Source organism: Carettochelys insculpta, chromosome 2 (assembly GCF_033958435.1).
Source record: "Carettochelys insculpta isolate YL-2023 chromosome 2, ASM3395843v1, whole genome shotgun sequence".
Taxonomy (NCBI): Eukaryota; Metazoa; Chordata; order Testudines; family Carettochelyidae; genus Carettochelys; species Carettochelys insculpta.
The window spans coordinates 30,193,615-30,265,703 of record NC_134138.1 but is presented as its reverse complement, the minus strand read 5'-3'; the positions used below and the strand labels follow the sequence as shown (position 1 = coordinate 30,265,703).

General features: G+C 45.0%; 1 protein-coding gene across 1 annotated transcript; it reads left to right on the top strand.

Moving 5' to 3' along the window:
• The first annotated feature begins 21,102 nt into the window (after window positions 1–21,102).
• SLC30A8 (solute carrier family 30 member 8) lies at window positions 21,103–61,315 on the top strand. The gene is made up of 8 exons (XM_074985639.1): window positions 21,103–21,182; window positions 38,763–38,959; window positions 53,811–53,957; window positions 55,608–55,761; window positions 55,943–56,132; window positions 56,557–56,662; window positions 60,646–60,780; window positions 61,170–61,315. Exons 1-8 carry the CDS (start codon window positions 21,103–21,105, stop codon window positions 61,313–61,315), a joined length of 1,155 nt encoding a protein of 384 aa, XP_074841740.1.
• Window positions 61,316–72,089: the final 10,774 nt, after the last annotated feature.

Genomic DNA, 72,089 nt, shown 5'->3' with positions numbered 1-72,089 from the left:
ATTACAATTAGATTCTGAGTTTTTCAGAGTCTTTTCTATTGTATATCTGTGTTAGGAACAGTACAATGGGGTCCTATCCTAGCAGGCATCTCTAAGTCCTCCTGTAGTATAAATAGTAAATAAAAATAATTGTTAAATATTTACCTGAATTATTCGTGAAGGCCTGGCTCAGCAACTGTACAGAACTTTGGTTATTGCTACACTTAGTTATTGCTGGCAAGGGTGACTTTTTAAAAAAAAAAGCTCCCTGATAAGTCATTCAAAATATAAGTTCTGTAGAGTGTTTTAGTTCATTACACTTTTAGGTGAGTTAACCTAAATAAGAATCTCCTGAGCTCAATAGCTCATTTTTAATCTCTGAATGTTCTAACTATATCATATAGATCATGTAAATTCTCTCTCGCTACGCTTGCAAGTTTATAACAAAGTAAACTACTGGAAATTTGGTGTTAGGAAGATTGATATTTTATGGCTGTTCCTTATATAATGGCCATTTTAAGGGACAACAGTTATTCTAATTGCAGATTTATCCCTTAAAAGCACTACATGCTGCCCCTTAAAATAACTGGCTTGTTAATTCTACATCTAAACCACTATTCTTTGCAAAGTTACAGCATGACATAGTGCACTGCTTCGCTATATTGACATTATTACAACAGAAAAAAAAATTGTCACTCAGAGTAAGACAGACTAGGTAAATCAAAGCGGAAGTTAAAAGCAATGTCATGGTCTACCGTATTTCAAAGGGAGCACGTAAACAAGCCAGGTTGGTGAATAGCAATGAGATGCTACACTGCATATACAGAACCTCATTAGCATAATTCTCGCTGTGCAAACTTCAAAGTTGCTAACTTGGAAGCGCTGGCAAGCTGTGTAGCCACAGGCACTTTGAAGTACCTGCACAACTTTGAAGTTCCCTTACTCCCACAATGGTTTGGGAGTAAGAGAACTTTAAAATAGTACAGGTACTCCAAAGTGCCTGTGGCTACACAGCTTGGGGCTTAAGACTTATAATAGGGCAACCCACCACGCTGGGCAGGTTCAGCTTGTTTATTGTTAGTTTGTGATTGTTAGTTCTTAATGGCTAGTTTTAAGCAACCTCTGTGTTAGCTTTTATGGTCTTTCTATAAGCTTTAAGTGCTAGTTTCTTCTACATTCTTCATCTCTCATTCAAGACTCCATAGGGGAGGAACAGCTCAGTTGTTTGCATACTGGCTTGCTAAATACTGGGTTGTGAGCTTGATTCTTGATGGGGCTATTTAACAATCTGAAGCAAACAGATTTACAACAATCTATTAGGTCATGCTGTGAGTGCAGCAGACTGATTCTGATAACTCCTCAAGGTCCCTTCTAGCTCTAGGAGATAGGTATACCTTCATATTTTTATATATATATAAAGACTCAAGGAACCGTCCAACTCACTTAGCATGACAGAGGCAAGGCTAATATTTTGTCTGTTTTCACTTGGTGATCAGAGTAATGTCAACTGAACAGGGAAATCCTTAGTCAGCTTAAATTCAAAAAGGATACATACAAGAAATGGAAAAGTGGACAGTTAACTAAGGAGGAGTATAAACATATGGCTGGAGAATGCCAGGAAGTAATCAGGAAAGCGAAAGCACAATTGGAACTGCAGCTGGCAAGGGATGTGAAGAGTAACCAGAAGGGTTTCTACAGGCATGTTAACAATAAACGGGTTATCAGAGAAAGTATGGGGCCGTTACTGGATGAGGGAGGTAACCTAGTGACAGATGATGCAGGAAAAGCTGAAGTACTCAATGCTTTTTTGCCTCAGTCTTCAAGGACAAAGTCGACTTCCACATGACGGTCCTAGATAATGAACTATGGGAAGGTGGAGGGCAGCCATCTGTAGGGAAGGAACAAGTTCTGAGCTATCTAGAAAAACTAGATGTTCACAAGTCCATGGCTCTGGATTTAATGGACCCAAAGATACTAAGGGAATTGGCAGAGGTCATTGCTGAACCTTTGGCCATTATCCTTGAAGACTCGCGGAGATCAGGAGAGATCCCGGATGACTGGCAAAAGGCAAATGTAGTGCCCATCTTTAAAAAAGGAAAGAAGGACAATCCAGGGAACTATAGACTGGACAGCCTTACCTCAATCCCTGGGAAAATAATGAAGGGGATCCTCAAGGAATCCCATTTTGGAGCACTTGGAAGAGGGGAAAGTGATCAGAAGTAGCCAACATGGATTCACCAAGGGCAAGTCTTGCCTGACCAATCTAATTAGCTTCTATGATGAGGTAACAAGCTCTGTGGACATGGGGAAGTCAGTGGATGTAATATACCTTGATTTCAGCAAGGCTTTTGATATGGTCTCCCACAACAGTCTTATCCACAAGTTAAGAAAATATGGATTGGATCTTTGGACTATAAAATGGATAGAAAGCTGGCTTGTGGGTTGAGCCCAATGGGTAGTGATCAATGGTTCAATATCTGGATGGCAGTTGGTTTCAAGTGGAGTGCTGCAAGGCTCGGTTCTGGGGCCAGTGTTGTTCAACATCTTTATTAATGACCTAGATGAGGGACTGGATTGCACCCTCAGCAAGTTTGCAGATGACACAAAACTAGGAGGAGAGGTAGATATGTTGGAGGGTAGTGAAAGAATCCAGAGTGACCTGGATAAATTGGAGGACTGGGCCAAAAGAAATCTGATGCAGTTGAACAAGGAGAAGTGTAGAGTCCTGCACCTGGGACGGAAGAATCCCAAACATTGTTACAGGCTAAGGACCAACTGGCTCAGCAGCAGTATGATGGAAAGGGACCTAGGAGTTATGGTGGATGAAAGTCTGGATATGAGTAAACAGTGTGCCCTTGTAGCCAAGAAGGCTAATGGCATACTATGGTGCATTAGAAGGAGCATTTCGAGCAGATCTAGAGAAGTAGTTATTCCCCTCTATTCGGCACTGCTGAGGCCACATCTTGAATATTGTGTCCAGTTTTGCGCCCCCCCAGTATAAAAAGGAAGTGGATTTGCTGGAGCAGGTTCAGCAGAGGGCAACAAAAATGTTTAAGGGGCTGGAGCACAAGACCTATGAGGATAGGCTGAGGGATTTGAGCTTGTTTAGTTTACAGAAGAGAAGACTTAGGGGTGATTTAATAACAGCCTTCAGCTTTCTGAAGGGGAGCTCTAAAGAGGAGGGTCAGAAACTGTTCTCAGTGGTGTCAGATGGCAGAGCAAGGAGGAATAGTCTGAAGTTGAAGAAGGTGAGGTGTAGGTTAGATATTAGGAAAAACTACTTCACCAGGAGGGTGGTGAAGCATTGGAATTCATTGCCTAGAGAGGTGTTGGATTCTCCATCCCTTGAGATTTTTAAGTCCCAGCTGGACAAGGTCCTGGCGGGGATGACTTAGAGGGGGTTGATCCTGCTTCAAGCAGGGGGCTGAACTAGACGACCTCCTGAGGTCCCTTCCAGCCCTGTGATTCTGTAATTCTGTGAATATATTAATTGATCATTTTTATAATATGTAATAGCACATCATTGCTTTTGTAATTGATTATTTGATTACTACTCCATAACTATTCCATTTATCTCAAAAAAAGGCTTAAAGCTGCCTTTTCTTCGCAGGAAGTTTCCTTGTCGTACACCCTAAGGGTCCCTGCAAATTCTATGTAGCCTGATTCTGGGACAAGATTAATTGGCAAGTCCATAAGCCCTATTATCTAAACAGTATTGTTATTCTCCCATGAAATCGGGCAACAATTGTGAGACTGTAACCCCCCAGAGAGTCATTGGCAGCAAGGGGAAAGAGAACCCAGGCCTACCTCGCCCTATGGGGTCCCAGCCCAGGGCCCTGACAGGGCAGATGGTACCCCCACTGGGTCATTGGGGAATACAACTGCAACCCACTGATCTGGATTCAGGCAGCTATGCATCTAAATAAGAGTCAGCTGTTCCTGAGCTACTTCCTCCCCTCCCCTCAGTGTGTATCTGGATTCTGGGGACATCCTCTGTGTCTCTGGGGTACACCTTCCATGGCAGTCCCCACAATTCCCCAGTGTCTGGAGTGACGGGCAGCACTGGTAGGTTTGGTGAGTGTTTGGTACAGTAGAGGTCCTCTTCATGTTCCCACTGCAGTGGTTGGGAACACCTATATACCTCAGCAGCTGCAGGCCGACTGTGTGGCAAGGCCTGCGTTGTTTTACAGCCCCCGTCCCACCTCTCTACTTCTGGTGTAGGAGGCATGGCCTTCCTGGCTCTGTCCATTCAAATCCTTCCTGTCAGTCTCAAACCTAGAACACACCCCCTTGCCACAGAGATGCTAACTCTTATTTTACTATAACGATAAATGCAAAATCTCAGCACATCGAAAACATGGACCTGCTGCCAAATTCATTAACAGGTTTTAGAAAGATTTTTCAAATGACATATTGAATAGAAACACACTGGTTTTTGCCAGTTTTATGCTATCCACAGTAGCATCAGGATTGTAAATCATTGCAAATCTTTTGTTGCTGACTTGGGAACAATCTGAAAAGCTCATAATGTAAGACCAGCATTCAGCCTCCTTTAACTTTCTTTTATTAAAAACTTATAAAACCTCACTGTATAATTTTTACCATGCCCCAGCCATGATAGACCCCTTGTTTAACTCTGCATTTAATTTCCACATGCTGTATATGTGCAATGTAATAGGAGCCCAGAGACTGCAGGAAGGAAACAGGCATGTGGTAGGCAGTGCAGACTTTTATGGATGTGGAAAACACCACTGAAATTAGAAGCTGTTCTCTGTTCATGTAGTGACTTCTCCAAACCAGAATTCCTTAACTATTGTCACAACCTGATTGCTCCAGTGAACCACTTCTTTCATGCTAGCAAGCTAGTGAGCAATCTCATTATCGAGCAGGGATCTCCAGAGCCATGCCAGCAGGAAATGCAGGGTGATCCAAGTCTATCACTCGTAAGCTGTGTCTACACGTGCACGCTACTTCGAAGTAGCGGCACTAACTTCGAAATAGCGCCCGTCGCGGCTACACGCGTCGGGCGCTATTTCGAAGTTAACTTCAACGTTAGGCGGCGAGACGTCGAAGTCGCTAACCTCATAAGGGGATCGGAATAGCGCCCTACTTCGAAGTTCAACGTCGAAGTAGGGACCGTGTAGACGATCCGCGTCCCGCAATGTCGAAATTGCCGGGTCCTCCATGGCGGCCATCAGCTGGGGGGTTGAGAGATGCTCTCTCTCCAGCCCCTGCGGGGCTCTGTGGTCACCGTGGGCAGCAGCCCTTAGCCCAGGGCTTCTGGCTGCTGCTGCGGCAGCTGGGGATCCATGCTGCAGGCACAGGGTCTGCAACCAGTTGTCGGCTCTGTGTATCTTGTGTTGTATAGTGCAACTGTGTCTGGGAGGGGCCCTTTAAGGGAGTGGCTTGCTGTTGAGTCCGCCCTGTGACCCTGTCTGCAGCTGTGCCTGGCACCCTTATTTCGATGTGTGCTACTTTGGCGTGTAGACGTACCCTCGCAGCGCCTATTTCGATGTGGTGCCGCGCAACATCAAAGTTGAACATCGACATTGCCAGCCCTGGAGGACGTGTAGACGTATTTCGATGTAGGTTTCACGTGTAGACGTAGCCTATAGGGTAGGTCTACACAGCAAAACTATTTTGAAATAACAACTGTTATTATTGTCCGCATCTGCACTAGTAAGTACCTTTGAAAACTATTTTGACAGAAGGGGACCTTTCGAAACAGACTGGGGGGTGGCCACACACAAACTGCGCTCTTTCAAAAGTACTTTTGAAAGCACACGGCCTGAATTTTGAAAGCGCTCTTCCGTCGCTCTGTCAGGAAGAGTGCCTTTTTCTGAGGGACCCTTTCGAAAGAAAACATGTGGATGGTCCACAGGCTGCTCTTTCAGAAGAGCAGTCCTCCATGGCACTGGACAGCTGGAGTGCGGAAACGCCCATGCCAGCACCAGTGGGGCTTTTTGGTCTCTGCATCTGGCTGCATTTAAAGTTGCAGGGACCCAGAAACCCCGTGGCAGGGAGCTGAGGGTATGCTAGCAGCAGGGAGGACATGAGCCTCTTGCTCCAGTTCCACAAGGCACCCCACCACACCCATGACCAGCGCCCAGGAGCCCCGTGCCTTCCAAAAGCCTCTCTCTGAGCCATTCCAAGGCTCCCAGGAGCCCAGCCAGGGCCCAAAAAAGAGGGCCTCCTCATGGAATGAGGCAGAAATGAAGGACCTCCTTGGACAGTGGGGGGATGAGGAGGTCCTCCTCCAGACAGGCAGCTGGTGCAGGAATGCCATGGCATTCAGCCACCTCTCCACCAGCCTGAGCACCTGGGGGCACCCCACCTGCACGCTGGACCAAGTCTGCTCCAAAGTTAAGGAGCTGAGGCAGGCCTACTGCCGGGCTCAAGATGCAGTCTGCCGATTGGGGGCAGCACCCACCAGCTGCTCTCAGTACAAGGAGCTGGACAGCCTCCTCGGGGCAAGGGAGGCAGCCCCCTGAGTAGTGCTGCTTGACACCATGGAGCCGGAGCCTGAGACCAAGGTGGGGCCTGGGTGGCAATGTGGGTCCTATCCAGCATGCCAAAGCAGTTGGGGAATACCATCTTGGAGAATCCTGTGATGGCAATGTCATGGTCCCTGACACAGATGACCCACCGCAGAAGGTTGGTATTTATCACCCAGACATCCTGCATGGGATGGAGGGCAAACACACCTGTGAGTGCATGGTAGGGTGCTCCAGGACCCTGGTCCCCAGACCTACCCTGCCTTCCCTATCCCTGATCCCCTGCATGGCCCCTTGTCCTCTCCTGGCCCCCTCCCCAGTCCCTTCTGACCCCTTTCCTGGTCCCCATGAGTCCCCCTTGCCCAGGAGCCCCTCCTGCCTCCATGTGGTGGGTGTGTGACCCAAGCATGGCTTACCTCCATGAGGACAGCCCCGATGGTCACCTTGCCCACCCCAAACTGGTGCCTGACGAACCAGTGGCTGTCTGGGGTGGTCAGCTTCCAAATCGTGATGGCGACCTTTTTCTTCAGGGGCAGAGCAGGCAGCATGCAGCTGTCCTGGTGCTGGAGGGTGGGGGTAAGCCAGTGACATAGCTCTGGAAATATCCATTTCATCATGAAGAAGTTCTGGAGCCAGCGGTTGTTGTTCCACTCCCCCATAACGAGCTGATCCCACAACTCGGTACTTGTGGGGTACCTCCACAGGTGCCGTATGAGCCGGGGGGCTGGGGTATGGATGTTGCCCCATGGATGTGACCTGCAGGAAGGCGGCTATGTGGCTGGCCCCCCAGAGCCACTGGAGGATGGCAATGAGCACCGTGGTGAGCAGGCTGACCACAGCCTTGAGGTGTTTCCCATCAGGGAGCTGCTGGGGATCCATGTGGGTCTCTGCAATGGCTCCACTCTATGCTCAGGGTCTGTTGGGCTGCAGATACCCTGGCAAGGCAAGGTGTGTTGGGGAGGGTCCTTTAAGGGAGTGACTGGCTGAGGCCCCCAGAAGGCCTTGGCAGCCATGCAACCCCGTTCATGGCATTTCCTGGCCGGCTCTTTCGAAAGAGTGCCCAAAGCTGCATGGACACTCTCTTTCAAAATAGCAGATCAAAAGGTCAATCCCTTTTTTGTGTACAGACACACGCTTTCAAAAGGCAATCTTCTAGAAGATACCTTCCAAAAGATCACCTTTTGAAAGAACGCTGTAGTGTAAACTTATTCGCACAGGTAGAATTACTTGTTTCTAATATGTAAGCCAAAGTATATCCTGTTGGTTTTTCATGACTACAGTCAGATGGACAGATGCCTCTCCTCTTAGTATAGGTTATGACGAAGAATGAAATTACTTCAAAATAACGGTTGGCTTATTATGAGATTGGTAAACCTCATTCTACAAGGACCAGCACCCATTTAAAAAGGCATTTTGTGTGCAGAAGTGTAATTTTGAAAGAACCTATCCTAGAATAGCTATTTTGGAAAGTTTATTTCCAAATAAGGCTGCTGTGTAGATGATACCCATAAAGCCCTACCTCCTGAAGTCATCTGAATATGTGAGACCCTCAGCTTTCATTTAAAGGTCCCTTCTGTACATTTCTAGCCTACATGGATGCAGAGAAAAGCTTATGAATGTGACCTGAGTGCCCTGTGAAAGGTTGAGAAACTGGAAACCAAAAAAAGACCAAAGGTGTATTTCATAAAGCTTCCTGGTTTAAAACAAATCTTATGATTAATCCATGTAAGGGTCTGGCAGTGCTGTATACAGGACTTCCAAGCTTTGATGGTTAAAACACATGGCTGGAAATGAATTCAGAGTAATCAAAATTCCATCTGGTATGGAACAAGCAAGTTATTTTGGTTCTGCCATCATTGCATTGATTACCTATTAAATCTTGGAATACGTTTAAATGTCAGTTCTTGCTTTTCAGTGCTCTTCACCCTGCCTGACACCTCTCTCCCATTGTGAACAAGACTGCCCTATAAGGCAATGATCTTTCAGGGGTAATCATGTTCTGTGATGACAGGTTATAATAGTAAGCAGAAACCCAACCTGTTTGGCTGCTTACTTACGGCTAAGGATCCCTTCAAAATCAAGAGGATCATCAGAAAACCTGGCTGTATTGTGTGCATAATCCTAGACCCATCACTGTTGCAACTTGCCTTCCCCATAACTCTGATGAGAATGCTATCGTTGTCTGACTTTTGCCAGGATAGGGCCAGAACATAAGTAGGAAAATCCAGTCAGTGGGGTGTATATGTGAAGATGTATACAGGCACTCTTTAAGGGAATGTATTTAGATGGTACCTTTCTTATGCATTCAGTAAAGCAAGTCACTACCTCTATGACAGGCAATTCCAAATCTCACTGGGGTCAATATGGAATACACTGAGGTCAGTGACCTTTGGACTGGGGTCAGTGTGTGCATTTTATGAAATAGTCCCACATTATATAGTAAATAATTCCGCAGAATGAAATTTATTTTGTCTATGAGAGTTCCTTTATGAAAAACCTAAAAATATGCATTTCAAACACCTGTAGTAAATGAATGTTAATATTGGTAAGGGAAGTGCTCAAAAATCAGGAAAGGCATGGTTTAAAGTTGCCTCTTGTACATATACAATGCACTATTGTGTTTCATTGTTTGCACCTAAGCTATTATGTTATGGGACCAGTACTTCATTCACTTTATACTGTAGGTATTTTGTTGGAATTTTAGAGCATTTGTTGGTAAAATCATGGGAGGAAGAGGCAAGGGAAGGTAAACACCCTGAGATGCGGTGAACCAGTGTCTCATGCTAGCTTGGAGTAGTGTCTCTGGGTATATCTACACAGCAAAGTTATTCTGGAATAGCTTATTCTGGAGTTATTATTCCAAAATAAGCTATTCCAGAATAATGCATCTATACTACAGGGAAACCCCATAATAAGCAAACCTTATTCTGAAATAGTGTGTCTACACTACACACCACAGAGCCTATTTTGAAATAGAACTGTTGGACACACTAGCTGTGTCTACACGTGCACGCTACTTCGAAGTAGCGGCACTAACTTCGAAATAGCGCCCGTCGCGGCTACACGTGTTGGGCGCTATTTCGAAGTTAACTTCGACGTTAGGCGGCGAGACGTCGAAGTTGCTAACCTCATGAGGGGATCGGAATAGCGCCCTACTTCGACGTTCAACGTCGAAGTAGGGACCATGTAGACGATCCGCGTCCCGCAACGTCGAAATTGCCGGGTCCTCCATGGCGGCCATCAGCTGAGGGGTTGAGAGACGCTCTCTCTCCAGCCCCTCCGGGGCTCTATGGTCACCGTGGGCAGCAGCCCTTAGCCCAGGGCTTCTGGCTGCTGCTGCGGCAGCTGGGGATCCATGCTGCAGGCACAGGGTCTGCAACCAGTTGTCGGCTCTGTGTATCTTGTGTTGTTTAGTGCAACTGTGTCTGGGAGGGGCCCTTTAAGGGAGTGGCTTGCTGTTGAGTCCGCCCTGTGACCCTGTCTGCAGCTGTGCCTGGCACCCTTATTTCGATGTGTGCTACTTTGGCGTGTAGACGTTCCCTCGCAGCGCCTATTTCGATGTGGTGCTGTGCAACGTCGAAGTTGAACATCGACGTTGCCAGCCCTGGAGGACGTGTAGACGTTATTCATCGAAATAGCCTATTTCGATGTTGCTACATCGAAATAAGCTATTTTGATGTTGGCTTCACGTGTAGACGTAGCCACTATGACTTAGCTCAAAATAGGCTCCATTCCCCGTGTACACAGCCATTACACCTACCTAGCTATTTTGAAATAGGTGCTAGTCCTCGAGGAATGAGGTTTACCTATTTAGAAATAAGCTAGATGCTATTTCAATAGTATTTCAGAATAGTGGTTGCATTGTATAGACACTAGCAAAGTTATTTTGAAATAATAGCTCTTACTTCAGAATAACTGCTGTGTAGACATTTCATCTGGCTATGGCTACAAGAGTGGGTTTTGCCAGTAAAACCCTGGTTTTGTTGACCAAACTGGTGGAACATCCACACGCAAAATGTGGTTTCTCAACAGTATGTCAACAAAAGTTGGCACTTCCATAGACAACCTTCTGCCTCTCCCAGATGAGGAAAAGCGCCTTTTGTCAACAAGTTCTGTCAACAAAAACGCTGCGTGGACACTCTGCAGGGGCCTTTTCTGAACAGACGGGGCATCCAGGACAATAAGCAGCCCTGTCTGCTGTGCTTCCAGGTGCCTGTTTTGTCGAGAGTGCGGCTGGGCAGTCCGGCTGCTCTGTTGACAGAGCAGAGTGCTCTTCTGATTGCCTTTTGTGTGTAGTCACACTCTGTTGACAGAAGCTTTGTCAGGAAATCTCTTCCCATAGTGACTTCTGTTGACAGATCGTTGTAGTGTAACTAGCCTGTGAGTCCCATGACAATTCAGAAGGGCTTCTTTATGTACTTGGCTCATGACCAGTCATAATACCTAGGTTTACACTAGAGAGTTTTGTTGACAGAGCACTGGCTTTGTTGACAAAACTGGCAGAACGTCCACACAAAAAATGCATTCTGTAAACAGTAAATTGACAGAACATGGCACTTTTTTTGACAGCCTTCTGCCTCTCCCCCATGAGGCAGGACACTTTCTCAACAGAATCTGTTGACAAAAAAGCCATGTGGATGCTCCATGGGGCCGTCTGTCAACAGACAGCGTTTTCAGGTCACTGGGCAGCCCTGTCTGCTGTACTGCTGGCTAGTTGTTCTGTCGAGAAAGTGCCCAGGCCATCTGGCAGCTCTTTGTCAACAGCATGGATTGCTTTTTTGATCTGCTTGCAGTCTGGCTGCAATCTGTTGGTAGAAGTTTTGTCGGAATATATCTTCCAACAGTAATTTAGAATCACAGAACACTAGAACTGGACGGGACCTCAAAAGGTCATTGAGTCCAGTTCCCTGCCCTCGTAGCAGGACTAAACACCATGTAGACCATCCCCCTGATAGCTGTCTATCTAACATGCTCTTAAATATCTCCAGTGATGGAGATTCCACAACCTTGTTAGGTAACTTATTCCAGTGGTATTCTGTTGACAGAAAGCTCTAGTGTAGACATAGCCAATCTTCTCCAGTGTCTCTTAGTCTTGTGGTTTAGGAGCCAAATTCTGCTCTGTTACGCTATTGTAAATGTCATTGATGTCAGTGAAGATACGCTTCGGTATGCACCAAAGCAATCTTGGCCCCATGTGTTAGGTGTTACTGAAAAGGAAAGTTAACAAAAAGTTTAATGTGAAAGAAGTTATACTCTGGAAAATGGACAGTGAGAGGCTGCATCTATGCTACCAGATAATTTCTAATTTCAAGGCTTTAGCTCAATATTAAAAAGTGACTGTCTTCACACGTAATACTGTTAACTCAATCTATTGAGCCACAATGAGATTACAGAATATCAATATTATGGGATGGATATAGCGTCTATCTCGAATTTAAAATCTCAAATCAAGGCTAGTATGGAAGCACCGTGTCTGTAATTCAAATATCTTAGCCTTCAGAAGTGTCCTGTATGTATCCCACAAAGCTACGCGGTGACACTCCAAGTATGGCTGCTTCATAGTGCACTGCTGTCAGGTGTGCAGAAAGAAGGTCAAAGTAAACCAGTGAAGTCTGGATTAAATGTGAATTTGAATTAAAATTTGAATTGGAATTTAGTGGCCCAGCTCTGCAAATAAAAAGGGTGTCCATTATGAAAACAAACCCTTTGCCCGTCATGTCGCACCACATTAGTAGCCATCACACTGCATTAGTAGCAATTATTGGTAGCCCTGTACTGCAGTCATGAGCACTCAGGGTACTGATCTGACTAGCACTTCTCAGGCTCACAAAATGTCCCCAGCTTAGACCCACCAGAAGATTCTGGATCTCATTGCCATTGAGGGAGACCAATCGGTGACGAAAAGACTTCTGGTGGCCAAGAGAAACGTGGCCATCTATGATCAGATGACGCGTGAGAAGGCCACCTGACATTACTTCCTAGACTGTGTGCAGTGCCAGGTGAAGGTTAAAGAACTCTGTCAGGCCTATCAAAAAGTCTGGGAAGCCAACCAAGCTCCACAGACCTGCCGCTATTGTCAACAGCTCTGCATGCTTATGGGGAGCAACCCCACCACAGAGCTCTGACTGAATTATGATACTTGTGGAGGCTCTGGTATAGATTCTGGGGTGAGCATGGAGGAACAGCATGGCCTGGAGGAAGAAGGCAATGGAGAGGAGGTAAGGAGCAATAGGCAGGGGTCAGAGAAAGTTGTTCCAGACAGCCTGTAGGATAGACAAGCATAACAGAGCTTTGGAATTGAAGGACAAATTTTGTGATAGACTCTGTGGTTGCCATAATGAACTATGCTATGAGTTGGAGTGTTTGTGGATCCATGCTTGCACTGTAATAGTGCAGCAGGAAATGGTATGATCTCCAGTCTTTTTTCATGCAGTTAGCGATGCAGTGAATTCTGGGATAGTGCTTGGAATTCTGGGATTCCAACATGAAACCCCCACAGGGCAATGGGAATGCAGCGATTCAACATGGAGAAAAGGTGGGTCAAATTTAAAGAAACTTTTTGGACACTTTTTTTGAATTCATAATGTCGAGATTAAGTATTCGAATTTATTATATATCAATTTTATCTCCTGGTGTAGATGCATCCTGAATGGTATGGGATGAAAGGGACGCTATTTAAACATTAACAGCAGCTTCACTGGCTTGAGGCACCCTGGTTGCTGGGAAGCCTTCAAGTACAAGGCCACCTGTGTTGTCTTTTGACAGGTTGCTGCATCCTTTCCTAATTCAAATGGCAACTATATGGTTGATAAAATGGAAAATAAATATTTGTGCAATGGCTGGGAATAGCCAATTAGATTTGCACCAGTGAGAAATAATGCACAGCTCCCTGTGTCTTAACAAGCTGACACTCCCCAGCTAGTGTAAAATATATCTTCACTACCCAAATGTACTTACAAATTAAAGCAGCATCAGAAGAAATTATATTCTGCAAGTGATTAAAAAAATGCAATAAACTTTCTGTAGTTTATTAGAATAAGAAAACGATTAAAATAAGATCCAGGTAATTACTTACCAACCAAATGTCATAATTATCTCTTTTGCTGCCAAAACTTGTGTATTCTTTTCTTAAAACTCCCCTTCCCCAAGGAAAAATATACGTATCTAAGAAATACTTGCTAGCAATGCAATTACAGGCTCAATTCCCCAACTAAATCCAAACCCAATAAAAACAAAAACAAGAAAAAAAAACTATGGCCATAACAATGCAAAATGAAATGGAGGGGAGGGAGAAAGAGTGACACAGAGAGAAAGACAAACTGTTTAAGACTTTACAAAAATGTGTATATTTTTAATACAAATGCTGACACACATTCTGGCTATAGCATGTGTCAAAAAGATTTCTCATTTACTTCTTAACATACCTCTTTCTCTTTCTCTTACCCAACAGCCTGAAAGGTAAAAGAATTTTCCTTTTTATAACTAATCTGCATAACCTGAAATCCATCTGTGGCTTTGGCGAAGTTCTGATATGTGTCCCTACTTTGTGATGCCAGTTGATCTCTAGTTTTACTTAAAATAGGTATTGTGTAACTTGCTGCTGATGGCTGTCAACTTTGTGGTAGCAAGGCATCATTGGGAATTATGGGAGCTCAGTGGAAGAGTCTCTCAAAAATTACTGTCCTCTGAACACTGACAAAAAAATCAGATGAAAAATGTTAGGCTACGGTTACACTGCAGCGATCTGTTGACAGAAGTCACTGTGGGAAGAGATTTCCCGAGAAAACTTCTGTTGACAGAGTGTGGCCACAAACAAAAGCCAATCGGATGAGTGCTCTGATCTGTCTGTCGACAGAGCAGCCGGACAGCCTGGCCACTCTCTCGATAAAGCAGACAATCGGAAGCACAGCAGACAGGGCTGCCCATTGTTCTGGATGCCCTGTCTGTTGAGAGAAGGCCCCCCAGAGAGTCCACACAGCTTTATTTTGCCAGAACCTGTTGACAAAAGGCGCTCTTCCTCATCTGGGAGAGACAGAAGGTTGTCAGCAGAAGTGCCGACTTTGGCAACATACTGTTGAGAAAACTCATTTTGTGTTTCGACATTCCACCAGTTTTGTCGACAAAACCAGGGTTTTGTTGGCAAAACTCACTAGTGTAACCATAGCCCTAATGTTTAAAAATTCAGTACTTTCAAATATTAAACATAGCTTTCTGTTAACAATTTTTAAATCAGGATGGAGACCTTCTCTGATGGTCTCATACTTTGGACCTATATGTTGCCAATGCCACACAAAAATGCCATCCCTATTTTTCTTGATTTCTCCTGTCTAGGACCCCAGTCCTATAGGGTGTGTCTGCATAGCAAAGTGATTTAGGAATAATGGATGATATTCTGAAATAACTTTGCGAGTGTCTACACAATGCAACTGCTATTGCAAAATAATTTCAAAATAGCAGAAGGCTTATTTTAAATTTGGTAAACTTCATTCTGTGAGGAATAGCACCTATTCTGAAATATCTATATTGGAACAGGGGCTGTGTAGATAGGAAATAAGTGCTATTTAGAAATAAAATATTCCGGAATAGTTTATTCCAAAATAATGCTGCTGTGTACACTTCATATTTCTAATTAGAGCTGTGCTTCCAGGGGGTCTCATCCAAAATAGGCTCTACTGTGTGTGGACACACTATTTCAGAATAAAAAAACAAAAAGCAGTCAAGTAGCACTTTAAAGACTAGCAAAATAGTTTATTTGGTGAGCTTTTGTGGGACAGACCCACTTCTTCAGACCACAGCCAGACCAGAACAGACTCAATATTTAAGACACAGAGAACCAAAAACAGTAAGCAAGGAGGACAAATCAGAAAAAGATAATCAAGGTGAGCAAATCAGGGAGTGGAGGGGTAGGGGGGCAGGTCAAGAATTAGACTGAGCCAAGTACACAGACGAGCTCCCATAGCCCCTGATTTGTCCTCCTTGCTTACTGTTTTTGGTTCTCTGTGCCTTAAATATTGAGTCTGTTCTGGTCTGGCTATGGTCTGAAGAAGTGGGTCTGTCCCACGAAAGCTCAGCTAATAAACTATTTTGCTAGTCTTTAAAGTGCTACTTGACTGCTTTTTGTTTTGATAGTTTATAGACTAGCACGGCTTCCTCTCTGTTACTATTTCAGAATAAGTTTTGCTTATTTGGTGCTTTCCTGTAGTGTAGATGCTTTATTCCAGAATAGTTTATTTTGGAATAAGGTGTTCAGGTATAACTCTGTAGTGTAGACATACCCAGAGACTGTATCTGCGCTAGCAAGTTCTTTTGGAAAATCCAGCCCTTTTTCAAAAGAACACAAGGAGCATCCACACATCAAATATGCTCTTTTGATCCAAAAATTGAAAGAACGTGGCCCTTTTTCTGGATGCCCTCTTTGGCTGTTTCTACACATGCCACTTTCGCTAATAAATGGCATGAAATATGCTAATGAGGCACAGATGTAAATTCCCAGCACCTCATTAGCATATGGTCACATGATTTGGAGTCCAGAAGACGCTCTTCTGGACTCCAAAACAGCATGTAGAAGCACGGCCCCTGGGGGATCTTCCGGAAGGAAGTCCACCTTCTGGAGGCCCCTTCTTTCTGCTTTTTTGTTATGAGTAAGCCTGCATCTACACTGCCCCTCCCTTTCGAAAGGGGCATGCAAACACGGCTGATCCAGAAGTGCTGTTTTCAAAATGCAAACAGCCATGTAGACGGTGTTTCTTCAAAAGGAAGCCCCCTTTTGAAAGTACCCTTCTTCTTAATTTTTTTCAGGAAGAAGGATGCTTTCAAAAGGGAGGGCTTTCTTTCAAAGAAACCCCATCTACATGGCTGTTTTGCATTTTGAAAACAGCAGTTGTAGACCAGTGAGTGGTCAACATTATGCAAATGAGGCATCGAATATGCAAATTAGAGCCACATTTGCAATTTTGATCAGCTGCATTTGCATGCTCCTTTTGAAAAGGAAGGGCAGTGTAGACGTGGCCTGGGTGAAAAGAATCACTGTAATCAAGCTGCAAAATGTCTGGATCACTACATTACAGGAAATCTTGAACAAAGTAATGTGAGTTGCCCTCTGAAGGGCAAAGAAAATCTTGTAGATGATCTATATGATGTCTTGTGTTTACTAAAAATGACTGACTTTCCTGGCATTTTTTGTTAATAGATACACTGAATATCCCACTGCACATTTATGTTGTCAATATCTCCTTCTCCACCTGCTGCCTCCCCCACATGATTAGAGGATGAGAGCTTTATATTTAAAAGCCTGCTTGATTGAAGTTGAAATAGAATCAAGGATATTCTTCTTCTACGGACTGAGATTTTGGAGGATAATAATGATAACAGACTTTCATTTGCAAAAGCCAATGTGATGTCTCACTTATCTCCATTGCATGTAAATTTAGAGAAATGTCCTTGACTGGGGTCATTAGTATTGCTAAGATTGGATTTATGGCACTTTTAATATAGACTCAGGAAAACAAAATGCATTATTACTGTAAGAGGGAGATGAATTTGTTGAGATGCTCTGAACAATTTCTGTGAAGCAAAAATTCCACAGGCAGCTTGCTGTCTTTCTCTTAATGAATTTTGGTTTTTGGATAAAAAGAAACACCCCTGCCTTTGAGAAAAAAAAATCTGAAAGGATTTCTTTAGAACGTGCTTCACAACCCACTTCCAAAGATGTGTGGCCATCAGCATAGGCATCAGTAGACACAAAACAAAAGTCTAAATTAAACAGAGTGAATTATTTATGGCAGATTTCCTGACATCCTAAGGCCTGAGGCCCTTTGCAAAATGATTGAAGTAAAAGTTATGGGCATCCAGTGCTTTTAAGCAAAAATGGGCCTCAGCTGTAATACTTCAGCATGGGTTTTAAATTTGCTGTAAGTATAAGGGAAGGAATCTGACATTTTGATTCAGCCCTTTACAGATACAGGGGATGGTTGTGGGGTCCAGAGCTAGAAATGCACTCGACACTTCTGATCTGCTTGCTGGTCCTCTCTATGTAATAGAAAACAAACTTCTGAGACTCAGCGAGATGCCAGATTTGCAGCCTCCATCCCACCATCTGTGAGGGCACGTGAATGCTTGTTGCACATGATCCATGTTGAATCTCTTTCATCCTGCGCTCTTGGGTACTGACAGGTGCCAGACAAGAGAATTTGTCAGACCACAGGAGGTCAATATTGTCTAGCTCATTACTAACACTTCCACTGCTTATAGGGCTCTGAGAAGACATTTAGAAGTAAATTACAGCTAAATAACAGCACAGAATGCAGAGAGCCAGGACTTGTGGCTGTAAACAAACTTCATGGCATTGCAGGAAACTTGGCCACCTCCATAAGTGGTTGTCCAGCCAACTAAAGTCAAGCCAGATTACAGATGTTGTCGGATGAGAGAGTTCCAGATTAGAGAGCTTCAACCTGTATTAATCAAACAAAATATCACACACAGCCAGCTGCATTGACAGAGTTACCGTGGGACATGAGTCTAGTAGAGCTTGTCTTTTAAAATATTTAAATTAAATGCAACTCCTCACTACTGGTGTTATCAGGGGCTAAATTTAGAGTGGAGGAAGCATACCATCTTCAGAATGGAAGACACTTGTGTTTCTCTTGAAGTGACGATACGCTGATCAGTGAATTACACAAGACTTAGATTTTGCGTTCGGTCAGTTCCAGGGAAGAACTAAACAGGGGCACTGAAAAGTGCAGGGCTCCAAGAGAATCAATTCCCTGTAGCCAGGAAAATGTATTCTTAGTTTAGAAGTTTTATCATCTGAACAACCAAATCAAGAGGATACAACACTGGTTGGTCACTGCATCTGGTTTGTAATATGCATAGGGTTGTGCAGCAGGGTGATTACCCTGCTCAAGAAGGAGAAAGGGTTAAGTTCAGCACACATTGAGGGCCCTGGCTGCCAATTAAAGCTTCAGCTTATTAGGGTTCAGCTGCGGCTTTATAAATAGAGGTCCTCCTTGCAAGGAAGACTCTTAATTTAGCAGTGGAGCAGGATGGACCTAGATGCTAGGAAGCTAGGGGCTGCCTAATACAGAGCAGAGCTCAGAGATAAAGCGGGTAGATCTGGGGGTGCTCTGGCCAGGCAAGCTCCCCAGCTTCAGGGCCTGAGACAAATGTACTACGCCTGCAGGAGGCCTAGGTAGGAGAAGGCAGTAGGTCCAAAACCTCCTTGCAGTGGTGAGCGGCTATTTCAGGCTGCATTTTGTCCCTAGAGCAAGGGGCTAGATGATGACTGGCAGTAGGCCACTGAGGTAAAATGAGCATTGAGATTCAGGGTTCCCTAAGAGGGGAAGACCCCAGAGAGTATGGGGTACTACACCAGGGCAGTAGCCTGAGGGGGGCATTCCCATCAGCTCATAGGAATAAGGAGACTTCGAAGTAGGCGGGGTCCTTTCTAAAAGGAGCCCCATCTGGACAAGCTGCACGGCGGCGAGCCGCATCAATTTCGAAGTGCCGCGGCTGCCCGCATGCTAATGAGACGCTGAATATGTATTTCAGCGCTTCATTAGTAAACTTCGAAATGGCCATTTGCATGGCCATTTCAAAGTTTTTGGCTAGTGTAGATATGGCCTACATGTGCAGCAGGAGGCTGGCACGGAGCAAAGTTCATTTATCCTCTGGTTTGCCAGCAGGTGTAAAGAAACCTGTCAAAGTCACTATTAACCAGATCTCCTTGTTCTCAAGCTCATGTGCTGTCTTATTTATTGGGGGCACACAGACAGCGGACAATACAAATGTTTGAAGGTAACTTGTGGCTCTCTGGCTCCATAAAATCAACTAAGATTTGTACAGCATGAAAGTCACCACCATCCCCCAAGTATGTGCTGGGGCCTGGAGGGAAAGCCCAGCGTGAGGCACGGCAGTTAGGCTAGAAGAGAGGAGCTGGACTTTTCTTATTCTGAAAGAGAACATCTAGCATACAGCAACCTTCTCTCTCTTCATCTTTCATGTGCTTTTTTTGATTGATTTAAAATTAATTATCATGACATCTCCATCCGTTCTATTGTACTGAAGGGGAAACCATATTTGTTAACCCCTGTGAATGACGGCGGAAAGAGAGAAGCTGAAATACTTGTTACTTAGACTCTCTGCTCTTTGGGGCAAAGGCTGGCTTTTCATTCTGTGTTTGCACAGCACCTCGCACAAGGGGATTCTGTCCTTGATTGAGGTCTCTTAGGAGCTATGGTAATGCAAATAATAAATTATGATTGTCTCCTATCAATAGATAGTAATAGTGCTAACAGGATGGTGGCGGGGTAGGGGGGAAATACCTCCTTACAGGTTTATGACTTTCCAGGATGCTTTCTCCTCCTCTGAACACTGTTGCAAGCACAGAAGCAGAACACTCTTGTTGCAGAGTTCATGTTGCGGCAGAATGGGAGATCAGACACCGATCTATCAAGATTATAAAGATCTTATCTTTTTTTAAAGCAAAATCCACTGTGACTGATATACTGACAGGTGTTGGACACCTGATAATACCTAAAATATGACATTGATAGCTGCATTATAGATGTGATGGGGTGTGGTCAAAGAAGACCCTTTGGGATGTTCCTTGGTGTGTTGCTCATGCCACTGACACTCAATCTCTTGCTCTCTGGGGTTCCCCCACCACCTTGTCCTGATGAGCCAGAGCCTCTGGTCTCCCCCAGCCAAGGCACAGAGTTAGTTACTGCCCCCCCCCACGGAAGCTTATGCTCCAAAATATTTATTCATCTAAAAGCTGCCACTGAACGTTAAAATGGTAAGTCACAAGGCACATTTTGCCCAAAGCATCTTTGAATTATGTGTGTGTATATTCACAACTCATTTTCCATAAAGCAGGGGTCTGTCACAATAGTTATGGAAATAGAGAAGGAAAGAGGGACTCTTTTATGGGCAAGGGACTGTCTTTTAGATACATTATGTTTACACCGTCTAATAAAAAAGTCCCCCATACCCTGGTTGAGACTTGTTGGCACTACTGTAACAAAAATAATAAATCATGAGAAGAAAGGTAATGCAGCCATGTACTGTTCACATATAGATCTCAGTAGCCTGTTTCAGATTAACTGCAATAATAATAGTTCTTGTTCCATATTTCTTTGACGCATGTGTAGTGAAATTCCAGTGGGGGAAGAGGAAGAAAGATTTTACAACAGTTCCTAAGATTAAGGAGGTTTGCGCCAATCTGGACAAAAGGAGGCCTTTCTTTCTTTCCAGACTGAGCGAGCAGGACAATAAACAGTGGTTTGATTGTTTCAGGCAAACCAGGCTGTTTTAACCTCCTTTCTTCTATACGTGTGTGCTTGCGTGCCCCAGCCTGAGTCAGCAGTCCATGTGTGCAGAAACCATTGCATCATATCACCCAGAAAAAACAAGTGCCATAAAGCCTCCAGTATCAGAAACCCAGCGAGTCACTGTTGGGTGAATTAGTGATGCGACCAGCTGTAAGACAGCAGCTCCCCTTGTACTGGATGTATCATCAAGATATTATTTTAAAGAGTTTCTGTTAAACCTTTGCAGAGGTTTCTCCTTAATTGTTGAGAGCATTTTTATCACTTCCAAAAGGGAAGGAACATTTGAGGAAAGAAATTTCATCATGACCACCACAAAAGGTCTTGAAAGAACTTGTCTTGTGGCTGACAGAGACACCAAGAAGTACTCCTTAGCTCTAGACAGGTAACACAGCCATCTGCATCTATTTGACTTTATATTGCTTTGCCCTTGGAAGTACAATGAGCCAGTTAATCGGCAGACTACTACTGAATCTGAAGCACTCATTACTTTGAGTCATGGATATATATAAGGATACTTGTACTATTTTCAAAATGGTAGTCTTTGGTGTTTAGAGGCTTCTTTTCCTCTCTTCCAAATTTTCTTATTAAATGTTTGATTAAAATACTAGTGATCAGTTTAAAGAATCTGCGTCTATAATGGACTGACCCTATTTTCTGTTGAAATCAATGTCTCTTACAATGTATTTTACATTGTTAGTAGATTTATAGTAGTATGAAAACCCAACAATTATAACATGCTTTTAGGCTGAATTATAATAGTGCTATTGATGTGTTTGAACCCAGGCACTCTCAAGCCTGAATGTCTAAATAATTTCTTAGATGTTACAGAAATGCGAGCATTAAGGGTTTGATCCTGCAAAATCTCATCCACATGACTAGCCAATTGCACTTCAAATCAGTGCACCTACTCATGTGATTGAGGATTACTTGTAGGAAGTAACAGAGAGGTAGCCACGTTAGTCTGTATTCTAACAAAACAAAACAGCAGTTATGTAGAACTTTAAAGACTAACAAAATGATTTTTTCAGCAGTGAGCTTTCGTGGGACAGACTCTGGGTCTGTCCCACGAAAACTCATCACCGAATAAATCATTTTGTTATTCTTTAAAATGCTACATGACCGCTGTTTCGTTTCATGGGAAGTAAGGATTTATTTGAGCAAGCCTTTATTCTGTAATATTTATAAATAGATTGAAGTCCATATCCTGTATTCCTGTATCATATCCCTCCCAAGGCTCCACTGGGGAAGGAATGAAGGACTGGCCTCTATATTACTAGAGAGTTGAATTCGTAAATGTGAATTAAAAGGAAATGAATTTTAATTTGGAATTTTAAAAAAAAGGAGTATAAATGTCTACCAGGAAATAGCTTTCTCTTGAAACTTATTTTTCTTATTCCTTATGCTTAGGAGCAGCAAATAAACTTAGCAGCAGTTTTAAATAAAATAGCAGCACTGCTACTGTTAGAACCTCTTGACATTTTCATTATCTCACTGCTGTTCAAGTTATTCATTGCTTGGCTCTCTTAAAATGCATGGGGCAGAAACTTTGTAGGAAATCTGTCAGCTCTAATGAAAATTTATCTCTGTGTCTTCCTGCGGTGGCCACCCTCACAGTAGCTTAGTGCTTTATATATCAGCTTGTTGCTTTCATATTATTTATATGGCTGCAGAAATATATGTGATGGTGTCCAATAATATTTCTGTTCCAGCCCATTCTTTGTCTGTTGAGTAAATCACTATCAGTTATGGCGGGATCTTAGTGGTGATTGATCATTGAGGTAAAACACCTGAGGAGAGATTTGCACCCTTACTCTGGCAGCTTTGTACTGGGACTCTGAAAGCCCTGGACCTGATTAGGGGAATATTTTTCAAGCAAAGAAATAGCTGCAGATGGGCCCCCTGGGGAGGGGAGTGAGCAAAGGAGGTAACTGCCCCAGGGTCTGGCAATACAAATGAGCCGGAGCTCTTGGCCACCACAGCTGCTACTGTGGCAGTTGGAGCCCCAGGACCTTTAAACTGCTGCCAGAACGCTGCATGGTGCGCTCCAGGCAGACCTGAAGACTGGTGTGGGGGCAGAGTGTGCTGCAGCCTGGCTGGCACTGAGCGGGGCCAGCTGCCCCAGCCCCTCCCCTTCCACCCAAAGCCCTGCCCCTCTCTTAGGTGGGGAGTGGGGTCCCCTAGCCTTGATGGGACTCAGTGAGGCTGTTGACCCTGCTGGCTGCAGACAACTATAAGACTGCCTTCTGAGCATTCTCTAACAAGTCCTGGTACCAAGGGGTCTGCCAGGCAGAGCAGGACTGGGGCTGGGAGGAACATTTTGGGGATGGCACCAAAGCACGCAGTATTGGGAGAGTGATGCAGAGCTGTTTAAATGATGCTGAGTGGTCCAGGATTAGGACAATTCGGAGATGGTGTAAAGTTATTTTACCCCTCCTCTCCCTGGGATGTGAGTTCTGTGCTGAGCCTCTTGTTTTTAACCTGTGAATTTCTTCTTGGACAACTATTTGTGACTTGTATTGCAGTACTACATGGAAATCACCCCTGGCTTGGACCCCATTATGCTAGAAACTGTACAAATGTCTGAGAATGATGATACTTACTCAGACCAATCATCCATCTACCCCCGTATCCTTATTCTGGCAGTGGCCAATGACAGATGCTTCAAAGGGAATGAACAAAACGGAAATTTTGAGTGATCCATTCCATGTCATCCAGCCCCAGCTTCTGGCAGTAGGAGGTTTAGACATAGCTAGAGCATGGGTATTCCTGACCCGATTGGCTAATAGCCCTTGCTGGACCCATTCTCCCTGAATCCATGGAATTCTTCTTTTAACCTCTGTCATCTCTTTTCTGAGCTACACAGTCACAGGATTCTTAAATCTCCTGGTATGGAAGCATCTAAGAATCTTTGCTGCCTTTCAAGGTACCTTTTTTGTGATGGGAGCTCCATGTATTCATACAAGGCATTATGATAATTTCTTAATCTCTATCACTTTCCTCAGGGTTCAGAACATGCTTTTAGCTTTTTACACTGCTGCTGCACTTTGAACAGCTGTTTTCAGGGAAAAAACTTGTGTGGAGTTCCAGCTCTGCTATAAGAGGCAATGTGGCCTACTGGATAGTGCAGTAGATTAGGCCTCCAGGGACTGGATTTGTTACTGATGTGCTGGGTGACCTTGGGCAAGTCACTGCCCATTTCTACACAGGCCACTTTTTTCGAAAGAGGCATGGTAATACATGGCCTGAAATATGCTAATGAGGCATGGATGCAAATTCCCTGAGCCTCATTAGCATACGGTCACGTGATTTGGAGTCCAGAAGACTGTTCTTCTGGACTCCACAATGCCATGTAGAAGTGTGGCCCCGGGGGAGCTTCTGGAAGGAAGTCCTTCTTCCAGAGGCCCCTTCTTCCGGGAAATTTTTGAGAAGAAGGAGCCTCCAGAAGAAGGACTTCCTTCCAGAAGACCCCCCAGGGGCTGCGCTTCTAAACAGCATTTTGGAGTCCGGAAAAACAGTATTCCGGACTCTAAATCATGTAACCGTATGCTAATGAGGTGCGGGGAATTTGCATCTGCACCTCATTAGCATATTTCAGGCCACGTATTACCATGCCACTTTCGAAGAAAGTGGCCTGTGCAGAAACGGCCACTGTGTTTCTCCATGCCTCAGTTTACCCATCTGTAAAATGCAGATAATGAGACTGCCCACCTTTAGAGATAAAATGCTGAATAACTCTATATATGAAATCAGTGTTGTTAGTAGTATAATGGAAAAAATAATCCATATCCTGAAGAGTTCACAATCTCTGAGCCCAATGCTGTAAAGTACTTTGTGTCACTAAATCCATAGAGCTCAGCAGACGCACAGGGGTCTGCCCACATTGAGCTCTGTCTGAGATTGAGATCTATGAGAGCATACAACAGGTAGAGGAAAGAAACAAATGAAGGCAGAGGGAGGGTGAGGTAACTATATTATGAGCATATATTTGCATTGACGAGCCAAGTGCACAGTTTCTAGATGCAGTAAACTGACCAGCAGCAATAATCTTATGTAGTTCTGGGGATAAATTACTGAATTTTTCAATTATTTGTATGTTTAGCAAAAACAATCCAGCAACATTGCTTTCAAAAGCATTTATTTTGCTGACAAATTGGCTACTTCTTTACAACCCTTTTTATATTAATGAACACTATTATTTTAATATTCTGATGACAAAATCCTGCTCAGTATACTTATGGTCATGGAAATCTGGTACTACCCAAGCCTCTCTCTCCACACAGTTTTGGAGGAGAATGCATTGCTACAGATCAAGGTTTTCAACAGACACTATTGATCTCAGGTGCTTGAAGCTTTGTTTGCTTGACTTGAGACACTTTAAAGAGAACTGGTTTTCACAAAGTGCTGAGCACCCACCCTCTAAAAATCAGTTCCCTTTTAAGTAGCTCAAATTAAGCCCTCACAATTGGTAGTTGCTTGAAAATCTTGGCTTTGCAATACTGGCATGACTGATTCAATTTCCAACTTGGTAATACTGTCAGTTGTGCAGAACTAGAACAGTTACATTCTCATGTCAATGACTTGTTGACCTAATCCAATGCTGATGAATGCACTTCCTGTTGTGTGTTTTATATGCTGTAACAAGGTCAGGCCAGCGACCTGAGTCTGCAACCTGCAGCTCTGGAGCCTCATGTGGCTCTTTAAGGGCTTCTTTGTGGCTCCTGACACTATAAACAAACAAAAACAAAAACCTGATTATTTCTGATAAACAGTGACCCTCTAAAAGCCCCAAATAAATATCTCATATCTAAATAGCAAATGATGTGTGATCTTGAAATGTTGCATAACTCCTCCTAATATCCTCCAGAGAGAGAGAGTAGATTCAGCAGTGAAAGTCAGGGAGACAGTGGTACAAACGCACATGTAAATTGTGGGGAAATAGAAATAAGTTAGAAGTTTGTGAATGTCCTGCAGTAAACATGTATCTCATTACAAATCTTTGTGTGTGCGCTGTTCTCATGCTAGGGGTTACAAAAAGTTATGGTTTGATGTTATTTATTGAGGACCATCTCATATTCATGTGCATTGTGGATGAGTTTTTTACTGAATTGGAAAAAATGGCTCTTCTTGCCATTTTGATTGCTGACCCCTGCCCTAGTTGGAAGGGTGCAAAGCAGCTCAGGATGCATCCTGGGCTAAGGGAACAAGCACCAAGGTGGAGGCAACAGGGAGAGGCTGCACTTACTCAATGAGGGCCAGCTGATCTCACAGCCAGCCTCCTGGCAAGGTTTTTAAAAAGCCGTCCCCATCAGGGGAGAGTGAGAGAGGAGGTGGGCATAAGAGGAAAGCAGCTAGATAAGGAGAGTAAGCAGTTTACAAAAGATAAAAGGAGGGAAAGGGAGTAGCTCAACTGGAGGGAGCCTGGGCCCCCTTTCCCTAGCAAGACTGAAGTGCTGACTGTGGCAAAGGGGGAAAGGACTGACCATCTGGCCTGGACAGTCAGGTGTGGGTGTATGCAAAATCCTACTGATTACAATGGGATTTGGGCTAGCATTCTAGCAGTTTGATTTAAGGCTTCTTCAGTCTACTTTCTTGCTATTGTTAAAATGCTAAAAACAGTAAATAGGCAGCATTAAACTAAGTTTTTCTTGCCCTGAGAGAAATCTGAAATTTAGAGTTGCAAGAGAAAAATTTACCCCTAACAAACTGATTAATACACCATGTATGTGATGGAAGGTACATTTTAAGATCCTCTGTGGAAATACATATGCAGAATTCTTCTGGGGGTGACCCTAATATTAGGTGCTAGATCCCCACAGACAGCCGCAGACCTCTTTTGCTGACTCAGCTTACTGGCAGGACAGCTGAATCATATCAATGCCAACCCAAGGAATATAAAAGGGTGTAAGTGACTCTCTGAGCTGGGGAAAATGGAAGCAGTGACAGCACGGACAACCCAAACCACAGGCAATCTGAGAAGAACACTCAGGATTTCTTGACGCGTGAAGGTTGTTTGGGATTAAAATGGAGTGTGAATTTCACGTGTTATAGCTATTCCTGAATAATGCCGTAGGTAGGCAAGGCCTTAGGCTTGTAACTGATTCTCGCTCACCCTGCTGTGCAAAGGTGAGGCCTAAGTATTCTGAGAAGAGTTAGTGAGGTAATTCTTTCAGCCATAGACTCCTTTTACATGAGGAAGATGGCTGGGGTGTGTGTGTGGGGTGGAGTGAGATGTTTAGTTTCTCTCCCAGCCTAGCTTTCTGCAATGGAAGTGGAGCCCAAGGAAAGCTCTCTTGGAATCAAACCCCTCTTCTAGCAAGGGGGTTCTGCCAGACCCTTTTTGCTGATCTGTGGTCACACCTCTGCACACCCTTTGGGCATGACTTGTGTCTAGGGGCTGTATTTGCTTGCCAGGTCTCAGATCATGCTCCAGGACTACTTCTGTTGTGTCCAATGTATGATGCTTCTATGTGTGAGGGCAAAGGAATCCCCCTATATTCTGGCACCACAGGTTTCCCCACCCTGCACAGTTGTTCTGATGTGGGGATGGAAAGGGGAGGGAAGAGGGACATTAACCATCATCAGAGCTCATTGGTGGGTTAACTTAATCATGTAACCTTTCAAAATTATTCCTGAGACTTCCAGAGCAACAGTACCCAACTCCTAGTAAAGACCATCTCTGATGAGTGTCCAAGTTTGTAGACAGTTTGGATGGTCATAGAGACAACACTGGCATGCCAACCCCAAGCATGCCAACACCGCACCCCCAAAATCATGAGTTAGCCTTAAAAATTCCTGAAATGCCAAAAGTAATCAAAGTTGTTTCTGTAAATTTGCCTCTTGGTTTTGACCGACTAAAGAGTACGCATTTTCAAGCTTTCTTTTCTAACCACGACTAGAAATTTCTTTTTGATATAAGAAAGCTATGATTCTTATGTAATCCCATGACTCAAGGAGCTGGCACTTGAAGAAAAACTATTATAAGGCTCATGGTAACATGGCAAGAGTTGGCAATACTGCCTTGTTCCTTGCAAGGAACCCTTTATCTAGGTCATGCTTCGTATCTGCAGTACCTCACACTTTATAATGACTCTCACTGATCACAAGAGAGATGTTCATAATGTGACTTCCTTCTTGAGGCCTAAAGTATGAACTTCCTCTCCAAGAAGGGTATTCTGTGTCTGTTGCAGTTGCAGCCATAGCAGGTCCCTTCATTTAAAAGGAGAGGACACCTGGTAGGTCACTCTCAGTGTGGGGCTGTGGTGGGATATACCAACTCCCCACCGGAAAGCAAGGGGTTGCTCTAGGCCCAGGCAGCCCAGTCACATCTGGAAAGCCTGGTGCAGCTGGGTGCAGGGCTTTTGAAAGGGAAGCAGAACAATTCAAAAGGGGCAGTGGAAGGGAGCAGAGGGCAGCCCCAGATCCAAAGGTGAAAGTATGTCGGTTCCCCACAGTGTGCTGCATTGGTAAGAAAGGGGCTGGTGCTGGGGGCACTCTGCTGCAGACGGAGGTGCAAGATCTTGGACTATTCCTTGCTGGCTCCTGGTGGGGCTCCCAGCCTGCCTTGCTGGCCCCTTGCATGTTGGCTGAACACAGCATAGGCATGCACCACCCCTGTGGTGTGCAGTGCCTCGGGGAAGGGGAAAGGGATTGTCAAGGAGTTTTTGCGTTCTGTCGCCATTGCCTGTAGGCATCGTTTCCACAGCTGCAGCTCCTTATGGACAGAAAAAGCAGCCGTGCAGGGCAGCAACCAGGCAACCAGCTGTGACTGCCTTAGCCCTGAACCCCCTGACTGGGACTGCCCTAACCCCCACATGGTTCCCAACACACACCCTGACCTTCTGCCCTGTGCACCTCCACATTTCAACTCCCTGCCCTGAGCCCCTCACTCCCTAAGGGGGGGGGGTGCTGCATTACAACAGTATCTGTAAGAAATTTGTTACTTTCATCCCTGCCAAGAGCTCATTGCCTGAGACCCGACAACACCTGCGCAAACCCACAGAGGAGAAGAAGGTGACAGTGTACAGCTCAGACACTTGATTGGAGAATTTTACTCTGAAAAGCTAAAGGCAGCTGTGGTAGGAAGAGCTTCAGGAGGCCAGCCATCCTCACAAGATGTCAGGCACAGCTTCCCACCACTGGGCCTTGGACTGGAGCCTGGCAGAGAGAGTGGGCCAGGGCTCCCATACCCACTTGGAGAAGGACATTACAACACCTAGTGTTCACCTAGGTGACAGACCAGCTGAAAAAGGCCCAGCCCCAAGGAAAAGCTTTGTGCTGAAGATGAGGACTGGAAACTCTTGGGATGGAAACAGTGAAGTACTGGGCTTTGCTTCTGAATGGCAGGAGTCCTTGCTAAAGACCAACCTAACCAGTAGACAGCACTGTTGGTGATTGTTCCTCTTCTACAGGAGCCCTTGCGCATGGAACTCATTCCTTCTTTGGATCAAAATCAAGTCTCGCAGACCACTGCAGAGCCCACCTCTCTTCCTTGGGTTTGGGGGAAAGTTTGAGTTGTTTGTCTTTTTCATCGGTTGGTGTAAAGTCTGCGATTATAATCGTGGCAGTTAATTTATTATCAGTATTATTAGTATTCATATTATGATACCACCTAGAGGCCCTAGTTAAGGATCATGGCTCCATTGTGCATAGTAACTGTGTAGACGTATAGAGAAAAGACAAGTATCAGAGAGGTGGCTGAGTTAAGTCTGTATCTTCAAAAACAGGTCCTGTGGCACCTCATAGACTAACAGATATTTTGGAGCATAAGCTTTCATGGGCAAAGACCCACTTCACCAGTCTCCTGAATCTGATGAAGTGAGTCTTTGTCCAGGAAAGCTTATGCTCCAAAATATCTGTTCACCTATACAGAGCCAAAGCAAAGACAAGCTCTCTTCCAAAGTATTCATCTTCCAAGTACACTACGTGAGAGCATAGGTGTTTAGAGCAACAAAAAAGGACAAACACAAGTTCATCTGAATGTCTCTTGGTTTACATTGAAATTGTCAGCTTGTGCAGGACAGGAACTGTCTTTTGTTCTGTCTTTGTCCAGTGCCTAGCACAACAGGATTCTGGTCAATGACTAGGTGCATTTTATGAGCTTAGGAGTTAAACTTCATATGTGGTCAGCCCACAAAACACAAATAAACAAAATAACTGCAGGCGTAAAGACTGTCAATTGGATGTGTAGTATAGGTGTTGGCCAGCTGATCAGGCTTGCCAGCGGGAGGGAGTGGGGTGAGGAGGGAAGTAGGGAGAGGAGCAAAGGGCGCTGGGCTCCTGGCCTCCATTACTCCAGCAGTGGCAGTACCTGGTGCCCCGACCCTTTAAATCACTGCCTTAACCCTGAGCAGTGTGTGCTGGGTGGTGCTAAGGGCTGGAGGGGGCAGGAGGGGCAGTGCAATTCAGGTGGTGCTACCGCCCCAGCCCCACTCTTCCACTCAAGGGCCTGTCCCTTCCTGGAGCTAACTCCCCCCACCATCTTGCCAGGTGCCTGGCAATTCTGTCAGCTCCCCTGCAGCTAATTTATATCTAGCTTGCAAATATTTGCCTACTTTCTATTTCACCTGTGTTTACCCAGGAAGTGAGAAGAGACCCGTGGCTAGGCAGGCTGAAAATATGGCCCTAAATTATTTAAAAACATCCAAGGTTGTAAGCAGTGTAGTTGTAGCCATAGTCCCAGGATATTAAAGAGTAAAGATGTTACCTCACCCACCTTGTCTCTTTGAAAACCATCCAAGTTTTGAGTGGCATCAGTTAAAAGCAGCATGGCATATAGGAGGTGAATACAGTTTTGATGTATTATTTCTAAAGATTAGTTCCATTATTATTTCAAGCCTACATAAAGAGTGATTTTCCCTTTGTGGGTGAGGTGTTGCTTCTCTGGGAAGTTTCCTGGCTCTGTTTTCATTCCCCTCATGGGAGGTCTAATTCAGACCTGTGAGGAAGGCAGCTGTACCCATCAGCTTGCAGACCAAGCCACTGCACACATCAAATGAAAACAAAGAAAACGAAACTGTCCTCACTCTTAATAATCTGTAGTGGGTCTGCACTGTGTATTAATGTATTAATATAATTCTTATTCACTCTTTCCAGGTGTAACTCCGGAGGTGCCCCACATGACATGCACCCTTATTGCTTTTCCTACAAAGAAAAAAGAAGTTGAAATGGAGAAAAGATTGTTTTAATTTCGGTCTCTGTTTGCAGTGTGTCACTGCAGAGAGCTAAAGCTCAAAGGGTGTGTCATACTCTAACACATATAGGAAGTTTATGGTTTGCTTGAACTGACTGTGCTCTGTTAGTTCTTGTTCTCTATATCTAAAAATCTGTCTGTTTGATTATTTTAATTAGCTAGGAGCTGCTACAAAATAATCTGTATTCGCTGCAGTTGGCAGGGGATTTCCAAATACATTTGGTCACATTATGTTCTCTCTTACTATGTCTTAACAAAAAAGCAGTCCAGTAGCACTTTAAAGACTAACAAAATAAGTTATTAGGTGATGAGCTTTCATGGGACAGACCCGCTTCTTCAGATCACTATTCAACATGTCTGTCTTAAGTGGGATTGGTAGATACTCAGTGCCTTTGCAGGGTTCGATTTCATGTGTCACACAAAATCAACCTCTTGGGGGTCACAGTCATCCCCTTGCGAGATGTGAGGAGTAAGGGAGATTGACAGGAGAAACTCTCCAGTCAACCTTCCCCTGTATAGACAGACAAGTTAGCTGAGTGCAGATAAGTCGGTTTTTAGCTACACAATTGGTGTAACTAGAATTGCGTATCTGTTGTCAACTTTTTTAGTCTAGTGTAGACATACCCTGAGGAATCTGGTGCAAGAGACAGATGTGACAATGTTTGACTTTACTTGCTCTCTCAGTTTGCTAGTCTGTTCCATGAGGTTTCCCATGCAGTGCTTACCAACCTCATAGTGATTTCTGAGGTTGTGTTAGCTGATGTCTAAGGTGATTTGAAGTTTTAAGGGAAAAGGAAGCACAAAGAGCGACCCAATTCCTGGAAGCAGAAGTAGAGTTTGTTGGTGTCAATCTTCAGTGGTTCTTTTGGAACTCCCCAGTCTAGCAGACTGCCAAGCAAACTGAAGGCAACCAGAAGTCTTGTGGCACCTTATAGACTAACAGATATTTTGGAGCATAAGCTTTTGTGGGCAAAGACCCGCTTCAAGCTTTTTCTCCAAAATATCTGCTGGTCTGTAAGGTGCCACAAGACTTCTTGTTGTTCTCGAAGCTACAGACTAATACAGCTACCTCTCTGATACTTGCCAAGCAACTTGTGACTCAGGACCTTTACAGACATTTAACTTTCAGTGCCAGCCAGTGAAAACCGGGTTAAGGGAACACTTACGAGTGTCTAGACAAAATGCAGAAGAGAGCTGGGATTTAACTCCAGAGAGCGAGAGAGACTTGCATGCTGTGAGCTCTAGGGGAAAGTGAGTAAACTGTTGAACTCAGACATCTGGAATTAATCAATTTGTAGGCCCTTCTGGGTCTAATTCATCAGCAAAACACCATGTTTCCAGTGACACCACTGAACATGAGAAAGGTGATGACCATAAACATGAAACAATGGAAGATTCTTGTAGCGGGCTGGCCCTCCGGGTGCTGGTTGGCAGGGCAGCATGTCACCAGATATGATTCCTGTTTCCAGATGTCTCATCCACAATTTATTTGCAGTTCTGGGAAAATAGGAGGATGAAAACAAGGAAAAGGGACCTCCATTAAGTGGGCAATAAATATGACCAGCTGCTCTTCCAAATAAACTCAGCGGAAACACGTAAAGGGAATAGGTTGTCTAGGCTAGGCAAGCATAGATGGATGGATCTGATATATGCCCACCTTAGAAAGATCTGCTAGGAAAAGAAACTGACTGTGGGGAAGAAAGGATGTTTAGAAAACCAACCCCATGCTGGTAATTGCTGGGCTTGGTAAAGGAAGGGGAGAGGGAAGTTGTCAGAGTTACAACTCTTTGATTTCCAACAATCCGAGCCCTGCTGTAATGGCCTAGGGATTGTGGAACCTTACAACTAGCTTTGTTCCTTCCAAGACCAGATGCCAGCTGTGAATTGATACAGCTGCCCTGTACTATGCCCGGCCTCCTTCTTTCAGGTCACACCTGACATGCTCTCGATGCTGGGAGGCTGGGGGTGGGGTGAGCAGGCAGTGAGCATAGCCTCCACTGACTTTACAATAGTTGATTTCCTCTCACTGAGAGGTTCTCTCTTTGCTACCTAAGACCAATTTCCAGCCCCTCTGCACCACTCAGCCAGCACAAAGGGAGCAAAACCAGGGCAAAGAATCAGTCCCTCTGCCCTGATCCCAAGTTTCTGGAAAAGCTATTTGATCAAATAATCTAGGAAGAGGCGTACAATTAGTTTCAGGGTTTTGTCCTGAGAGATTCTGGTAATCCTACTATTACACAAACTGCACCCGAAATGCTGTATGAAGCCAGTAAGATCTATGTACTTCCTGAAGTTAACACAATCTACAGGAAACATATTAATCCCACTGACAAATCCTTCAGTGCAGGGAATGTGAAAACAATCTGTAATTAACCGTGTGCAGTTAAACGCAAGCCTGCAGCATGTCTCTGAGCTAATTTCAGAATCAAAACAATAGAAGAGTTTATTACATTTGAAGACTTTCATTACACTGAATTCCAGGATGGTAATGCAACACATCAATGTTCACAGACTGGAGATGGTTAGGGCGTATCATTGTATAAACTTTATACATGTAGTGATGGGAAGAAATAATTGTTTATCATAGTGCACTCCAACAAGTAGAAATTCAGGGTGTATGGCAAGGGAGTTTCAGGGTTGGATTTATTACATCAGAAGCAGCTGCTGCAGCAGCAGTAAAGAGTTTTTGCAACAGTTGAAGTTGCATAGTGCTTTCTATTCTTACCCCCCTGGGCAAGTGTCTATTCCGTCCATGTTCTACACAGTGCAGGAATAAAAAAGAAAAGAAAGACACTTACAAAACTGTTCTGGAGTCGCAATACAATCCATCAGTGATTTCCCAGAAGACATCAGCCTGGCCACTGCAGATATAGAAGCTCTGTACACCATTCCACAGAAAGGTGGACCAGTATCCCTGATGATGGTACAGCACAGCTTGCTGAGCCTTGTGACTTTGTTCTCACCCACAACCATTTCAGATTTGGGTATAGTGACGGAACCCCCATGCTTTATGGAAAATGGGTCATGAATATGAATATGCATAACTCAGAGGTGCTTTGGACAAAATGTGTCTTGTAACCTATCATTTTCAATGGCATAATCTGTCGGATATGTATTTCCTATTTTTGTGCACGTATCATTTTGATAATTGAAATAATAAGTATTGTCTACATATTTGTGTTTCAACCGTTTGTCTCTGTGAAGACCTCAACTGGAGGTGTGGCTATCCTATTGTGAGAGTATGGCTTGTAACGCAATAACAGTACTTAGCTGACAAAAGGTCTTAATGGGGGCCAGTCCACATGTGAAGTACCTTCTTCTGTGTTCAGATTGGCAATCAGGCAATGGCTGATTGACTAAAAAGGACAGGAACAGGTGATTTCATTCATGTGACAATCTCCTTCTTGGAGTATACTTTCACACAAAGAAAACAATGGACTTCTCTCCACAGGGGAAAATCATGAAAAGGGCCCTGGCGTTCTTCCATCTTTGATCTTCAGCCTGCCTTGGAAATTGCCTGACACACCCTAAGGAGAAAGAGAATTGCTTTACAGTTTACTGGAGACACAAGTCAGGGTAAAATCATTCCTGACTTGACACTTGCACCTGATACAAGACCTAGTTAGAGTAAGAACTCACAAGTAATTAGATTTAGGGAAACAGAATTAGCTATGCATTTTTCCTTATGTTTATCTTGGTAACTCCCTTTGATCTGCCTGTTTTTATTCATAACCACTTAAAATCCTCCTGTTTTCTTTAACAAAAACTCTTTGTTTATAATCAAGCCAAGTGTAAACTGTTATTTCCCAGGGAGGACTACCACTGTGCATATCTCTCTTTCATTGATAATGGGGGGTTACATAATGTACAAAATTAGACAAATTTATTTGGGGATTTGATCCCTCCTAGGGGCTTGATTTCCCAGGTACTGTGCCCTAGAATTGCACCTGCCCAGGTGTGTGTTTAATCAGTGTCTGCATTGCTCTGCAGGTGGGTGGTAACCCTAGGTCTGTGCCTTGGCTCGGGGAGACCAAAGGATCTGGCTCAGCAGGACAAGGTGGTAGGGAATCCCAGAAAGCAAGAAGGCGGGTGTCAGTGGCATGGTCAGCAGAAAGGGGAACATCCCTAGGGGTCTTCTGACCATGCTTCTGGGTCTTGTGTCTCTAGTAAACTGTAAAGTACTTCTGTTTCTCCTTAGGTGTCAGACACCACACCAAAGGGATGATTTATACTTTCAAGTCATCAGCACTACTATGGGTACTCACAGGCCCTGCCGTGGATACCCCGTATGGCCCAATATTATACATTTTGTGACCAACTTAGAACAATGCTTCCTCAACTCTAGTCCAAGTGTACCCCCCTATACTTATGCTACATTGATGACATCTTCATCATCTGGACTCACAGGAAGGAGGCACTTAAAGAATTCCACTGGGATTTCAACAATTTCCACCCTACCATCAAGCTCAGCCTGGACCAGTACACACAATAGATTCACTTACTGGACACTACAGTGCAAATGAGTGATGGCCACATAAACCCTATCCTATATCAGAAATGCAATTACCACTAGGCTTACCTACAGGCCTCCAGCTTTCATCTAGAACACACCACAAGATCCACTGTCTACAGCCAAGCCCTAAAATACAAAAGTATTTGCTTCAGTCCCTGAGACAGAGATGAACACCTACAGAATCTCTATCAAGTGTTCTTAAAATGACAATATACATTTGGAAAACTGAAGAAATAGATTAACAGAGTCAGATGGGTACCCAGGAGTCACCTGTAACAGGACAGGCCCAACAAGGAAAGTAACAGAATGCCACTGGCCATCACCTACTGGTCCTCAGCTCAAGCCTCCCAAGCACTTCATCAAAGATGTACAACATATTCTGCTACCACACTGTACCGGATCAGTACCACACTGTACTGGAAACCCACTGATTGCTATACTTACTACACCCTTCTAGCTTCCATCCTGCACACATAACTAGATACATTGTTTACAGTCAAGCCCTTAGGTACAATCGCATTTCCTCTGATCCAACTGACAGAGACCAAAAGCTACAAGATCTTTACCAAATATTCATAAACTTGAATTACCCACCAGGAGAAATTAAAAAACAAATCAACAGGGCCAGACAAATACCCAGAGACAAGCTACTCCAAGATAGGCCCAAAAAAGCCAAGAACAGAATACCACTGGTCATCACCTACACCCCCTACTCAAACCACTGCAATGAAATATTAAAGACCCACAACCTATCCTTAATCAGGAGGCCACACTCCAGAAGGCCCTAGGTGACAGGCCTGTTCTCTCCCACAGACAGCCTCCCAACCTTATGAGGATTCTAACCAATAGCCACAGTGTATACCACAGGAATACCAGTTCTGGGACTTTTCCTTGCAACAAAGCCCACTGCCAGCTTTGTCCACATATCTATTCTGGTGATGCCATTGCTGGACCTAACCAGGTTATTCACAGAATCACGGGCACATTCTCATGCTCCTCAACTAACGTTATATATGCCATCATGTGCCAAAATTGCCCAGATGCTTTGTATATTGGACAGACTTCAGACTCTCAGACAAAGAGTTAATAGGCACAAAACAGACATCAAAACATTCCTGATCCACAAACCAGTTCGTCTACATTTTAATGTAGTGGGTCATTCTGTTAACGACTTAAGAGTTTGCGTCTTATTGAAGAAGAATTTTCAGTCTGCTTTAGAAAGAGAAGCTGCTGAACTCTCTTTTATATTCAAATTCGACATATTAACATGTGGTTTGAACCAGGATGCATATTTTCTGGGACATTATAGGGGCTCTTTGGCATACCTGGCTTAATCTAATTCTTGACTTCCCACCCCCCGCCCCTCTGCTCTCTGATTTGCTCACCTTGATAATTTTTTTCTTATTTGTCAACCTTGATTACTGTTCTTGGTTCTCTGTGCCTTAAATATTGAGTCTGTTCTGGTATGGCTATGGTCTGAAGAAGTGGGTCCATCCCACAAAAGCTCACCACCTAATAAATTATTTTGTTAATCTTTGAAGTCCTACTTGATTGCTTTTTTGTTTTGATAGTATATAGACTAGCACGGCTCCCTCTCTGTGAATATTCTGGAAAATAGTCCCTCACTCTCACAGACCTTGGGAGGCAGGTCAGTCCTTGCTTACATACAGCCCTTCAACCAAAAGCAGACACTCACCAGCAACTACACACGACACAACATAAATACTAACCCAGGAACCAATCCCTGCAACAAACCCCATTGTCAACTCAGTTTTGTATCTCCTTAAGTGATGCCATCGTAGACGTCATAGACCCTGACCACATCATCCACATCATCAAAGGCTCGTTCACCTGTATATCTACTAATATGATGTAAGCCATTGTGTGCCAGCAATACCCCTCTGACATGTACGTTGGCGAAACCACAATGTCTCTACGCAAAAGAATAAAATCAGCCTGCAAGAAGAGTAACAATCAAGAAGCAGTAGCAGAGCACTGCCTTCTCCATGGACACTCAGGAACAGATTTGAAAGTTGCCAAAGTTCAGCAAAATGTCAAAAACCAGACTGCAGTGTGAGACATGGAATTCATATGCAAACTTGACATTATCAAACTGGGTTTGAATGGAGACTGGAGTGGTTAGCTCACTAAAAAAAGAAATTTCTCCTTTTCTGGTGGCCACATCTTCTCGTCAACTCTTGAGAATGGGAATGGGTCTCATTCACCCTGACTGAATTGATCTCAGTAGCACTGGTCCTCTGCAAAGTAGTGTAACACATCCATTTTTGCATGTGTATATATCTCTGCTATACTGAGTTTTCCACTTCATGCCTCTAAAGCTTCTGCCCAAATAAATTTATAAGTCTTTAAGGTGCCACTCCTCATGAGTTTAGTTCAGCCATATTTGAGTAAGAGGAAAGTGGAATAAATTAAGATACAGTCCTGCTACCAAAACTGGTGGGAGTAGAAAACTGATTTTATCTATGGAACCAGACAAAAATGAGATGTGCCTTTAAATGTCCTGTTTAATTTGATCTGCATATGCCTGGTTTTCTGCAAGTCATACTGTGCATTTGCATGGACCTTTTCATTTTCTTTTTGCTCAGCTTGTGATGTGCACATCTTGGGAAAGCTGCACTGTGTATGGCTAACTTAGGTGGGTACTGAAAAGAGCACTGAAAAAGGGCATAAAAATGGAAATCTCATGCGGAACAAACTGCAGGTCTGTGATGTCTTAGAACTTCCCCCTGCATGCCCCGTACTCCAGTGGAAAAAACCTTTCAAATGAGTAGTCCAACTGAGGTTCAGTGAAGCTCAGGAGTTCAGTACAGGTTGAACCTCTCTAATCCAGAACTCTCTCATCTGGCAAACTCCATAATCCAGCATGATTTTAGTTAGCAGGATGACCACTTATCATGGGTGTGGCCAAGTTTCCTGCAGTCCCATAAAGTTTGTTTCCAGCCATCACTCCTGCCTCTCAGTGTTCTGAAGTGTTGTTTACCTACCTCTCAGTGTCCTGTAGTGTTATTTACATCCCTAAATGTCTTCTAAGAGCCCAGTAAGCAGTGGAAGTGTTTGTAATGTGCTAAAAAATATTGACCTCCTGTCATCCAGCAAAGTCTCTTATCTGGCACTGCTCAGGTCCTGAGGGTGCCAGACAAGATTGCTTCAACCTGTAATTAAACATAGCAATGGGATTCAAGGAGTGTAACCCTGAATAGCAATAGCTTTGTCAACTTCTGGCTCTTTCACTTTCCTAGGCTAGGACTGCAGCAGAATTATTTAAACAAAAAGGAATGCCAGGAAGAATCAGAAGATGTTGGAGATAAACCACTGTATCACTGCCATAGTAACTCAATAGTCGATGAGAGCAGAAAAACGGAACAATGTCAAGCGAAGCGGAAGCTCTATGCAGCATTGATAATTTGCCTCATCTTCATGATTGCTGAAATTATCGGTGAGTACAGGGTGTGTTTTGTCATCAAGGAAATGTCATATTGTTCTCTAGGCCAGTAATGTTTGAGTCCTTTCGCTTCTACTTCCTCTGCACCTGCTGTAATCTACACTAGAGAAGGGTGAATTAGCTGGGAGAAAATAGCTAGTCCCAGACACCTCATCTCTTCCAATTAAAATAAAGTTGGTTAACTGTTTACTGGATTTCTCAAAATGTTTGTGAAATTGTCATTTAAGGATTGAGGTGGGACCTGGAATGCAGGGTAGAGCTTATATAACAGACTGGCCCGACCCTTTAAGGCTGCCTCAAACTGGGCAGCCCTGGAATTCTTATGAGCCTGCCTCCTGTCATATTTTGAAATCTGATCACCTCAGCATAAGATTCAGAGATATTCAAACCTAGTAGGCCTGCAAACATTTGAGGATCAGCCATAGTAGGCATTGATATAAAACAATTGTACAACCACAGACTTTAAGCCCTCTGAGTAAATTCCATGGTAATATTCAACATTTGTGTCATTTCACTTCAGTCAATGCAGTTATATCAGCATGGATTTAAGCATCAGATTGACTGTGGATTTGTTGAGTGGGTGGATTAGTGGTAGCCAGAGGACAATTTTGTTTTGCATCAACTCGTGAAGGTTTTTAAGTGTCATTTTTGTTCCACATTGAAAATGAAACAAGCCCCTTTGAAGGTTTGCATCGACGTGGAATCTGGGGAGAAGTGTCCAAGAGACCTCATCTTTTCAAACTGTCAAAAATGTTTCAGGCAGCTCTAATGTGGGTCCAGCTGGCACTAGATTATTTCACATTCTAGGAACCCTTGTTTCTAGGATCTATCCGTCTGCTAGGCAGCCTTACTTTTCCTTTCCTCTTTCCCCTAGCAAGTAAATCTCTTGGAATCACTCTAAAACAATTCCTCTCCCTCCTTGCTATTTATATTCCACTGTTTTCATCCCTTCTTCACCTCCTTCCTTTTAGCTGTGTGTTTAGCCATGTTATATATGTTTATTTCCTTAACTATTTCCTCAGAAATCAGTCCTTCCGGCCCTTAAATCATTTTATGATCTGCTTTCTAAATCCTAGGAAAGCTTCTTCACCTACGTCAGTGAGACATTTTGGAGATGTGGTGTTGTGTGTTGATGATGCAGTATGCAGGGTCACCACAAGGCCATGCATGCCTGGTCAATCTTGTCTTGTTGCAAGAAAGCATGGTTAGAAACCCATACACTAGGTTTGTGCAGTCCACACCAGTCTCACTACTATTGTAGGACAGCGTTTCTCTACCAGGGTTTCGTGTACCTTTCGGGGGGTACACCGAGGTCTTCCAAGAGTTACATCAACTGATCTGGATATTTGCCTCGTTTTAAAACAGGCTACATAGAAAACACCAGTACAGTCAATACAATCTAAAAGTTCATTCAGACAATGACTTGTTTCTACTGCTTCATATGCCTTATGCTGAAATGTAAGTACAATATTTCTATTCCAATTCATTTATTTGATAATAAGATGGCAGAAAGTCAGCAAGTTTTCGGTAGTGGTCTTCTGTGATGTTTTTGCATGTTTCTGTAAGTTAGCTGTTTTTAAGCGAGGTGTAATTTAGTGGTATGCAAAACAAATCTGACTCCTGAAAAGCGTATGGTAATCTGGAAAGGTTGAGTGGCACCTGTTTCAACATCTCAGATTACTTTAGGACCATGTTTCTCAACTGGTGGTATGTGTACCCCTTACAGGTACATGGGAGAAGTCTGGAGGGTACTTTTTTTTTTCAAAAAAGGTGTACTTTATTAAAAAAAAAAAAGGTCGAGAAACACTGTTGTAGAGGACATTGAGGAAAGGGCTACGCAATGCATGCTTATATAGAACTAATACCCCTTAAGCATAGTTCCCCAAGAGGAAAAAGATTCCCTGATTGTACACATAAAGAAAAGGTGACATTTGTGTTGTGATGACCATCAGGGGCACCTCTCTGATCTCTATAGCTGTTAAGATCCTGGCCCACATCCTTTACAACCAGCTTGGCTACACGTTTTCAAAAATGGCATCTTTCATGAAATCCAGTGTGGGTTTTGTGCTGGTCAAGGCACTATTGTTATAATATTTACAGCCAGACAGATACAAGAGAAATGTAGAGAGCAACGTCAGGGTCTCTATGTGATTTTCATCAACTTGATCAACGTTTGACACGTCAACAGAAGTGGGCTCTGGAAAATACCTGAGTGAATTGGCTCTCCTGAAAAAAATTATCAACATTGTTTGGTCTATTGTTCTATGATTCCATGATTTTCATTATGGCAGGCTTGGTCGCATCCTTAACAATGGAAAGATATCAACACCTTTTGAAATATCAAATGGTACACAGCAAGTATGTGTCCTTGCTTGTCTCCTGTTCCACACCTATTTTTCAATGATGCTGTTAGTTACTTTTAAGGACTGCATGTTGGGCAAACCTAGTCAGTTGCAAACAGATGGTAGTATTTTCAGTCTTCGAGGACTTCAGGCTCGCACTAATGTGGTTGCTACAACTATCTGTGGCCTTCTGTTTGCTGATGGCTGTGCATTGTTGGCTCATTTGGTGAAGGATGCACAGGAGCTTTTTAATCACTTTACCTCTGTTCACTGTTTTGGACTCACAGTGGGTGCATCTACACTAGCCCCTTGTTTTGAAATTAATGTTGAAAGGGGGCCCAATTTCGAAAGAGGCTGCAGAGGGTCTACATGCCCAACAGCCTCTTTCAAAATTTTTTTTGGTGGAAAGGGGCATGAATTTCGAAACTGCTCTTCCCATCCAAGATTGGGAAGAGCAGCCCCTTTCAAAACCAAATTTCGAACTAGGGCATATGTAGGCGCTCCTGGCCTGCAATTTCGAAATTGTGGGTCTGCCGTGGCGGCGGCTTCAGGCAGCATGGAGATGCACTAGCAAGCCCCGACAGGGCTCTATGGTCTCTGGGCCAGCCCCTTAAAGCCACACGGCCCCAGAAACCCCATACAGGAAGCTGAGAGCGTGCCCAGGGCCTGAGGAACAGGAGCTCTGCCTGGCAAACGCTCCAGCAGCCCAGACACATGCGCCACACAGCCCACCAGCTGGATGGCGAGCCCCCACACTTCAGGAACCCCCAGGAGGCCCTCACCTCCCAGCCTGAGTGGTCACCAGAGGAGAGTCAGGGCCAGAAGAGGAGAGGCCCATCCTGGACAGAGACAGAGGTAAAAGGCCTCCTCGGCCTCTGGGTGGAGGAGGTGCTGCTCCATAGCACTGGGCGGCCCCGCAACACAGCTGCCTCCAAGCAGCTGTCACTGGGGCTGCGGAGGAAGGGACACCCCCAGCACACTGCTGATCAGGTCCAATAAAAGGTCAAGGAGCTGAGGCAGGCCTATAGCTGGGGCAGGGACACCTGCAGGTGATCGGGGGCTAGGGCTGGCCCAAGGTGCCCCCATTACCGGGCACTGGAACAGCTCCTCGACCTGAAGGACATCCCTGAGCTGGCAGTGGTGTTCCACACAGGGGAGCCCGACACCTACCAGGAGAGGGACCCACATGATCTGCCAGGACCATCAAGCCGGATCACACCGGCAGAGCCAGGGAGCAACTCAGAGGAGGGAGGGCCACTCATGATTGCCGACAGATCTGGTACCTCCAGCTAGGCCTCCTCGAGGCCAGTGTCCCTGGACCTGTTCTCCGGAGCCCCAGGTAGGTAACAGGTGGATTGGTTGGCCCGGCAGGGGCCTATCCCATGTTTCTGCACCCCAACTCAGACCCAGGTGCGGCACCATCCAGCACCCGTGCCCATGGACAGCACCCTGGCCCTCCCAACTGGGAAGGGATGCGGAGCCCAGGCCGCAGCCAGTGGTTGCCCCACACATGTGGTCCCAGTGGGCACATGGGAGCCCCAAGGGGAGGCACAACCACGGGGGATGATCAGGGGGTCGCAGGGGTAGTGTGGGTGGAGCCCCCAGGCCCGGGCGACAGCACTGATGGGTGGCCTCTCTCTCCCTTGTGACTCCACAGCATCATCCTCTGAGGGCCACACCACACCCACACCACCATCTGACGGAGCCAGAGAACCCTCCTCCCCATCACCCAGGCTGCCACCTGCCCAGCCCCAGAGGGCCCAATGGTGCTGCCATTAGCTGCGTCTACACGTGCACGCTACTTCGAAGTAGCGGCAGTAACTTCGAAATAGCGCCCGTCGCGGCTACACGTGTTGGGCGCTATTTCGAAGTTGAAATCGACGTTAGGCGGCGAGACGTCGAAGTCGCTAACCCCATGAGGGGATGGGAATAGCGCCCTACTTCGACGTTCAACATCGAAGTAGGGACGTGTAGACGATCCGCGTCCCGCAACATCGAAATAGCGGGGTCCGCCATGGCGGCCATCAGCTGGGGGGTTGAGAGATACTCTCTCTCCAGCCCTTGCAGGGCTCTGTGGTCACCGTGTGCAGCAGCCCTTAGCCCAGGGCTTCTGGCTGCTGCTGCTGCAGCTGGGGGTCCGTGCTGCATATACAGGGTCTGCAACTAGTTGTTGGCTCTGTGTATCTTGCACTGTTTAATGAAAGTGTGTCTGGGAGGGGCCCTTTAAGGGAGCGACTTGCTGTTGAGTCCGCCCCGTGACCCTGTCTGCAGCTGTGCCTGGCTCCCTTATTTCGATGTGTGCTACTTTGGCGTGTAGACGTTCCCTCGCAGCGCCTATTTCGATGTTGGGCTGAGCAACGTCGAAGTTGAACATCGACGTTGCCGGCCCTGGAGGACGTGTAGACGTTATTCATCGAAATAGGCTATTTCGATGTCGCTACTTCGAAATTAGCTATTTCTATGTAGCGTGCACGTGTAGACATAGCCATTATGATCCTCCGGAGGCGGCGGATGCCCATGCTGCAGCCATCTGGGAGCAGACTGCCGTGCTCTGGGAATGGCTGCAGATGGAGTGGGAGGACAGGGCCTGGCAGAGGGAGGTCTGGGCCAAGGAGGCTGCAGCCCTCAGATGGCTAGCCCCACTGCCAGCCCCCCCTGCTGCCCTCGAACCCGCTCCCGCCACCCCTGAACTTGCTCCTGCTGCTCCCGAACTCACCATCCTTATCCCACCCACCCTCACCCCGTCCGCCCGGATCTGGCAGGCTGTCCCCCCCTGCCTGCCAGCACCCCATCCCCCCCACCCCTCACCCAGTCCCCCTCATCCCCTAGCCCCTGGCTGATCCTAGCTCCCCATCCTGCCAGTCCCCTCCCAACCCCGACAGGGCCCCCACACCCAGGGCAGCAGGGGCTTCCGTACCTGCTGGGGGTCTCACCCCCCACTCCTGTGGGAGACTAGGCCTGCCTGTGCCTGTGGCCCTGGCCATGGGTGCTTGCCCCCCCTGCATCGTATATAGTTCTCCCCCATTCTCCCCATATTTAGCTCCCAATTAGGAAGACCCCACACCATAGTTACCAGTGGTGTTTATTTACATGTATATAGTTGGCTCCCAGTTATTAAACCCTTTTTTTGTGCACCCCAGTGTCCCCTGTATGGGGGGGGGCATGCTGCAGGATGGGTGTGAGCCAGAGTGCGAGGTAGAAGTGGGAAGGCTCTCGCTCGAAGGCTTTCTGGAGAGCTTCCCAGACCCTAACCCATCGCGATGTGCTTGGCAGCACAGGGCCGTGGGAGGCAGCTCATAGCCAGGGCCACGGTCTGCAGCCCACCCCAGCATGTAGTGCTCATGCTTGCCCTCCACTATATTGTACAGAGGACAACAGGCCGCAACCATCCCAGGGACGTTGGGCAGGCTGACATCCAGCCGTGCATTCAGGCATCGGAAATGCCCCTCGAGGTGTCCAAAGGCCCACTCTACAGCGTTGGGGGTGTCATGCAGATGGTTGTTAAAAGTGTCCTGGCTGGTGGTGGTGTGCCCGGTGTAGGGACGCATCAGCCATGGCTGCAAAGGGTGCACCCCATCGACCACTATACATGGTGGCATCTTTGTGTCCCCCACAGGGAGCTCCCAAACAGGGATATAGGTACCCTGCTCCATGTGACACCCCAGCCAGGAGTTGCGTAGTACCTGGGCATTGTTGGCTCACCCAGACCTGCCCATACAAATGTCACAGAACTGGCTCCGGGCATCAACGAGTGCTTGGAGCACCACCGAGTGGTATCCCTTATGGTTTATGTAGCAGCCCGTGCTGAGGTCCAGGGCGCGGATAGCTATGTGCATGCCATCAAGCGCGCTGAAGCAGTTCGGGAAACCAAAGGCTGCAAATCCTGCCATGGTGTCACCCAAGTCACTGAGGCAGACAGCCCTCCACAGGATGATGCAATTGATGGTCTGGACCACCTGTAGAAGGGGCGCACTGACATGTGGGGCCTTCACATCAGGGGACCCCTGCCCCTTCCCCTGCAGGCCCCCCACCCAGGGGACCCCACCGGCTACCCTCTGCCCCGCCCCCTTCCTGGAGTGGATATGGGCCCCAGTCTGACTTACCTCCAGGAGGACGGCTCCAATGGTGGCCTTGCCCACCCCAAATTGGTGCCACACTGAACGGTGGCTGTCCAGGGTGGCAAACTTCCAGAGGGCGATCCCCACACACTTCTTGTCTGGGAGAGCGGGCCGCATGCGGGTGTCCACGTGCTGCAGGGTGGGTGCGAGCCATTGACACAGCTCCATGAATATCTGCTTTGTCATCCTAAAGTTCTCAAGCCACCTTTCATCATCCCACTGGCCCAGTACCAGCCTCTCCCACCAGTCCCCAGTGCTGGGGTGGCTCCAGAGGTGCCATGGGGAATGGGGAGCAGCAGTTGCCCCATTGCCAGGGCCTGCAGGACCCCAGTGGGGGTGGATAGGTGGGCCCCAGGGCATCCACCATGCCCAGGATGGCACTCACCACCTTGGTCCCAATGTGGGTGGAGGCATCAGCTTTGGGCAGCTGCTGTTGCTCCATTCGCCACCTGTTCTCAGAGCACGGTCCATGCAGTGCCAGGTACTGCTCTGCGGTTCTCTGTGTGTGCAGGATGTGTGTGTTTGGGACGGGCCATTTAAAGTGGCTGCTGGCCGTGGGACCCAGAGGGGCTTGTTGGCCATGTGACCCTGTATGTGGTGTTTCCTGGCTGATTATTTCAAAAGAGCCCATGTTCCTGTGTGGACGCTCCCTTTCGAAGCATTGGGGGGGGAGTTTCTTTTGAAATAGCAGATTGGCACCATGATCCGTTTTGTGTGTGTAGCCACGCAAAAAACCCTTATTTCGATTTTGATTTTCGATGTTCTCCCTTTCGAGTTTCTTTGTAGTGTAGACACAGCCAGTGAGACACAAAAAGAGAGAAGTTATGTCAGCCTGTTTGGAAAGAGCCCAGCACTCCAGTGATCGCTGCTGCTGGTACAGTCTTTAAGGCCATTGACAAATTCTGCTACCTCAGAAGTGTACTGTCCTCTAGCATAACGTATCTGCTCAATTAGCCTTTGGAAAATGGACAAAACACCTATGGAATGACCATGGTATTAAATTCTATAGTAAGGTAGCAGTTTATCAGGCAGTTGTCCTGAATATCCTGTTGTATGGCTTGGAGTCACAGACAATATATCACCACCATGTTTTGAAATTCAGTCAGTTCTATATGTGCTCTCTAAGGCAGATTGTCCATGTGAATTGTGGGACAAAATTCCTAACACAGGCTTTGTCTACACTGGCCAAAAACTTCGAAATGGCCATGCAAATGGCTATTTCAAAGTTTACTAATGAAGCGCTGAAATACATATTCAGCATCTCATTAGCATGCAGGTGGCCGCGGCACTTCAAAATTGACACGGCTCGCCACCGCACGGCTCATCCAGATAGGGCTCCTTTTCGAAAGGACCCCGCCTACTTCGAAGTTCCCTTTTTCCTATGAGCAGATGGGAATAAGGGGACTTCAAAGTAGCCAGGGTCCTTTCGAAAAGGAGCCCCATCTGGACGAGCCGTGTGGCGGTGAGCTATGTCAATTTCGAAGTGCCGCGGCTGCCCACATGCTAATGAGGTGGTGAATATGTATTTCAGTGCTTCATTAGTAAACTTCAAAATGGCCATTTGCATGGCCATTTCGAAGTTTTTGGCTAGTGTAGACATAGCCACAGAGGTTCTTAAGCTGTGTGATATCATGGGCATGGAAGCAATGCTTATGTACAAACAGTTTTGCTGGACTGGTCATGTTATGAGGATGGATGGTACATGAATACCAAAGATGGTCTTCTATGGCCAGCTTGTTTATGGAAAGCACTCTATTGGTCATCCATATAGGCACTATAAAGACATCTTAAAAGCCATGTGAAGTCATGTGACATATCTCCCAATGATCTGAAAACTCTAGTTCAGGACAGATTGCCTTGGTGGCAAACCACTGTACAGGCTCTTAATTGCTTTGAGAATCAGCATATCCAGCTACTACAGGAAAAGTGTAGGATCTGAAAAAAATGTACAATACCTGTAGTTGATGGTTTTTGTGTGACATTTGTAATTGGCTCTGCTGATCAAGAATTGGTTTAGTTGTTCACCAAGCACATCATAGAAGATGAGATCCGTCAATCAACAGCTCAGTACAAGAAGAAGAAACCCTTAAACTCCATGAAAGTACAGGGTTTGTCCCCTATTCTAGCCTTCTCATCCATACGCTGAAGCCAATGGTTGAATGTTTTTTTAAAAAGTACATAAACAAACATAAACCATACTCCATATTCCCTAAATAAAAAGTTTGGTAACTCATTTTACCTCTGACAAAACTATTGGCTGGAGCTGTGGTCACTGAGAAACTGCACTATTATCTTTCTACTTTGTTGTCCAGTAGAGGGTGAATTTTCCTCTCCATCTTCTTCATAATTTCTCCCCCTCCTACACACACACACACACACACACACACACTCTCTCTCTCTTTACCTTGCATAAATTACTTGGGGTCACGTGAATTTCACCACGTGAACATTGGTGCATACTTTTTATCTCCATGCAATAATATCCAGTGACATAAGTAACGCTTTGTTAATAAAGCTATGTAATCAGCAGGTGTAAGTCTGATGAATGCTGCAATGCTAGAGGATAATTGGAAGGACACGTTATGGTAAGAAAATGTTTCTTTTTCCTTAATGAATCATTCAGATTTTTGTAGTGACAGCTAAGTAACAGGCTTGAAAACCATTTTGTGTCAGACCATTAAACTCTGACAAACCAGTTATTAACTGCAGTCACAGACAGCAGTCTAGGGGGATTATTGCGATTATGAACCACATATTTAATTTTTTTTTAATCATTGTACTAGACAACATGTGCTAGAAGTTTCAAGACTGAATGGCTGACAATTTCTCTTGCTTTGTAGTATACAAATCAATAAACAACCACTGTGAGTAATACTCAGTCACAAAGCCATCTGTTGGAAGTGTCACTACAAACCTTGTAGCTATAATACAAAACTTACTCTCGAAAGTAAAGAACATTTTATGTTCAGCATGAAACGCCGCTGTTTGTCAGAGGCTGGAAACAGAGCATTAGGAATTGTTAAAAAAGGATAGAGAATAGGACAGCGAATATCTTACTGCTTCTATATAAATCCATAGTACCCCTATAAAATCATGGTCTATAAAATCACCTCCCGTATAGAAAAAGTGAATAAGGAAAACTTACTTACTTGTTCTCAAAACATAAGAGCGGGGGGAGGGGGTGTCACCAAATGAAATTAATGGGTATCAGGTTTAAAACGATCAAAAGGACTTTTTTCTTCACACAGTGCATAGTTGGCCTGTGGGACTCCTTGCCAGAGGATGTGAAGACCAGGACTTTAAGAGGTTTCAAAAAAGAACTTGATAAATTCATGGAGGCTAGGTCCATTAATGACTATTAGCCAGGATGAGTAGGAATGGTGTCCCTAGTCTCTATTTGTCAGAGGCTGGAAACTGATGACAGGAGAGGGATCACTGAACTACCTGTTCTAGTCACTCTCTCTGGGGAATCTGGCATTGGCCACTGTTGGAAGACAGGATACTTTGGTCTGACCCAGTGTGGCCATTCTGATGTTCCCATCCTCTCTTGTAGGGCAAACATTCCTGTAAGCAAAACTGAGTTATGTAGCTGCAATGAGGATCACTCCTGAAGGAATTCTGCACCACTGTACTATGCACAGTTTGTGCAGAAATTGATGTTCTGCATGGAATTTCCCTCCCACTCCTTGAAATGGACTGCAGAGCTCCTGGACACTATTAGGGAGCGCTGGACCTTGCAGAGTCCAGTTTTCAAACAAAAGACGCTGCAAGGGAGGAATGGGAGGAATAGGTTGAGGATTTCACAACAGATGAAGTTCCTGACTTGCCCTAAGGGAAAGAGGTGGTATTCAGGATCCTCCATGCACGCCCAGGTCATCAGGTTGTTTCTGTGCCTGGATCCCTGTGCTCAGGGAGGATAGGGGGTAAGCATGACTGTCTGTGTTGGGAATGGACCCCCACAGCTGGCTCTAGGCAGGTAGGGCTTGAGTGGCTGGGCTGGGGGATGCTCTGTCCCTGGGCTTTCATGGATAGAGGGTGTGAGTGTCTGGCCTCCTGGCTGGGTTCTAGGGGTAAGGGGGCAGAAATTGGGTTATCAGTTCTGGGAAGCCATAGCTCTATAAACAATTTTAGGGTCATAGTAGACAATCTGTTCAACAAGAGCAGCCAATGTGATGATGTTAGCAAAAGATCTAATGTGATTCTGGTCTGCATAAACAGGAGACTCCTCAGAAGCAGTAGAGAAGTTATTTTACCTTTGCACTTGGCAGAGGTATGACCTCTGCTATCGTAGTGTGACCAGTCCTGGTGCCAATAAGAAGGCTATTGATAAATAGAGGAGGGATTGGGGAAGAGCCACAAGAAGGATTAAAGGATTGGAAAACATGTCTTATTTTAAATGGCCTCTTCAATCTAGAAGAGGAAGGTATTAACACACTCCATTGGTTGGAATTTGAAAGTTAACAAAATGAAAGTGGAAAGTAGCATACATTTTTAAGATTGAAAGTAATTGAGCATTGTAATAATTTACCAAGGGTCATGATGGATCCTCTCACATGGACAATTTTTAAATCAAGGTTGAATATGTTGCTTAAAATTATAAATTATTTGGAAAGTTCAATGATCTGTGCAATACAGAAGGTCGGCATGGATGAGCAGAATGGTTCCTTCTGGCCTTAGAATCTATGAAATGAAGAGTGGTGTGATTTCAAATTAATGACAAAATGTGGATTTGGGAGTAGCCCTGGAAGATTTCAATTCCATTTTGGCCCACTGAGGAAATGTTGTGTAATTAGAAGGGAAATGACACCCGCATTGTTGAGACCAGTACAAGTTGATTTCAGAGACACTTCTTTTCAGGCAACATCTTGGAAAACACACCTCATAATCCTTTGGCATCATCTTTCAGAATTTTAGGCAGAGCAGACTGGATGTCTTGTGAGTCTCTATCAAAAACACAATGGTGCAGAAATAAAGTATCCAGAATGTGAAAGTATGTTGTGATCTGTATGCCGAGTTAAGTGAAAAGCATCTCATAATCCAGCTTCCTGGGGTTCGATATGTTGCATGAAGATGTGGCATGTCATTGGGTTAGATATCTAACTAGAAAATGTCTACAGTGCAACTTTGGGTAGTTTCACAACTGAAAAGTTGGTGTGTGACATTCTTTTTTTTTTTTTTTTTTTTTGTTTCAGCTGTATATGTACCTCAAAATGCTGTGAAGTGAAACTGATTAAAATTTTTCTTCATACCGGTTTTTGGTCAGAAATTGGTATTGAGATTACACATTTTTTTTGTACAATTATATTCATTATGACAAACTTTTGCTTAAAGAAAAAATTGGAAAAACATATTGAAAATGTTAAAATATGTCAGTGTGCAAAAAGGTTCTTTTTAATTTATGTAAAAATAGTCAAATTCAAAACATTTCATTCTAGTCTTAGCAAAACAGAATGTTTTGATTGAAATTAATGTGGTTATTTTGTTTTGTTTGGGGAGAATTTTATTTTGCAGCAAACTTCAGATGCTGGCTTTTTGTTGCTCTTCAGGATGATTTTATTTCTTCTTTTACAAACTCATTTTTGTTTTGTTGCCAAATGAAAAAATCCAATCTGCAGCTGTTCTGCAGACTCTGCTCACACTTCAGTCTTGTAGTACCTTAAAGACTAGGGCTACGTCTACACTAGAATGGTTTGTCAACAGAAGATACCTTCCAACAAAACTTTTCATGGCCAGACTGCCAAGTGGACTGAAAGACTGATCCATTGTGTAGACAGAAAGTGGCTGAACTGCCTGGCTGCATTCTTGACGGAACAGCCCAGCCTGAAGCACAGTAGATAGGGCTGCCCAGTGTCCCAAAAGCCCTGCTGTTGACAGAGATCCCCCTGGAATGTCCAGACCGGCTTTCAGTCAACTGAATCTGTCAACAGAGGCGTTCTGCCTAATGGGAGAGAAGCAGAATGCTGTTGACAGAAGTGCCACATTCTGTTAGTTTACTGTCAACAGAACACCTTGGGAATGCGGACGGTCTGTGGGTTTTGTCAACAAAACAGAACTCTCTAGGGTAGACACAGCCTAACTTATTTATTAGGTAATGAGCTTTCGTGAGTAAGACCTACTTCTTCAGATTTTTAGATTGAAGTATTTGGGGACTGATCTTGTTGGGAGAAAACATTGTTTGTCAGAAGAAACCTGTCAGTTTCTATCAGTCACTTAACCTGTCACTATCTAGCCCTTTCTATCTAGAATAGCCACACCTGTGGGGCAACTAAGGCTATGCCTACACTAGAGTATAAAGTCAATTTTAAGGGAGTTAGGTGGATTAATGTATCTGTCTGCACTACAAATATCATTAAGTCAATTTTAAGGGTTCCTAAGGCTGACTTTTCTACTCCAGATTTTTCAGGAGGCGTAATGTCAAATTCAAATTTAAGAGGTCAGCTTAATGCTAGTGTAGCCCAACGTTATTTAATTCAGTTTTATTGGCCTCCAAAAGTACCCCACAATGCCCCCAATGTGTCCATTCTGACAGTCACTTTCATCTCCGCTGCTCTCCACAGAAGCAGAAAGTAGAAAACAGGAAGCAGGAATCAGCCCAGGCTCTCCAGCTGCCCTACGCACCATGCATCTGCCAGGCTGTCTGGCTGCCCCCACCAACACGTGGCTGCTGGGTCACAGTGGAATGAATCAAAACAATACTATCAACAATATAAAAAACAACTTTTTAATAGGTCCAAATTGAAACTTTTCAGATTTTTATTTCTGCATCTTACATTTCTCAGGACTGCCCTGCTAGCCTTGTAACAGCACGTGCCAGGGGCAGGTTGTGGAAAAGTGATGCAAAAATGCATTTGGCAGGTTTTCTTTTTTTTCAATGGGAGCAGGGAGAGAGGGCAATGCACTCTGGAATGATGATATCCGACACAGCCATTTGCGGTGAATTTTTTTCCGATCACACACTGGCACAGAATCCCAGAATGCAATGGAAGTGCAGGAACTGTGGGATAGGTACCCACAATGCACTGCTTACACAAGCCAACTTAGCAAAGGTAACGTGGACATGTTATGTCAATTTTTCAAATACATGTGGACACTCACTATCGATTTTCTAAGATCTAGTGGTATAAAGTCAGCTTAATAAATTTGACATTATTTCCTAGTGTAGACATAGCCTAAGACTTAAGTCTAGCACCATTTGTGGCACAAGCTATTTTCTGAATAGCAACTATGTTGTTGAGCTACATGGAGCTTGAGATTTCAGTCATGCATCCAGATCAAAAAGATTCACCTGCAATATGGAGAGAAGTTTGATCTGACATATGCCATCTTGTTGATATAAAGAGATCCACCACCATTCATGAGGTTAGGGGTCAGATTTCCTCATCAGATCTGAAAGTGGTATGTTACTTTTCATAACGTTTTTTAGAATTTTTACTGGCATTCATATCAATAGGTGAGCAGGCCATGGCTTAATTAACAAGCTGATTCAGAAAGGCTAAAAAAAATTGATGTAACTGAAATAATTGACGGTGAGTCTGGAGAGCACTATATCCATCCTACATTGTGTTTCATGCCACACACAACTCCATACTACTGAGGCATCAGTTTTCCAGCTAACATAAATATTCCTTCTCTGTCTGGTTGCCATGTTTGCCCCTTGTGACTACTGGCAATTGGTGTAATGTACAGTATACTTTAGATCAGCCTATAACCCAGAGATGTGACTAGCTTAAAGCATGTCCTATGATACTAAATAGTACTTACTGAATAGTAAGTTTCATTTAGCAAATTTAATCATCCTTCCTTTACCAAAAGCTTCATATCACACAAATAGGGCACAGAACTACTAACTTTCTATTACAATCTTTCATAAGTCCCATTTACTGTTGCTTATTGTCCTTAAGTTGCTCTAAATTATACTAGAGAACCAGCTTGGCACCTGGTCATCCCAGGATCAGGAAAAAAAAAAGCCATCTTCATTGATTTTTCTGTCATGACTGTTGCTAAGTTTGGACTGGGGTTCTACTGTGTTGACAAAAATGTCAGTGATCTGTGAGGAGGTATGGGGGGTGGGGATAATGGGGCTGTAATTGAAGATGTTTGAGGCTGCAATTGTTCTCCAACTTTATGGTAGCAATAAAATTACATTTCCAATAAGTTACAACATGCTTAAGATTTACCAAACATTGGACTCTTGTAAAACTAAGACACAACTTTTTTTTAGGAGTAGGAATAGTTGAATGCGTGAATGGGATAAAAACTTCATCTAGTCTATAGAGTTTAAAGTTATGCCATACATTATCATGGTAAATGAAGTTTTCCTTAGCTGTGCAACAAATAAATTCTTGGATACATATCCTTCTATAAGCACATATTTGTTTTATACAGGTGGACACATTGCAGGAAGTCTTGCTGTGATAACTGATGCAGCTCATCTGTTTGTTGACTTGACAAGTTTCCTGATCAGCCTTTTCTCACTGTGGCTTTCATCTAAACCTGGCACTAAAAGGTTAACTTTTGGATGGCACAGAGCAGGTACCAAATGTACTGTCATATGACCAGGTAAAATAGAAAAGTCAATTCATTGTAGCAAGTACAACACAAAGCATTCGGAGAGCAGGCATGCATCAGCGGGTTCACAAAGCTAATCTATTAGGCTGGGTCTACACGTGCCCCTTCCTTTCAAAAGGGGCATGTTAATGAGCGGGTTTGAAAGATGCTGATGAGGTGCTGCAAGGAATATGCAGCATCTCATTAGCATAATGGCGGCCGTGGTGCTTCAAAAGTGCAGCTTTTCAAATCTCACGCCGCCCGTGGAGAAGGGACCTTCCGAAGGACCCCCTCCAGTTTTCAAAAGCCCTTCTTCCTAACTGGTGATCGGAAGAAGGGCTTTCGAAAACTGAGAGGGGTCCTTTCGGAAGGTCCTGTTTCCATGGGTGGCGTGCAATTTGAAAAACTGCACTTTCAAATCGCTGCGGCCGCCATTATGCTAGTGAGGTGCTGCATATTCATTGCAGCGCCTCATTAGCATATTTCGAACCCACTCATTAACAAGCTCCTTTTGAAAGGGAGGGGCATGTGTAGACACAGGGTAAATGTTTTCAAAGGTCTCAAGATACATTAAAAACTGGAAAACAGCAAGTCATGGGAACTTAGAGAAGAAATGAGTATAATACTGGAGAATATTACAAAGTTATTAGCCCAGTAGTTCTTAACTTATTTACCATTGGGGGTTACCTATGCAGCTCTCTGTGTATTATGTGGGCCACATCCACATGATACATATACCACCCTGCTGGCTGTGGCTGCCCAGCTGGGCACATGTCCCTCAAAACCTCCTTCCAGACAGACAGAACCAGGGCGATCTCAACCACTGAGCCATGGGCAACCCTAGCTCAGAAGCTGCCCCCAGGATAAATTTCTACCCCACACCAGTTATCTCTCCCAGAGACAGGCCTTGTAGGGCAGCATCCTGCCTTGCCTGTGAGCTCCAGGTCTGGACGTAGCCTGCATAGCTCCAGTTTGTTTGTGTGTGTGTGTGCGTGTGCATGCGTGTGCACGTGTGTAAATACATATACAATTTATTTGTGTATATTTAATTTGCATACTTACTATGCCTGGGCACACACATATACATAAATTAAACAGACACACAAATTGTCCTGAAGCCATAGCAATTCCACATGACATCGTTTAGTATACATTTGTTGCCACAGGTATTTAACAACTAAAGTTGTGCAAAAACTTTAACATATAAAAAAAAATCTTGAAAACCAGTCTTCTCTGAGGTCTACTTGCATACATGAACAGTTTACTAAAAGGTTTTTGCAATTGTGTTCTCCATTTAAAAATATCTTGAACCTTCAATTTTATACTGCATTTTAGTTTCATGTGGCATTTTCTGGAGCAATAGGGCACAAATCCCAACGTGCATGTCACTTTCCTGTTTTGTGAACCAGCAGACAACCTGTAAACGACACTTCCAGGTCTGCCATAAGAGTTGATCCTGGGGAAACCAGATTTATTCAAACCCAGCATGATTTGAATATTATGACCTTCAAACACATAAGAAGTGATTCTAATGGTGAAAAAAATTGCTACTCTGAAAGTATTAGTGCTAATCCATTAGCCAAGTCTTTGCATTTTATTTAATATACCCTAAAATTCAATTGTTTTAATCCCTAGAAATTCTGGGTGCTCTGATGTCGATACTAATCATTTGGGTGGTGACTGGCGTCTTGATATATTTGGCTAGCATGAGGCTGCTGCACCCAAATTATGAGATTGAAGCTACAGTGATGCTCATTACTTCTGGTTGTGCAGTGATAGCCAATATCATGTAAGTTATTTTTTTTTCTGTGTACATAAAATACTTTATCTTTCTGAGATTTCCTGGCATGTCAAGTACACACCTATATTTACACATAAACTTGCTCTTGCTTTAAGGAGTATGATACTGAATTGTTTATTGTTGTTCTTCCAGACAGTCTGATCTATCTGGAGCATTGTATCTCTTCCAGATTAAGTCTGACGCTGCATCAAACTGAGCATGGGCATAGTCACAGAGCACAAGCCAGTGAACTTACATCAACTTTTCAACAGAAGCCAGCTTTGGCCAATGCCAGTGTGAGGGCAGCTTTCGTACATGCCATTGGAGATCTATTTCAGAGCATTAGTGTGCTAATTAGTGCACTTATAATATTCTTTAAGGTCAGTTTTATTGGGTTTAAGGATGCACTTATTTTCATAACACTTTCATTAGATGTTATGTACATATTTTCTCTGTCTTAATGATGTATAATGTAATTTAGTCAAGGACATTTATGTTCATTTCTGGAAATGAAATGGCTACTGAGAGCATAACATTTTTTCCTTGGGGGTTAAGCTAGAAGGAACATATTGCTATACGTCTTTCTCTCCTTCATCTTTAGTGGTTTTTGGTGTTAAAGAATAATGCAATCAGAAAATTGTCTGTTAAGCCAGCTGTGCTGGGTCTGCACTGGTCAAGGGTATCAGCAGTGGTTACTGTGTTAGATGAATGGATTATCTGGCTTCTGATTAGCTCATTAAAAAATGCCATCCAGGAACTGATATTGATGGATTTAATCAAGTGATGTGCTTCTATTTTTTTTAGCCCAAATACAAAATAGCTGACCCTATCTGCACATTTGTGTTCTCTATCTTTGTTCTGGCAACAACCTTCAGCATTTTAAGGGACATTTTACTTGTGTTAATGGAAGGTAAGAACTTCTGTATGTACAGTCGTTGTTTCTAGAATAATATTGTTCTGTTCTCTGTGTCTCTCTATATAATATTTACAAACACTAGCCAGGGGGTTAAAAATGGGTAACTCAAGCTGGGCTCTTACATCCATGTTTAGTCCCCTAAATATCTGGCCTGGTCTTCAGAAATGTTGTACAGAGAAAACTCTCCCACTGATTTCAGCCCAGGTGCCTAAATATGGATGTAGGAAACAAAGTTTAGGCACTCATTATTTAAGAAAATCTTCACCATTCTTTGTGGAAGAAATAACTTTTTTCTACACGTACATTGTGTAGAAACCTCAAAAATGTTATTTGTGGAAACTGTATGCCTGATTTTTTGAAAGTCTGAATTTATGCAGGAAGTTACTACAGTTGAGCTAGGTATTCACTAGTTCAGATGGCCATTTACACAGCTACCTAGCACTAGTGTCATTATTTTCGGGTAATATACATAATTGGATGTGGGCTACCATTGGCAGCTGCAGTCAGAAGCACGAAAATGATTTAATACGTCATGTGATCTTGCATAAACTCCCTAGCATGCTTCTAGTTCTTTGAGACCCCAAATCCTTTTCACTCTGCCTCCTTAAATCATGTCATCATAGTTGGAAATTGTCTCTTATTAACGTAGGCTTTGTCTACACTAGAGCATAAAGTTGACTCTAAGGCACTTAGAGCAATTTTACAGGGTGAATGTCTTCACTGTGAATACCATTAGGTCAATTTTAAGGAGCTTTAAGGTCGACATTCTGTGTTAACCCTCCAATGCAGTGTAACACCAGGTTTGAATGTAAAAGATCAGAATAATGCTAGTGCAGAAACAGTATTTCTTTAAATTGATTTTGTCAGCCTCCAGAGGTATCCCACAATACCCAGAATACGTACATTCTATCTGCTTTCACCTCAGGGAAACCACAGTCTCAGCCCTGGCCTGTTTGCAATATTTTCACTGGGGGAAAAAGTAGCTGAGGTACCTGTTGACATGGCACAGTCAGCTGGGTGCTCCCAGAGCACTTTTGCAAAGGGTGTTTCAGCTTCTGAACACCACCACCTGTTTGCTTTTCTTTTCCTTGGGATTTCCTACTTTCCTTCACTGTGAATAATATTAAGTATTTCCCTATTCACATGGATCCAGATTCTTCCACTGTTTGGTGTTCAGTCACCTTCTGAAGACCACCTGTTTGGTTTTCGTTCCTACTTTTCCTTCTTTCCTTCTGAAAATGGCCATTTGCTTTCAATGGGAGGGGAATGAGGGCAATGCAGCTGGGAAGATGACATCACATACCCACAACCACTTGTGGAGCATTTTTTTCCCATAATGCATCAGCAACAAAAAATACCATGGGACTGAGTGAACTGTGGGATAGGTTCCCACAATGCACTGCTGCAACAGTCGAACTTTGGTGATTTAGTAGGGATGCACTAAGTTGACTTTTTGGGCAGGTGCAGACACTCAATTTTGACTTTATGAAATCCAGTGTTACAAAGTCAACTTTAATAACTTCAGCTTTATTTCACAGCGTAGACATAGCCACTGAGCAGTATAATATCCACTGCAAGCTAAATAGCAAACAGTAGCTTGTCCAAACTTACCAGGTTTGGCATTTTAGCAGGCAGCAAAGGTATAAAACACTGCTAAGGTTTTAGTTACATTGGTCTGAAAGAGCAAACTCGAGCAGATTTCAAGTCTGCTTAGAGTTCAAGGTAAAACAGACAGTTCCAAGCACATTGTCATAAAGGTAGTGAAAACACCTAGATGTGTCAGCTGTGGACCTGATATTTGATTTACCACAGCTGAAAGTCACAGTTGCAATCACAGATGTGAGGTTTGTTTGCTTGGGACTGAGTGATATGTCATTGTCAGGTGAGACAATAGCTTTGTCATAGCTCTGATGGGGATGGGAAAATGTTTTGTGGATTTTTGGATTGTTATGATTTAACTAATCTGACTGTCTGCATAGCTTATTGTTTCATGACTGGTATGGAGGAAATAGAGAAGGAAATGTTCTAGATCAGGAAGTGTTCTTTACTCCCTTTCATAACACAGGATCTAGGAGGTCACCAATGACATTAATAGGAAACAGGTTTAAAACAAACAAAAGGACATACTACTGCATATAACCACAATCAACCTGTGGATCTCCTTGTCAAGGGATAGGGTGAAGTCCAAGACTATAACAGGGTTCAAAAAAGTAGATAAGTTCATGGAGTATAGGTTCATCAATGGCTATTAATTAGAATAAGCAGGGACAGTGTCCCTAGCCTCTGTATTCCAGAATGAGGAAATGGGTGGCAGAAGCTGGATCATGTTATTACTACCTGTTCTGCTCACACCCTCTTGGGCATCTGGCATTGGCCACTGTAGGATACTAGGTTAGCTGACCCCGTATGGCCATTCTTTAATTTACATTTCAGATGCTTTAATACCTTTTCCTTCACTTCTTTATTTTTAATTAAAATGAAGTGTTAAGGATATCTTTGCCATGGTGCTAAGTTGGCTGAGGCCTCTGTAAACCAAGCCCCAGACTTTGTCCAACATTGTTGAATGCTGAACAGTGAGTGGCTTATTGCAACACCTGTAGCCCATATATTCCATTTAAATTAATATAACAATTCTAAATTAGCTGTTACCACTCAAAAGGGTCTTGGAGTAATCATTGATACTTCTCTGAAAACATCTGCTTAATATGCAGTGGCAGTTTTAGCAATATTAGAAGTCATTATATACAGGATAGACAAAATATCATAATGCTACTATATAGATCCATGGTATGCCCACATCTTAAATACTGCATGTAGTTCTGGACACTCCACCTCATAAAAGATAAATTAAAATTAAAAAGATACCTATAATGAAACCAAAAATTATTAGGGGAGTGGAGCAGCTTCCGTAAGGGACAAGGTGGAAAAGATCACAACTATTCCATTTATAGAGAGAAAACTAAAAAGGAGATATGATAGAGGTCTATAAATGCAATTAGATAAAATCCATCAATGGCCATTAGCCAAGGTAGTCACAGAGACAACCCCATGCCCTGGGTGTCTCTAAACTTCTGACTGACAGAAATGAGTACTGGACAGAGGATGGATCACTTAGTACTTGCCCTGTTCTGTTCCGAAGCATCTGGCCCCTGTCAGATGATGGGCTACTGGGCTGGATGAACCATTGGTCTATCCAGTCTTCTGTTCTTCTAGTACCTCAAATAATTCTTTGTAGTTTAATGAGCAGGTTAGACACAACCAGAGAGAGGATCAAATGGAGAATAATATAAATGTAAATTCAAAGCCCTAGAACTAAAAATATTTGGCTCTGGGCAAGTACTAGAGTTATGGATTCTGGTCTTGACTCAGAGGTTCAGCTCCACATCTAATTCCAATAGCACTGACCTCACTCCCGTACTCTGACACAAAGGCAAGCTTTCACCTTCATGTTAGAGAGGAAGAGTGGTCTAGTAAAGAAGAAACTTGAGTAGGATTTAAGACATTTGGGTTCACTCCTAATTTCAGACTTTCTGTGTGACTTTGGGCATGTTACTTACTCTGTCCTGTAGCTTCTTGTTTGTAAAATGAAGATAATACTTCTCAGCTTCACAGGGTTATTGAAGATAAAAAGCCACCAGTGTTTGTGAGGTGCTCAGTTACTGTGGTATAAATATCCCTGAAGATGTCAAAGCAGATGAATGGAATGATTAATAAACAACCTATTCCCATAAATAAAGCAGATTTCCATAAACCTAACTCTAAAATGTATTTGCATTTCATTGCACCATCGAGTTACATCCTAAAGGGTTACTGTGTAACCGGGGCAGAATTTAACTTCACAGTAAACAGAAAAATAGAGCAGTACTCTGTGGCCCATGTTTTTTAATAAGGGAAAAAAAAACTATTTCAGAAAATATTCAGGGGGTGGGGCGGTGTCTCTGTGTTTTCTTTAATTATATATAGTTTGTCTTCTGCAGGAACACCCAAGGGATTTAATTATGATGTGATCAGAGAGAGAATTCTAGCAGTCAACAAAATAAAGTCTATTCACAACCTTCATCTCTGGTGTCTAACAATGAATCAAGTTATTCTATCTGCTCATATTGTCACAGGTCAGTAAATTTCTGTAAACAGAAAAATAATAATTCAGTTGAAGCCTAGTATAGTCAATTTCTCCTGATTGGGATACGACTGCTAGTCTGTATTTGGTGCTTGTTAAAACAAATGTAGTCATTAAAAGAAAAATAAAAGTGACAACATCTCCCTGCACATGCTAATATTTTTGTAGAACATTATTTTTTAAACATTTGAAAAATGTATCAGCTACAACAACATAGGACCCAAGCTTGCTGTGCAAGAGTGAGCAGATAATTGTAACATAGTTCTTAAAATGTCAGATGGAAAATGAAATAAATCACCCAAATGTTTGCAAATAGTTTCATTAGTCAGTCTTCTTAAAAGACATTGCTGTAGTGTGATAATGCTTGTTCCCCATCCACAGAAGACACAGTGGACAATCACCAGCTCCTGAAGGAAGTTACTCAAGTTCTCTTTGACACTTACACCTTCCACTCAGTCACCATTCAGATTGAACCACAAGCAAATAAGAAGCCTGACTGTGTCTTCTGTCAAGATCCAGAGGATTAACACAGCCATTTCATCTTGTCAAGCTATGAATTACACATTTAACATGTCAAAGGGCGCTGCGTGCTGGTTGAGCACACTCAACAAGGAAACATAACATAATTATTGAACTGACAAGATTTGTCACTGAGTGCAGTGGGCACTTTCACCATTGTTCCTTGGTGTCATTTACCATGAAGAAACAGAGCCTGCAGCGTGTCAGTGGTTATATTCCATTACAAGAATATGTCTCTAACTATTCTTGACTAGAGACAACTGGCTGTAGTTGAAGTAATATTTAAGACACCCATTTATAAATAAAGGTCACAAAAATTATTCAGCCTTCAAATTATCCACAAACTAATTACCCCTACATGACTGGTTGAAGTGTGACTAATGTCAGAGCAAAACTCAGCACTGCCTCTCAGGATAAAGGAGAGACAGCAAGTAAGTATAATGAATAGTGATTATTTAAAAAAAAAAAGAAAAAGATCAGTGCCTAATGGATATCTCATATGTTGCATGCTGAGCAAAGTAACAGATGTATATAGTAGACCCTCTACCTTACATGGGGGTTGCATTCTGGTAACCCCCGCCTAAGTCAAATTTCCCATGCAATGTGGGGGAACCAGGAAACTGACAAGGGCACCAGCTCTGGTCAGTTTCCTGGCTCCAGAGAGTGGAGGGAAGCCAGGGACCAGGCAGCAGCCTGCCTCCCAGCTCCCCTCCACTTGTGGGAGCTGGGAAACTGACCAGCACCAGCGCTGGTCAGTTTCCTGGCTCCCACAGAGAGGTTCCCAGCTCCCCAGCACTCTGGGAGCCAGGTGCAGCTTCTCCTCAGCTTCCCCCCAGCTGGAAGAAGGTGCACCGGGCAGACGGCTGTGGTGGCATGGCTTCCAGCTTGGTGAAGCTGCGGGGGGAAGCTGCAATGGTGTGGCTGTCTGCCTATCTGGCCTCCCCCACCCGGGGTAAGCAAGGGGACAGACAGCAGCAGCTTCAAGTCGTGCTTAACTCATGTTAATGCAAGTTAAACATAACTGAAGTTGCAGATTTAGGGGGTTTACTGTATGTAAACATCTTCTGTAACAGAAACCAGAAGATGACTCATTTCATACATACTGGGTGAATTTTTCTATTTGTCACTTAGCCAACCTCAACTAAAGCATTTTTGTGACAGTATCCACCAGAGCTGTTGTACAGAAATAGTGAATAACCCACCAAGGGGCAGGGTTGCAGGCACTATGCATAACTGACCTGTGGAACGCATTGCCACAGGGGGCTCGTCTACACTACCACTTTACTTCGAAGGAAAGATGGTAATTAGGGTGTTGGGAGTTTCCTAATGAAGTGCTGCCGTGCACAAGCAGCACGTCATTAAGCAAATTCCCCCCCGTGGCAACTTCGAAGTTTTAAACTTCCAAGTATTGGCACGTGTCTAGCCGTGGTGCACCCTCTGGTACTGTGAAGTGCCGGGGCAACTTCGAAGTCCCCTTACTCCTGAGGACTCCTGAGGAGTAAGGGGACTTCGAAGTTGCCCCGGCACTTCGAACTACCGATGGCTAAGCCGCGGCTAGGTGCATGGCGGTACTTCAAAGTTTAAAACTTCGAAGTTGCTGCTGGGTGGGGGAGGGAATTTGTTTAACGAAGTGCTTCCTATGCTGCGCAGCACTTCATTAGTAAACTCCCAACACCCTAATTACCATCTTTCCTTCGAAGGAAGGTGGTAGTGTAGACAAGCCCAAGGTATCATTGAAGTCATGACAGACTGGACATTTATACAAATAAAAAGAACACCCCGGCTACCTCTACACTGCATTCTGCATTCAGAAGAGGACTGTAAATGAGCAAGATCAAAAATGCAAATGAAGTGAGGATTTACACATCTGGCACCTCATATGCATATTTTCGCATGATTGCACTTCCGGAGGAGGCTTTTCTGGAAGCAAAAACAGCCAAGTAGAAGGGGGTCCTTTAAAAACAAATCCCATTTTTGAAAGAACCCTTCTTCCGGAAACAAAATAGGAAGAAGGGTTCTTCTGAAGACAGGATCTCCTGTGTAACCTATGCAATATTATTTCAGCCAGTGATTTTTACAGAGAAACGATGTCTCCTGATGGAACTTCACCGTGTCTTGAATCTCAGTTTAAAATTATGTTAGAGTGAATAAAATATTTCAATGAATAACCTAAATGTGGATATGTAGTATGCCCTCCTGGTACTTCTCAGGTCATTTTGCAGCATTTTTTTTCTCAGTTTCCATTCTCTGCAGAGCTCCACAGTACATGACTATTGCCTGAATCATTTAATAACGCCCCCTTTGGGGGGCTACTTTATAAAAATAATTTAAAATGAGGGCTGTCAAGCTTTTAAAAGTTCATGGTGATTAATCATGCAATTAAAAATGAATCATGATTAGTTCCAATGTTAATAGAATACCATTTATTTAAATATTTTGGGGGTGTTTTCTACATTTCCAAATGTATTGATTTAAATTACAACACAGAATACAGAAGTTATAGTGCTCACTTTATATTTATTTTTTACAAATATTTGCATGGTGAAAAACAAGATTTTTTTTCAGTTCACCTAATACAATCACTGTAGTGCAAGCTGTACCATGAAAGTTGAACTAACAAAAGCAGAACTATGTATAAAAAATAACTTCATTGTAAAACTTCAGAGTCTACATATCTAGTCAGTCCGATTTCTTTCTCAGCCAGTTGCATAAACAAAAAAGTTTGTTTACATTTTCAGGAGATAAAACTGCCCATTTCTTTTTCACAATGTCACCTGACAGTGTGAAGAGGCCTTTAAATGGCACTGTTCTAGCAGGTATTTGCATAATATTTACATAGCACACATGCTAAAAATTCTAATGTCCCTTCATACTTCAACTGCCATTCCAAAGGACGTGTCCATGCTAACGATGAGTTGTTCCTAATAATCCTAAGCAGTGTGGACCAATGCACATTCATTTTCATCATCTGAGTCAGATGCCACCAAATTAAAGTTGATTTTTTTTTTTGGTTTGTTTTGTGATTCGGGTTCTGCAGTTCCCACATCAGTGTTGTTCTCACAAGACTTCTGAAGGCACTTCAGGTTTTTTAAATCTTGGGTTAAGTGCTGTAGCTATTTTTAGTAACCTCCATTGGTACCTGCATTCCGTTTTGTCCAATCTGCAGTGAAAGTGTTCTTAAAATGAACAACATGTGCTCAGTCATCATCCAAGACTACTATAATATGAGATAAAAGGCGGAATGTGAGGAAACAGAGCAGAAGATGTACAGTTCTCCCCCTTTTATTAACAATGTCATTAACATAGAAGCTTGTCTTCTGGAAAGGTGGCAGAAGCATGAAGGGTCATATAAATGTTTAGCATAATGGGCACGTTACAATGCCAGCTACAAAATCCCCTGTGAACCCCTATTATCACTGGGCAGCATTATCTCCTGTAAATGAAACAAAATTGTTTGTCTTAGTGATTGCCTGACCAGAAAGCAGGATTGAGTGGACTTGCAGGTGCTAAAATTTTGCATTGTTTTGGTTTTGAGTGCAGTTGCATAATAAAAACATCTACATCCATAAATTGCACTTTCACCATAAAGATTGCACTACGATGCTTGCATGAAGAGAACTGAAAAATTATCATCTTACAGTGCAAATATTTGTAACCAAAAATAATTTGATAAAGTGATTGGCTTGAATTTTGAATTTTGTGTTGTAACTGAAACCAATCTATTTGAAAATGTAAAACAAATCCAAAAATATTTAATACATTTCAATTGGTATTCCATTGTTTATCATTACAGTTAAAATGGTGATTAATTGTAATTAATCTTTAAAATCTTGATTAACTTTTTAATTAATCACTTGAGTTAACTGTAATTAATCAACAGCACTATTTTAGAAATAAAATTTTAAATTAATCAACAGCCCTCTTTCATCTCAGTCTCTCCTCGGGGACACATAGAATCATAGAATGCTGAACAAAACACGAGAAGTCATTCTCCCGCTCTACTCTGCGCTGGTTAGGCCTCAGCTGGAGTATTGTGTCCAGTTTTGGGCACCACAGTTCAGGAAGGATGTGGAGAAATTGGAGAGGGTCCAGAGGAGAGCAACGAGAATGATCAAAGGTCTAGAGAACATGACCTATGAAGAAAGGCTGAAAGAATTGGGCTTGTTTAGTTTGGAAAAGAGAAGATTGAGGGGGGACATGATATCAGTTTTCAGGTATGTAAAAGGGTGTCATAAGGCAGAGGGAGGGAACTTGTTCTTCCTTGCCTCTGAGGATAGAACAAGAGGCAATGGACTTAAATTGCAGCAGGGGAGGTTCAGGTTGGACATTAGGAAAAAGTTCCTAACTGTCAGGGTGATCAAACACTGGAACGAATTGACAAGGGAGGTGGTAGAATCTCCATCACTGGAGATATTTAAGAAGAGGTTAGATAGATGGCTTTCAGGGATGGTCTAGAAAGTGCTTGGTCCTGCCATGAGGGCAGGGGGCTGGACTCGATGGCCTCTCAAGGTCCCTTCCAGTCCTACTCTTTTATGATTCTAGCCGCGTCTACACATGCACGCTACTTCAAAGTAGCAGCGCCAACTTCAAAATAGCACCCGTCACGGCTACACGTGTTGGGCGCTATTTTGAAGTTAACATCGACGTTAGGCAGTGAGACGAAGTCGCTAACCCCATGAGGGGATGGGAATAGCGCCCTACTTCGATGTTCAACGTCGAAGTAGGGAACGTGTAGTCATTGTGCGTCCCACAACATCGAAATTGCGGGGTCCTCCATGGCGGCCATCAGCTGAGGGGTTGAGAGACACTCTGTCGGGCCCCTGAGCTCAATGGTGGCCTCATGGAGCGGCCCCTTAAAGCTCCCCGCCACCTGCCTTCCTGTGCAGGAAGCTGAGAGAGCGTGCAGGCACCAGCAGTAACACGCGGCTAGCCTGCACGCTCTTCTGCAGCCAGAAAACCCCCCCAGCGCTGCGATGGCTGCCCCCCAGCCCCCTCAGCGCCCCCAGGGGACCCCCCCCAAGGGGAGCCAGGGCTCACAGCCCAGCAGCCAGGCAGGGAAGCAGCAGCAGGTCCCCTCCTGGACGGAGGCCAAGCTTCGGGACCTGCTGGGGCTCTGGAGCGAGGAGGAGGTGCTCCAGGTAATGGGGAGCAAGAGGCGGAACGTGGATGCATTCGCTCGGCTGGCCAAGGGCCTGGCCACCCGGGGTCACCCTGCCCACACTCCGGATCATGTACACAGTAAAGTGAAGGAGCTGTGGCAGGGTTACGACCGATCTGGGGCAGCCCCCGTCACTTGCCCCTTTTACAGGGAGCTCAGGGCCATCCTGGGCCCCCGGCACACCTCCTCCCCTCCGGCCACTCTTGATACCTCAGCCGAGGAGCCCCAGCAAGCCCCGGAGGCGGAATCCGCCCCGGAGGCAAGCCCTGCACCCTGGGAGCCCCCACAGGAGCCCACCCCCGGGGCACCGGAGGAGGAGGAGGAGAGGGACTCCTCCTCCAGTGACACCAGCCTCCAGATAATGCTGCCGTCCTGGAGCTCCAGATGGGCGTCCGCCCCCCCAGGTGTCCCCCGACCGTGGGAGTGGACCATCAGGTATGTACCCCCCCCCGGTGCACACCCCCGGGGTTGAGGGGCAGGGGTAAGAGATATGACCAGGGCCCTCCACATGCCCAGATGGCCATGGCCCCAAGGACAGCAGTGGCATGTCCCTCAGAAGAGTGCATCAGCCCCTGCCCCCCCCAGCATGACAGTGCTATGCCCCATCCCTGGGGCTGGGGGGGGAGCAGAACCTCTAGGGTCCCCCGGGGGGAGGGGGTGGGACACCCAGCAGCAGCAGCAGCAGCAGCAGCAGCAGCAGCAGCAGCAGCAGCATGTGATGCAGTGGGGGGAGTGCAAATGCGAGACTCAGGCTAGATATGAGAAACAAGCTGAATAGCTCCCAGTGGCTAAGGATGATCCCAGGGCTACAACTGGCAGGTAACACCTCTGCCCTGAACAAAGAGGAGGGAGGAGCCGAGCTGGGTTTGAATCGGGGGCGGCAGTTACAGGCTAGAGGAAGGGAGAGCTAGAAGGCAGCCAGCCTGAGGAGGGGGAAAGCTACACCCCAGAGGGGCACCCCTCGGGGTCTTCTCCCCAGGACAGGTTGGAAGGACCGTCTCTGACTGCTGTACTGTCGCTTCTGGGAGAAACTGGGCATCTGTTGCCTAATAAACCTCCTGTCGTACCTGCTGAGTGAGAGTCACTCCTGCCAGCGGATGGGCTGCAGTGCAGGGGGACCCCTGAACCCCATCACAGCAGCATCTCCCAGGGACGGGGATGGGGAACCTGCAGCAGAGGGGTGGGGGGACAAGGGCCACGGCTCAGGGCCTACACTAACGGCTGTCTCCACTCTTCTTCCCCTCCTCCTGTGTTCCGCAGCTGCACCATCGGAAGGACCAGGGAGCGCCGGCGAGGCGTCAGTGGTCCCGGAAAGCCCTCCGGGGCCATCACTCCAGGCCAGCCCCTCGGCGGAGGACCAACCGGCCCCACGGCGGGGAAGATAGTGGACCCAGCACCAGCAGCCAACAGTGACGGACCCCCAGCTGCTGGCCCTCCACCGTCAGCAGCTGGAGGTCACCGAGCAGCGGCTGCGGGTGGAGGAACGCCGCCTCCAGCTGCAGGAGCGGGCGCTGGCCTGGCACCAGGAGGCATGGGGGGCCTACATGCGGACCCTCACCCGCATCGCGGACTCCCTGGCCCCCCAGGCCGAGCCGGCCGCCACAGCCCCTGCCCTGCCTGCTCCACCTGCTGCTCCACCCGCTGTTCCACCCGCTGCACCGTCCGCCGTCACACCGCCACCCACCACCAAGGGCCATTCCACCAAGGGGGACCTGGGGCTAGCTGACACTCACCGGCCGTATCTCCCGGTCCACCGAGCCCTGGCCAGGGCTGAGGCCGAGGCGGGGATCCCGGCCGCCCACCCCCAGCGCTGGACTGTAGGGGCGTGGGGCCCAGGACGTGACCCCCTCTCCCCCTTTGTATATATTCCCCCCAGTTTATTGTTATTTTGTTGTAAATAGTTTGTATATTTGACCCGTTACTATGCTGATCCTTACCCCCCCATGTAAATAGTTCTCCCCTTCCTTGTCTTCCCCTTTCATGTTATCCCTATTTTTATAAATGTATATATATTTATCAGTTAGATTTCCCCTGTACATAGTTAGTTTGTCTTGTTCATAATATTATTAATAATAATAATAATAATAATAATAGTTCTAATAAAGATGTTTGAGCTGACAAACAACTGTCTGCTTTTATTTTTACAAGAAAAGTGGGGGGGGGTGCTCTTGGGTTCTCTGTGGTGTGGGCGTAGGGGCAGGGAGTGTTGTGGAGGATGGGGGGGTGCGGTGGGGGGCCTGCCAGCGTTCACCCCGTGGCCTCATCGAACTGGGCTCGCAGGGCCTCCCGGACCCGGGTCCCTTCGGGGTCCACCTGGCGACTGGGGGCAGCGGGTGGCTGCACATCGGCCCTGCCGGCCTCCACATCCCAGCCCTGAAAGAAGACCTCTCCCTTGCTCTCCACCAGATTGTATAGGGCGCTGCACACACCCACAATCTGAGGGATGTTGGTGGGGCCCGCATCAAGGCGGGTGAGGAGACACCTCCAGTGCCCTTTGAGGCACCCAAATGTGTGCTCCACCACCTGGCACGCGTGGTTCAGGCGCTGGTTGAAGTGCTCCTGGCTGGCAGACAGATGGCCCGTGTACGGGTGCATGAGCCAGGGCCGGCAGGGGTATGCCACATCTGCGATGATGCAGAGAGGCCTGGTGGTGTCCCCCACAGGGATCTCCCGCTAGGGTATGTAGGTCCCCGCCTCCAGCTGGCAGCACAGGTCCGAGTTCCGGAATACCTGGGCATCGTGGGTGCTGCCAGGCCAGCCCACATAAATGTCCAGGAAATGGCCCCGGCTGTCCACCAAGGCCTGGAGGCCCACTGAGTGGTAGCCCTTCCGGTTTATGTAGCATCCTCCACTGTGTTCCAGGGCATGGATGGTGATGTGAATCCCATCCAGAGCCCCGAAGCAATTGGGGAAGCCCAGGGTGGCAAAGCCTGCGATGGCGGCATCCGAGTGCCCAAGCCTCACGAGCCTGTGGAGGAGCAGGGCATTGATGGAGCGGACGACCTGCAGGGGAAGCACATGGCAGAGCACCAATGAGGGGTGTGCAGGGTGTGTCTGGCCCTCCCCTCCCCTCCCCTCCCCTGCCAGAGCTGCCTCCCCCCAACTCCCCTTGGGTCCTCTTCCCTCCATGAGGACAGCCCCGATGGTGGCCTTGCTGACACCAAACTGCTGGCCCACGGATCGGTAGCTGTCTGGCATGGCCAGCTTCCAGACAACGATGCCGACCCGTTTCTCGACGCTGAGGGCACGCTGCATGGCAGTGTCCAGGTGCCTCAGTGCGGGGGTGAGCCACTAGCATAGCTCCAGAAACGTCTACCGGCTCATCCGAAAGTTCTGGAGCCAGCGGTCGTCGTCCTGCTCTCCGAGCACCAGCCGCTCCCACCAGTCGGTGCTCGTGGGGTAGCTCCACAGCCGGCGGCATGTGCGGCGGGGGGGGCGGCGGGGTGCTGCAGGGTTGGGGGTTGCGTCCTCCTCCCCTGCGGGCAGCTCCTCCTCTGTGGCAAGGAGGTGCTCAGCTGCCTCCTGCATGGCATGGAGCAGGGCGAGCACTGCTCCTTCAGGGGTGGCTGTGTGGACCTCTGGTTGCTGCTGCTGCTGCTGCTGGGGGTCCATCATGACTGCGACGCTGGAGGTGTGCGTGCCTATGGCTCTGCAGACCGCGTGCTGTGCAGGCTGCGTGTGTCTGGGAGGGGCCCTTTAAGGGAGCGGCTAGCTGTTGCCCTGGAAGCGCTAGTCCACCCTGTGACCCTGTCTGCAGCTGTTCCTGGCACCCTTATTTCGATGTGTGCTACTTTGGCGTGTGGACGTTCCCTTGCAGCGCCTATTTCGATGTGGTGCTGCGCAATGTCGACATCGAACGTCGACGTTGCCAGCCCTGGAGGACGTGTAGACGTTATTCATCGAAATAGCCTACTTCGATGTCGCTACATCGAAATAAGCTACTTCGATGTAGTGTTCACACATAGATGTAGCTTCTATGATTCTATGACTGGAAGGGACCTTGAGAAGTCATCGAGTCCAGCCCCCGGCCCTAATGGCAGGACCAAGTACTGTCTAAACCATCCCTGATAGACATTTATCTAACCTGTTCTTAAATATCTCCAGAGATGGAGATCCCACAACCTCCCTTGACAATTTATTCCACTGTTTGACCACCCTGACAGTTAGGAACTTTTTCCTAATGTCCAACCTAAACCTCCCTTGCTGCAGTTTAAGCCCATTGCCTCTTGGTCTATCTTCAAAGGCCAAGAAGAACAAGTTTTCTCCCTGCTCCTTATGGCACCGTTTTAGGTACCTGAAAACCACTATCATGTCCCCCCTCAGTCTTCTTTTTCCCAAACTAAACAAGCCCAGTTCTTTCAGCCTTTCTTCATAGGTCATGTTCTCTAGACCTTTGATCATTCTTGTTGCTCTTTTCTGGACCCTTTCCAATTTCTCCACATCTTTTTTGAAATGCGGTGCCTGGAACTGGACACAATACTCCAACTGAGGCCTGCTCTTCCTTGCTCACGTCTGCTGCTAACAGTGTCTTGCCCCATCTCCCACCAGGCACACCTCCTTGCTTTGGAGGACTGTCTTCTGTTGTCCCCATTTGTGACTGTTCGCAGAAGTGTGATTCACCTATCAACTTCTGCCCCTGGCAAGAGGGAATCTTGCTTGTGCATGGCTGCATATCAACTCATTACCATCAGCCACTTATTAACCACTCGAGCGTTCTCCTGTGGACAATGGCATTCTTTACTTTACCTTGCAAGCTAACAGATGCATCCAGTACCAGAGTGGGGCCTTTGAAGCATTTCCTTGTGATAACACTGGCTACATACCAAATTTTCCAGTCCATTTTTTTCCAGGGGAAGAGCACACACCGTCTTGTATGATTCCGTTCAAGATTAGCAGCTTGTGCAATATTGCAGCACTATGATTTGTAGTGGAAGCAAGAGTAAGTTAATTACAGAAGACTGGAGATAGTGAGTACAGATACGGGAAACAAATGGTTACACATGAAACAAATCATAACATTTCTAGACACTAGACGTAACAAAGTAATTAGGATTTTTCACACAAGAGAATATCTCACCCTAAATTCAAGATTGGCTGAGATCCATGTTTCCTGAATGTCAACGCAACGCCTGCCTTCTTCCCAGGTGCTCTATGAGTGGGATGCCTTCTTTGCCTTCTACTTCTTCCTTCAAAGTTCATTGTCTGTGTTCATTTACATCTGGACAGAGCTAAAAAGCTCACCTCCTGTCCGGAGGAAAATTTCCCTTTTTCATCTCTGTCTTTAAAACATATGTTTTCATACATATGTAACCCAGAGACACTCAGACGACTGACAAGAGAGAGTCAAGTCTGCTCTACAGCCTTAATTGAGCAGCTGTAAGCTTTTAGCTCATGCTGTAGAGGCACAAGGTTTTATTCCCTAAGGCTGAAAGTTCAGTCCCTCCTGCCAACAACCCAGATCCATTGGCTTTACATATACATAAATCCTTATGTCACTTCTGGACATATGTCTTACAGCAACATTAATGACTAGCATGACCCCAGCTTTAATTTAAGACCTCACATGGCAATCTTTGTTGAACTAGAATGTACATACCAGAATCAGGATGTACCTTTACTCCTTC

Excerpts from the sequence above, each read along its gene's own strand:
- SLC30A8 (XM_074985639.1), top strand. The coding sequence starts at position 21,103 with ATGACCACCACAAAAGGTCTTGAAAGAACTTGTCTTGTGGCTGACAGA. Across the intron at positions 21,183-38,762 it reads TACTCCTTAGCTCTAGACAG|GCTAGGACTGCAGCAGAATT; the intron begins GTAACACAGCCA and ends TCACTTTCCTAG. Across the intron at positions 56,133-56,556 it reads CACTTATAATATTCTTTAAG|CCCAAATACAAAATAGCTGA; the intron begins GTCAGTTTTATT and ends TATTTTTTTTAG.